The sequence below is a fragment of the Marmota marmota genome, unplaced genomic scaffold (assembly GCF_001458135.2).
Source record: "Marmota marmota marmota unplaced genomic scaffold, marMar, whole genome shotgun sequence".
Classification (NCBI taxonomy): Eukaryota; Metazoa; Chordata; class Mammalia; order Rodentia; family Sciuridae; genus Marmota; species Marmota marmota.
This window is the reverse complement of record NW_026000221.1, coordinates 22,145,210-22,217,298: the sequence shown is the minus strand read 5'-3', so window position 1 is coordinate 22,217,298 and position 72,089 is coordinate 22,145,210. Positions and strand designations below refer to the sequence as shown.

At 42.3% G+C, this 72,089-nt stretch overlaps 1 protein-coding gene and 1 long non-coding RNA gene across 3 annotated transcripts; both read right to left on the bottom strand.

Annotated features, from left to right (window-relative positions):
• Nucleotides 1-14,926: 14,926 nt before the first annotated feature.
• On the bottom strand, nt 14,927-43,587 carry LOC107144853. The gene is made up of 5 exons (XM_015488714.2): nt 43,463-43,587; nt 40,494-40,576; nt 32,182-32,384; nt 31,264-31,447; nt 14,927-15,524 (listed from the first exon to the last, which is right to left on the bottom strand). The coding sequence occupies exons 3-5, from the start codon at nt 32,333-32,335 to the stop codon at nt 15,221-15,223; spliced, it is 642 nt and encodes a 213-aa protein (XP_015344200.1). The 5' UTR covers nt 32,336-32,384; nt 40,494-40,576; nt 43,463-43,587; the 3' UTR covers nt 14,927-15,220.
• An 11,099-nt stretch (nt 43,588-54,686) lies between these two features.
• On the bottom strand, nt 54,687-60,529 carry LOC125612951. Of its 2 annotated transcripts, XR_007343433.1 has the most exons (4): nt 60,285-60,529; nt 60,076-60,177; nt 58,803-58,964; nt 54,687-55,447 (listed from the first exon to the last, which is right to left on the bottom strand). It is a non-coding gene; the product is annotated as an uncharacterized LOC125612951 (long non-coding RNA). The 2 variants fall into 2 exon arrangements; XR_007343432.1 differs by having other exon boundaries at nt 60,076-60,529.
• Nucleotides 60,530-72,089: the final 11,560 nt, after the last annotated feature.

Below are 72,089 nucleotides of genomic sequence, written 5' to 3'. Positions count from 1 at the left end.
AGGACTGTCTCTCCAGAAATCTGTGGGTTAGAAGACAATACTCCAGCTCCCTAGGAGCACAGTTTTACAGCACAAAAAGTTGCAAAAGGGGGGTGTCTTACAACTTACAGATAACAGGATTTTGACAAGCATAATACAAAGGCAGGTAGGTAGTAGGTTAATGGTCTAAATGGTTCTGCACTTAGGGAGTAAATTTAGACCCCAACATCAGAATCTGTGAAGCGCCATTAGGGTTTCAGAGACTGTTGTTATCTGGTCAGGGAAAACCAGGCACGGGTGAGTTCAAGGTATGGGCAGGCATTCCAAGCAAGTTTAGAAATCACAGTAATTTATAATAAAACAGAAATTAACTTTTCATGACTTTGTGACGAGATGGCTCTCAATCTTAAAATGGAATTAGGCTGGGTTCATCAATCAATTTTTCCATTAAAAGTGAAAGGATTAAACTCTCAAATTAAAAACAGACACTGGAAGAATGGAAACAAACATATGACCCAATTATGTGCCACCCAAAAGATGCTCACTTTACAACCAAAGACTCAAATAGATTAAAAATAAAATTATCAGAAAAGGTATTCTACACAATCAGTCATCAAAGAAGATTGCAGTAGCTACTTAAATGTAAGACAAAATAGACTTTAAGACAAAATTTTTATAAGAGGCAGAGAAGAACAATCAATCACCAAGAAGATACAAAAATTATAAACATGTATACACCTAACAGGTCTCAAAATCCATGAAGCAGAAATTTGCAGAACTGAAGAGAGAAACAGTCTTTTAATAATAATTGGGAATTTCAATACCTCACTTGCAATAGTGGATAGAAAGTCCAGACACAAAACTGTCAAGGAAAAAAACAGATTTAAAAAATAGTGTAAACCAACAAGCCGCAAGAAACTTTGAAAGTTTGAAGTCATTGGAAATAACTTTTTGAAGTCATTGGAAATAACTTCTCCTCCTAGAACAGAGTGAAACTAGAAATCAATAACAAAAAATTAATAAATTAATAAAGTTCATAAGCATGTGAAATGTAAGCAAAACACTCTTAAACAGCTGATCGAGAAAGAAATCACATGGCAATTAGAAAATGTTTTGAGAGGAATGGAAACAAAAACACAATATATCACAAGTTACAGAGTACAATGGAAACTGCCTCAAAGGGATGTTTACACATTAAATGTCCACATTCAAAAGAATATCTCAAATCAATAATCTAATCTTCTACTTTAAGGAGCCAAAATCAGCAGAGCCACTAAATCCAAAGCAAACAAAAGGAAAGAAATAATAAAGATTAGAACAGAGGTTAAAAAAAAAAAAAATCGAGGATTGAAATCAATAAAGAGAATCAAATGAAACCAAAACTTGGTTCTTTGAAAAATTGACAAAACATTTTCTAGATTCATCAAGACAAAAAGAAGATTCAAATTACTTAAATTGGGAATGAAAGTGGAAACATAACTGCCAACTTTACAAAATGTTCTTCAGGCTAAAAGAAAATGACAAAATAATGCAAATGTATCATGAGGCTCCTAAAGACACAGAAGTAAAATAGAGGGCAAAAGGAATTACGTTTTCTTTAAGTTTCTTATAATTATGTAGCTGAAAAACCCAGTAGCAGAACCCTCAATAGCAAAGAACTCCCCCAAAATCCTTAGGAAATATTTGATTAATTTAAAAGAAAATAGGAAAAGGGGACAACCACAGAAAGAACAGGTAATAAAAACATAAAATTGACAGGAGCAAAAGTTACTGTAATCCCAGTGACTCAGGAGGCCAAGGCAGGAGGATCATAAGTTCAAAGCCAGCCTCAACAATTTAGCAAGGCCCTAAACAACTTAGCAAGAGCCTGTCTCTAAACAAAAAATAAAAAGGGGGCTGGGGATGTGGCTCAAGCGGTGGCGCGCTCGCCTGGCGTGCGTGCGACCCGGGTTCCATCCTCAGCACCACATACAAACAAAGATGTTGTGTCCCCCGAAAAACTAAAAAATAAATATTAAAAAATTCTCTCTATATCTCTCTCTCTCTCTCACTCTCTCTTTAAAAAAATAAAATAAAAAATAAAAAGGACTGGGAATGCGGCTCAGTGGTAAAGCCCCCCCAGGTTATATCCCCAGTGCTAAAGAAAAGAAAAAAAAAGTCAAAATCAATATCAAAAAGGTAGAATTAAGTGTACCTATACTAGCAAACACATTTAATGAAAAATAGACTGAGCAGTACAATTTAAGAGGGAGATTTTCAGTACATTCAGAGCAGCAGATTTCAAGACAAGAAAAATTACTAGATAAAGATGGCCATTATTTTATTGATGACTCATGTTAAGTAAAATAAGCCAGACTCAGAAAGGGAATGATATTGATCAAATTATGTGATATATGTATATAAACATAGCATAGTGAACCCCACTTTTATGTATAATTTTAATGCAACAATAAAAATGATAATAAATAAAATATATTTTCTATTCACATTTGGCTGAATCCATGGATGCAAAACCCACGGATATGATTATTTAATAGTCTTTGTATGCACATAGCAATAGCACTTCCAGATACATGAAGTAAAAAATGAACTGAAAGGAAAAACAGAAAACATAATCACAGATAGAAGTTTCAACACAACCTTCTCTCTACAATTAATTGAATAAGGTCAAATCAGTAATGGTGTAAATTTGAACAGCATTAATCAATTTGCTAGGACTGACGTATACAGAACACTGCATTAACAACTCTAGTCTATGTATTCTTTTCAGGTATACACAAAACATTTACCACACCATATGATGTGCTCTAAAGCAAGTTTTAACAAATTACAAAATATTCAAATCATGTCGATTATATTCTTTGACCTCAGTGTTAGAAATCAACAACAGAAAGATAATTAGAAGATTTCCAAACTCTTGAAAATTAACTAACACACTTCCAAATTACCCAGGAGTCAAGAAAGAAAATCACAAGAGGAACTAGACAGTGGAGTTCAGGGTTTGTGGACTCTTAGATAAAAGATGGGTTGATCTGTACAAGCAGTCTAGCCCATTGCTGACCAGTTGGCACTCCAAGGTGTGTGTGTATTCAAGGGAGTTTGGCCTTTACTGGCCGATTTTCAAAAGCAAGAGGCTAACAAAGACTTGTTGATTTGCAGAAATGTATTCATTAAACCAAGTTGTCATTGGTTTGTTGAACAAGTTTATAAACCATTTCTGGTGACTCCCTGTGATCATGGTTACAAAATAGTCTTACTAACTTTATTAAAACATTTTAATTCTCAACATACAAAGAATCAGTTTCTTTCTATTAACCAAAAAATCAGAAACTGGACATTGTTAAATGCCAAGAATAATAGCACTAGAATATTAAACACTCAGGAATAGATGAAATGGAAGATTTGAAAGACTTCTGTCTTTAAACTATAAAACATTGATATGAGAAATTAAAGAAAAACTTAAATAAATGCAAGATAAATCAAGTTCATGTATTTAAGGACTCAATATTATTAAAACTGTCAATTCGCTTGATTCTATTTTGAACTAGAGTAAATTCAATGCAAATAAAAACTTGAGCAGGCCTCTATTGTTGTGCTTTGGTTTGGTTTGATACAGTAAAAAACTAATTCTAGGGCTGGGGATGTGGCTCAAGCGGTAGCGCGCTCGCCTGGCATGCGTGCGACCCGGGTTCGATCCTCAGCACCACATACAAACAAAGATGTTGTGTACGCCAAAAACTGAAAAATAAATATTGAAATTCTCTCTCTCTCTCTCTCTCTCTCTCTCTCTCTCTCTCTCTCTCTCTCCCCCCCCCCTCTCTGAAAAAAAAAAAAAAAAAAAAACTAATTCTAAAACTTATGTGGAAAACCAAAGGACATTCAAATATGTTGAAGAGCTTACTCTATCAGATATCAAGATTTACTTTAAGGTACCTTGACCCTTACCTCATCACACAACAATAATTAGATTAGTATACATCATAGACCTAAATGTGAAAATTAAATTATGAAGATTCTAGAAGAAACACAGGAGAATGTATTCATGATACTAAGATAGGCAAGCAACTCTGATAATATAAAAGGTACTAACGAGGCATAAAAGGAAAAAATAATAAATTATACTTCATAAAAATTAAAATATTTTTCTCACCAATAGACAACATTAGAAATTGAAAAGCCAGTAACTGGGAGAAAACCTTCATAATGCATCTATTTGACAAAGCAATCACATCTCAAATATATAAGAACTACCATACCTCAATAATGAAAAGGCAAGTACTTTCACAAAAGAAGTTATCCAAATAGCTAATAATCACAAGAAAATATGTTCAATATTATTCACCATCAGGTTGGTGTAATTCAAACCACACCCACCAAAAGGGCTAAAAATAAAAATATTTTAAAGTGAATTGTATCAAATATTGTAATGATGCAAATTATACATAGCTGGTGGGAGGTAAGATGGTAAAAACTATTTTGTAGAACTGCTTGGCATGATTCTAATAAAATTAAACATCCACCTACTCTGTAACTGAAGAATTATACTCTTAGGTAAATAACCAAGAGAAATAAATGTGTATCTTCACAAAAATACTTACAAAGGAATGTTCATAGCAGCTTTATGGCTAATAGTCCCAAACTAGAGACACATCCATCTTCATCAACAGGAAAATGGATAAATGAATTGTGGTACATTCAAACAACTGCATACTAGTCAGCCACAAAATAAAGGATATGATTAACATACTCAGCAATATGGTTGGATCTCAGAACCATTTTTTTGACTAAAAGAAGCTGGATACCACAGACAAAGCTGATCTATGGTGGCAGAGATCAGAGTGGTGGTAATGTCAATGGGGAGGATTAGGGGAAAGGGGGCAATAGAAATTTTTGAGGTTATACAAACGTTTTGTGTTGTGATCTTAATGAGCACCTGAGTATAAACACATGTAAAGATGTATGAAGCTGATTTGAGATTTCATTGACTCTAGGTAAATTATATTTCAACAACTTGCTGGAGGATAAATCAATAGGGTCCCATTTTGAAAAGTTCTGCTGGGTTGTAAACCCAGGGTGTTGGAAGTCAAGGCCATTGCTGTATTCACTCGCTGTCAAGCCTGAGTCACTTTTGTTCCAGACTGTACTCAGGTAACGAAGCTGAACGGAATGCCTTGCTGACTTCCACATATGCCCATCTGGACTTGTTCCTGGAGCCAACTGTTGGATTTGGTCAGCTCTTCATAAGTGATTCTCAGTGGCCAAAAGCCCAGCTCAGACCACAGCCCTGAAAACACTCTGGTCCATTCCAGGAACTGGACTGTTCTCTGCCTCAGGGTAGGCTCATCCATCAGACCAGGTTAAATGGCTCTGATTTTCATGAAGAAAGAACCAACCAAGATGAGGCCTGCATAAGTGAAGAGTTGAACTACACAGAACTGCACATAGGAAGTATGTGAGAAGTCCAAACCACAAACTCAGGAGCACTTTAACCACAGCTTTATTCAAACCCAACTCAACTTCTATATGGAATGTCCATCAACACCCTTTAGAGTTGAAATCCCCGTCCACCACTGTTTTCAGACCCAAGTGTGGCTCTGACCCTGATCATTGTTTTGTGCTTCTGCTCTTTATGCTTTGGATTGGGAAGATCCTCCAAAGGCTCGTGTGTTGAAAGCTTGGCCCCCAGTGCAGTCATGCTCAGAGGTGGGGCTTTGGGAAGTGATTGGATCATGAGGGCTCTGACCCTATCAATGGATTCATCATTGCGGGATTCATAGCCGATGGCATTACTGGGAGGTGGTGGAAACTGTAGGAGGCAGGGACTAATTGGAGAAAGTCGGTGACTGGGAGCATGCCATGAACAGGTATTTTCTCTGCCTAGCCTCTTCCTCTCTCCCTCTTTCTGTTTCCTCAGTCACCATGAAGTAAGCAGTTCTGCTGACCCTTCTGCCATAATGTGCTGACTCACCACAAGCCCACACTTCTGGGGCCAAGTGACCTTTGGATTGAAACTCCTGAAACTGTAAGCCAAAATAAACATTTCTTCTTTTTTAACTTGACTATCTCTGGTATTTTGCCACAGCAATGAAAAGCTTACCAACATATGCTCCATTTCTGGACTTGAGTTTGAGCAGAGATTTTTCTTAATGTTTGCTCTATATGGTGTCTGTCATTGTGGTGAATTTGGTGTAGGGAAGGGTGTCAAGGCACAAATGAACTCACAGCACAGTCTGACACAGAAATCGCAAACTTACTGGTATTCATCAGCATGAGTCTTATCTAGTCTATTGAAGGCTCAATTAAACCTCAGAAATCCAGAATTGATTCTCATTTTTGCTGCTTTATTCTGATTCTTTCTTTCCTGAAGCAATGACTGTAGAATGGCCTACCTAACTGACTAGGAAAAGGCCCAGTGGTCACAAGGAATGAAGGAGAATGTAATATATTAAAATGTTATTTTTCCAATGCGTTCTTAGGGAGTGTTGACATTAACTTCACTGAATAGCTAATATGCGTAACATTTTGGGCAGGAGGTTAGGAGGGTGTGTAGAAACATAAGGCATAAAGATTACCTTAGGGAGCTTTGATTGAGATCAGGGCATTACCACATAAATATAGGCAACTCTAATAGAAGGTTAAGTGCAACTGATATTTGGACAAGTTTAGGATGTAAGAGAGAAGATAGTTATGCTAAGGCAACAGCATTAGTTAGCTTTCTGTTACTACAACAAAATGCCCAAGAAAATAAACTTAAAAGGAGGAAAGTTTATTTTGGCTTATAGTATTGGAGATTTTTCATCCATGATCAGCCCATTTGTTTTTGGGTCTATGGCAAGGCAGGACATGATCATAGAAATGATAGGAAAGCTCTAAAACTTCAGCTCCTTTCCAATGGAGGAAATTAATTATTTAAATTATATACGAGTACTCACATTGATATTATACAATAATTATTGAATAGTTACTGGCTTTGTTATCCATGTCTTCCACGGTGCTAAACACTTTGCCATTATTTAATCGTGCTGCAACTCTGAAGTTGGCACATTATTATTCCCATTTTATAGATGAGACAATGAAAGCCGAGGAGAACCGAGTACTAGTTCCCATCTTACTTCCTTTTACCCAGCTTGTACCCACTGCTCTACGCTGCAAATGTGTCTTTGGAGACAACAAGCAAAACTGCACAGATTCCAGGAGAAGTATAACTAGGAAGGGCTAGACCAAAGCCAGCCTCCTCGTCACAGGAATAGGGTCCCTGAGTATCAGAGGGGACAGGGCTGGGACCAGAACCCAGGTTCCAGACTCCTGACCAGTATCTTCCCTGTACAGGTGATAGTAGCTTCTCCCTTTCCTCTGCCAAGGTGCCAATCACACACTCTGCTGGGCCCTGTAAACGATACAGGGTGACATGCATTGTCTCATTTAATCCCTGTGACAACCCAGGAAGGTGACAACACCATGGTTTGGAAAAGTTATCTTACCAAGGTCCTGGCAGCATTGGAAAGTGAAACTCCCTGAGGATGTTTGCTTCTATGTCTATTTTCTCCTCCTGGGGAGAGAAGAGCTCATCTCAGGGAATAAGTTCACAAAAGTAGATTTTCTGTTACTTGGGGGCCATGGGAGCTTTCTGACACCCCTAGTCAAGCCCCCTCATCCCCGTGCCCCAGCTCTGGGCCTTCTTGGGGCTCTGGAAAGAGGTCCCATTCTCCTCTTCTCCACCTTGGGTCTGCAGGGGACTGCTAAGTGCTCTGCCCACCTAAAGCCGAAGCCCAGGGCACCAAACACCAGGGGATCTCTGCCTGCTGTCCTCAGCGGGAAACAAAGCATTTTTCCTGGAGTGGGGGAGAGCCAGCAGGAATCTGGGGGCAGGGGAGTAACAGTCATTAGCTTCACTAAAAGGTCAAGACACCTCCAGGGTTGACAGGGTGGCACTCCTTAGAGCAGGGAAAGAAATGGTCCCCGGATCTTCTAGGTGGCCCAGAATTCTGAAAAGGGGCCAAGGTGAAGGTTTGCTTTGCCTTTCTTAGGAGATTCTTGGAAGGGAGCAAACCCACAGAAATCTGTCTTGGATAGGATAAAAACAAGTAAAGACCAGGATGCATAGACACACTCCCAGAATCCCCTGGTGTCCTGATGGGAGGACCCTGACAGAGCATCTTCTCCAAGCCTCTCAATGTACAATGGGGAAACCAAGATCTAGCATGGGACTTCCATGTTTCTTTTTACTTAACTGACATTTACAGCAGACATATATCACCAGGCGTTAAAAAGCTAATCTGCCATTCACAGTAACTACTTGTAATAGTAAAAAACTTAAGCCACCTCAGATGCCCAGCCTTAGTAGCATAAATAAACATTAGTTGAATAAATTAATTGTGGTATTAGTTGAATAAATCTATGCAAGGAATACAATGCAGCATTGAAAAAGACTGAATGGCTACTATACATCAGGAAAGAAAACTCCCAGAGTTTTATCTATTTATTTATGTCAAACTAAAAAAGCCAAACCCCAAAACATTTATCCTGCTTAAGTTCCACAAAGCAAAATTCAAAAGGAGTCAAACTAAGCAAAAGCAACAGAAGTCAGAACAATGGTTGCCCCAGGATGGATAATAACTGAGGGGTCTCTAGGTGCTGAGAATGCTCTGTATTTGGATGTGCAATGTGGTGACATTAGCCAAAAAATTGTACAAACCGCTGAGGATTTCTACACATACACTGTATGCCTCACACTTCATTAAGAAATGAAAAACAAAGAGATTATCCCTTAAGGTCATGTTTATAAAGTCATGCAGGGGCATTAAAAGAATACTTTGAAAGGCAACCAGGGACGTGTGAGGGAGTAGATTTGTAATACAGGAGTTGTAGTGCTTTTCTTTTTTCATATTTTTTCCTGTATTGTTTGAAACTTTGCTTAAAATGATCATAGGCTATTTTTTTTGTTTTGGTCTGATTTGGTTTGGAGGGGGCGGTAACAGGGATTGAACTCAGGGGCACTTAATCACTGAGCCCCATCCCCAGCCCTATTGTGTATTTTATTTAGAAACAGGGTCTCCCTGAGTTGCTTAGCGCCTCGCTTTTGCTGAGGCTGGCTTTGAACTCGCGATCTTCCTGCCTCAGCCTCCGGAGCCGGTGGGATTACAGGAGTGGCCCACCGCGCCCAGCTGTTTTTATAATTAGAAAAAAATGGTTATTTTTATTTGCAGGAAAGACGTAATTGAAGTAAAATAAAAACAAATAAGCTTTGAAGAGGTCTTAAAGGAAAAAGATGCCAAATCAAATGCGATGGCACATCAGATACACCCAGTACTTGGGGGGCGATGAATAAGTAACCCCATAACCCCAGGAGGTCATTTCAATAAGCCAGGAAATAGAGACTCAGAAAAGAGACACCCTTTGAAGTCTCAGAAGAAAGGTTTTGTCCTTAGGAAAGCATGTGTCCATGGGAGGGACATGGGGCCCAGGAGTTCCCTGCCCTGGTCTGACCAGGTCTTGGTCAGTCTGGGAGAGACTGGACTTCATGGCAACATTGTCTGACCAGGAAGATGAGGGCATGGTAGTGCCAACCCTGAGATGGTCACAGGCCTGGTCACCCTCATGTCCGCTTTCCAAGAGACCACTGTGTGGGAGGCTCATAGATCGCTGAGTCACTCCTCCCAGCACCCTGTAGAGGAGTCCTGGTGTGTGCATTTTGTAGAGGAGGAAGCGGAGGATTGTGCTAGTCCCATAGCTGATATGGCAGCACCAGGCGGAGGCTGAGACAGAGGTTCTGAGGTGAGTCTTGGAGGCCCCACATTATTGATTCAGTGTGGATCCAAGCGTACCTTAGATGTTTACTGACATATCCCTGGCTGATCATGTTCTTGGTGACCTTTCCAGAGACTCTGCTGCCCTAGGTCCCAATGGCAGCACCCCTAAAGAGCAGAGTGGCCAAGCCCATCAAAGAAGGAAGAAGACGTCTTGGTTGAATGGCACAGAACAGATAAGTCACTTTCAGAATAGATACAGGAGTCAAGAGCTTGTTCTCTCATTGCTGTTAGGACCCAAGTCCTCGTGGAGGAGGTTCCAAATCAGATTGACTAAGAAAGGCAGCTGCACTGCATGTGCTTCCAAGCCGGGAGCCACCAGGACACCAAGGACGCTGCTGAGGTCCCTCCAGAGCCCCAGCTAAACACTCTACCAGGAAAGGGTAACCTGGGTCCACATGGATCATTTGAGCTGAGATGTCAGGATTCTGAGTCTATCCGTTTTTCAAACTATCTCCTGAAACATTGGTTTGTCAAAAGAGTCTGCAGGATGGCAGAGAATGGATCTTAGAAATACTTCTCCTATTTCCTCTCAATCTGTGAATCTGACATTATACATGATTCTTCCTCCCAGAGTTAGAGCAAGCCCCAATTTCTCCAGGAAAGCTTTCCTTTACTGGTTACTGTGTTCTGCAAGAAAGCCTGTAATGTAGACAAGACTGGGAATTAGCATCTAGCTAATTCCTAACAAAACCCTCATGATGACAAGAACCTCACCTTTAACAATTTGATTAGGTAAAAGTTGTGGTTCTCCCTGAGGAGCTGATTTTACCACCCTTCCATCCCAACCTCTGGGAACATTTGGCAACATCCGAAGATATTTCTGGTCTTCAAAACTACAGATATCTCAGGGCACAGTGTTGCATGCCTGTAATCCCAGCAGCTCTGGAGGCTGAGGCAGGAGGATCACGAATTCAAAGCCAGCCTCAGCAAAAGCGAGACACTAAGCAACTCAGTGAGACCCTGTCTCTAAATAAAATACAAAATAGGGCGGGGATGTGGCTCGGGGTTGAGTGCCCATAAGTTCAATCCCTCATACCTGCCCCCACCAAAAAAAAAAAAAAAAGAACTACAGTTATCTCTTGGGTAGAGGCCAGAGATACTGTTAATCATCCTACAGGACCAACCCCCACAATTATCTGGCTCAAAATGTCTATAGCAGTAAAGGCTGAGAGTGAGAGACCCTATGCTAAATATATTTTATTGCCTATTTTTTACACACTAAAAAAATTTTCACAATTTTTTTTTTATTTCAATAGATTTCAATTGAACGGAGGATTCCACAGTGTTTTTCTAATTGAAAGCATTAATCAAACCCAAATCCCTCTTTGACCCCATGGCAACAATGGGGCCCAGAGAGGATAAGGGGACTTCCCAAGGTCACACAGCAGTGAGTGTAGATCCAGACTTGAGGGCAGGTCCCCTTCACCCCTATTTGTTCTCCTTTTTAACATAGATGCTTGATGTCCATCTCAGGCTTTTTCTGCAGCATAGGAAATGGCCTTGGCCCTGCTGGCTGCTCTAATGCCCTGCCCCACGAGAAGTTTCAGCAAGAGAGTTGTTTCTTAGCAAAACTTGGGATGACATTCATCCAGAACTCAAAAAAATCTGTTTGCTTCAAAAGAAAAAAGTCGGGGGGGGGAGGGGTGGAGGGAGGAGGAACAAAAGAACCTTATTCCCAAACAGCCATTGCACAGAGAGCCAGCTGCAAGAAATTAAGCAAGATTAATACCCACTCACGTTGATCAAGGGGGAAGAAGGCAGAGGAACTGCTCCTTAGGAATGATAAGGTTTCCTCTGAGGCACAATAACTTTGCCTCGGAGAGACAAGGAGCCTTTCTCTTTCACTCTGGAAGGATGAGCCCAGTGCCATCCCATAATAAAGTCTGTGCAGAGGCCTGTCAGAGACCAGGAGAACTTGTCTTCCAGATTTAAAAAAAAAAAAAAATGGGGGATGACACAGCCTCTTCCAGGGTCTAGGGACCCAAAGCCCCTCGCAGAGTCAGAGCTGGGGAGACCCTCGGTGATTGTCCAGGAGAAACGGAGCAAGAGAGCGCACAGATTTGGGATTAGGAGCAAGAGGCCAGTTTACTCGCTCTCTGCAGACACAAGCCAGGGACTGTGTGGCAGTTTACCTGCCCACCTGTATTTAACTTGCAGGCAGGCACCTGTTTTAGCACTAGAACACTGACACTCCTGTACCGGTGTCTCCCCCAGGCGTTCAGATTTTTTCTGGAAGATACACCCGGGGAGTGCTCATCTGACCTGTGATGGGGAGGTTGAGGCCTGCAAAAGGGGCTTGCTGAGTCAAGGGACCAGTTGCCCACCTCTCCATAGCCAGGTTAGCTTCCTGTCCCAGACAGGAAGGAAAATTTAAAATCCAGCAAGCAGAAAGTTTATGAGCACGCTCTTAAAGTTTTTTTTGTTTTTTTTTTTTAAAGCTTTGCTATAAAGTGAAAATAAACTCCACAGACACAAAACACACACAACTACCCAGCCATGCCGTTTGGGAAGCAGATTCCCAGCCTCAGTGAGGACGACTTTCCCTTACAAAATGCATGTGAGGGGCTGGGGTTATAGTTCAGCGGAAGAGCGCATGCCTAGCGTGTGTGAGGCACTGGGTTTGATTCTCGGCACCACATATAAATAAAAAGTTTTTAAAAATGAGCCTCCACTCCACTCTGGCCTCTCAGATCTCCTATGTACCAAGATGTCATTTATTTTCCCCAGGGCAGTGGACGCCAGCAGTACTGGAGGGCTGGAATCACCTGCAGAGACCTGAGTCGGTCCCCATTGTCCCTCCATCCATGCCACCACCACCCCCCCAGCTTCCCTCCAGCCATTTCGACCTCCTATATTAGAGGGAGAATTTAGGCCAATACAAGAGCTTTCACAAATGGTTTCTCTGACCCGACAAGGGTTGTCGCTCTGTTCCTCTTATATCGCAATAGAGTTTATTCCATTTTCATTTCATTTTGAGACTGATGAGATTCCAGCAGTTCTGAGGTTGTCTGTCCATCCGCACACGGCAGCCAGCCACAGCCCAAATTCCTCGTCCTTGTTCCTTTCAACAGGGAATGACAGAGGGCTGTAATGAGGAGCAGGAGAGTGTAGCCTCAAATAAATCCTCCCCCTTTGATCTGTGCCTCTCTGACTGTGTTTGGATGCTAAGCACAGCTTTGATCCCTGGCCTGCCAAAAGCCACTGAAGATTTTCCCTGCTCTCTGTTCCATTTAGAATGAAGCACAAATTTCATCACCTGGCTCATCAAGGGAGGGAACAAAAAAAAAAAAAAATGTGAACACCTACTCTCTGAGGATGGCGGTACCTTTTAGGAAGCCAGGGTCAGTGGGGCATGGAATGAACAGTAGAAATTTCCTTACCTGATACTTTCTGTGCAATTTGGCCAAGTCCCAAAGATGGCTGTGGCCCACCCTCCAGCAGGAAGAGAGCGCATGATGTCCTCACTGTGTACCACTTCCTGGCCATCAGGACTGACACCCTGAAGACCAGCACATGCGAGACAGGGAGGAGTTTGGGAGAGGAGACCACTTTGGCTTCGTCTCCCAGTTCTGATGCTGTAGTTTGGATCTTAAAGGTGCACTCACCCTCCCCAATGGTCCATGTGTCAAAGATTTGGTGAAACATGGCCAAATTATAGAATCAACCCAGATGCCCATCAATGGATGAATGAATCAAGAAAGCACGGTCTATATACACCGTGGAGCTTATTCAGCCATAAAGAAGAATGAAATAATCACATTTACTGGTAAATGGAGAAAATCATGCTAAGTGAGATAAGCCAGACTCAGAAAACCAAGAGCCGAATGTTTTCTCTCATATATGGAAACTGGTACAGAGTAAGAGAAAGAAGGTGGTGGGGAGGGGAGGGGATCTCGTAACAATATAGGGTAGATCAGTAGAGTAGAAAAAGGAGAGGGAGGGAGGAAACAAGGAAAGGGAAAGAAATATGAAATGAATTTAACAATGTCATGTTATATACATATATAAATGTACCAAAAAAGAACAGCAACTTTATGTATAAAAGGGCCAATCAAAAATAAATCAAGGAGTGAAGAAAGATCAATAGAGGAGAGGAAGGAGAATGGGGGAGGGAGGAGGGAAAGGAAAGGGTCAGGATGGGGATTGAAATCAAATTCCTTGCATGTATTATTTTGTCAATAGGAACCCAATACTATTTGTAATTAGAATGCTCTAATAAAAAAAAAAAAAAGACTGGGTGACAGGCCATCCCAGGGTGGCACTATTATATTATTATTATACCCTTTGAGGGGTATGGCCTGTAGAAGGTCCTTAGGTCACTAAGGCATCCTCTGGAAGCGACTGTGAGACCCTAACCCCTTCCTCTTTCCTTTTTGGCCCACCATACAGTCCTGCCATAGACCCAAAAGTCATGAGCCAATTGGTCATGAACTAGAACCTCCAAAACTGTAAACCAAAATAAAACTTGTCTCTTTATGAGTTAATTATCTCAGGTTTTGTTGTTGTTGTTGTTACAGTAATGGAAAGCAGTCTAACACACCTGAAAACATCTGGTGAAATCATTGTTTATTCAAACTCTTCCCAAGAAGAGATTCACAAAGGATAGTGTCATCAGAGTCATCAACCACAATTGCCAGAGTTCTGGTCCTGGGGCAGTTTCAAGGGGACTCAGGAGATGCAGAATTGTAGTCCCTGTCAAATGTTCTTACCCCCCAAACTTCCAACAGCAGTAGAATCCTGCCCTCAGCCATCCATGGTGAGTCCCAAGCCCTCCATCACGTAGGCCACTTCCTGGCAGGCTCATCGTGGATGGGCCCCAAGGTGGTGTTATCAAGCGAGGGGAGTTTCATGATTGGAGGTTTGCTGACATCCACTGCTCTTCCCCTTTCCCCACGATAGCCTAGCACCCCACAGACGATCTGTGAATCTGACATTAACCATGATTCTTCCTCCCAGAGTTAGAGCAAGCCCCAGTTTCTCCAGAAAAGCTTTTCTTTACTGGTAACTGTGTTCTGCAAGAAAGCCTGGAATGTAGACAAGACTGGGAATTAGCATCTAGCTGCTGATGCAAAACCTTCATGATGACAGAACCGTGCCCCCAACAGAGAACAAAGAACCCAATGATTAATTGATGAACAGAATGGAAAAGGAAGTTTTTATTTATTAATCAGCTTGGGGACTCTCTTGACACTCTAAAACAGGCTATCTCATTTAATCATTGCAACAACACTCCAGGAAATAGTACTGTCCCCACATCACCTATAAGAACATCCAGACTCAGGGAAGGTAAGCCCTATGTCCAAGTTCATGGAGAGACAGTGATGGACAGGATTTGAATTCAGGCTCTCCTGCAATCTCAGAGTGTACAGGCAGTACATTCCAGACTCAGTTCCCGATGGTCAATGTCCCTCCAGGTAGCACACACTCCCTGGTCAACAGAAAGACTCTTGGGCTTTACCAAGACAGCCTCTTCTGAGATGGCCCTTGTTTCCTGGTGAGGGCATTTGAGGAGAGAGACATTGATTGATGTGGGTTGTAATAATACTCATTTGTCTGTAATTACTCCTTGAATTCCAGCCAAAATGGGCCACCGTGAGCAGCAGCTGGACAAGATGTCTGGATTCTCCCACGTAGCAAAGCGTTAGGAACAGGATGGTCAGCAAGGGAGAGCCAGGCAGGGGGAGAAAGCTGTTTCCATTCGATGAATATTTATTGCATCCCTGCTCCAAACCAGATCTTGAAGCGAGAGAGAAGATAGATTTGAAGTTGAAAATGTAGTCCCTTTATGTCAACTAAATGTTTATTTTAAAAGTGCAAAAATAGAAAAAGTGTTTTTTTTCTTTTGAGGGAGTCACAGGCACATGAAGAAAAATCAGCAGTGAGATGTGATGGGCGCCATATCAGGGTGTGCTGGGGGAGCCCAGAGAAAGCTGGGGATCTGGGAAGACACCAAAGGGGTGACTTTCAAGCCAGGCCCTACGAGTCAGATCTCACATGGCTGTTCATGGTGTGAGCGAGAGGCTGAGAGGTGGGGCAGCATGCAGGCAGGAGAGTGAAGGCCATGGGCCGACATGAGGCACGGCACGCTAGAGGAAGAGCAAGAGTCAGACACATTCACTCTCCTGCCACGTGCTGCCTGGGAGACCTTGGGCAAGTTGGTTTCTCTGAGCCTCGGTTTCCTCCTCCATGAAATGGAGAGAATGATCTCCCTTACCCAGAGGGTTGTTGTGAATATTAAGTGTTACTACATATTTAATGATTAGAAGAGTTTCTGGAATATATAGGTGCTCGATAAAAGCTCATCAGTGTTTTAATAACTTTGTGCTGGTGGTGATGAACAGTAATGAGACACAAGAATAGGACTTTAGGCCATGGCCAAGTTACTGAGAGTTACAAATGCTACGGAAGGGATGAGGAATATGACCCCAGGGGCGATACAGGGTTCTCCTGTTCCTGAACAGAACTCCAGCAGGCAGAGAGCTCTGGACCCAACACACACAGCATATGGCAAGGCCACCTCACTCTTCCCAGGGCCTCCTGGGGAAAGCAGAGAGATGAGCTTGGCCTGACATGACAAGCTCCTCACCATCAAGCCCGTCACTGTCCCATGATACGCCTGTGGGGCAGGTCTGTGGGTTCATGAGGAAGTCTCAGAAATGACTCATGTGACAAGAAACAGTCTGCCTGCCCTCTTTCTGCCCCACTCACTGCATCCCTCTGAACAACCCTTGGAATATGGTGACAGAGAGTCCACTGTCCATGTAGCCCTCCCAGGCAACCAGAGTGGCCAGGGCTTACTGGCCTCCTCTCTGGCCTCCTCACTGGGAAACTGACTGCCCCTCCCCCAGCTCCTCCCTGCACCCCTGAAGTGAGCCTAACTCTCCAGCTTTGCCCCTGCTCCTTCTCAGCAAGGTCCCCTGGCTTTCTTCGCAGCCCCCTTAAACACTGACACCTCCTGTTCCTGTTCCTCTTCTCCGCCTATCCGCCCAATGCTGTCTGTCCACCCCATGCCGTCTGTCCGCATCCCCCTGGAGATTTCCTTTCCATGGTATCTTCTCTAAAATACTCTGGTCCTCACTGATCTCTGCCTTCTTGGGACCTGTGTGTTCATGGAGAGTACCTGATCCCCAATGTTAGTCCCTTCTACATCTTATATTACCCATAAGCACCTTGACCTGCAGGACTGATCCCCCAAATAGATAAGGAGCCCCCTGGGGCCTCTCTACTTCCCTCCCCCTCAAATGGCCTTGGTCACTCTGTACTGCTCCAGAGGGGCTCCTCTAGGCTGCACCCCTCCTCCTCCCTTTGCCCACTCTAGACACAAATGTCTCAAAGAAAACCAAGGAAACGGCTCGAAATTTCCCAAAGAGAATGAGACACAAAGAGAATCGAGAATAAGGAACAAATGTCCCACGTTTGTCAATGTGAGGAGCAGAGTGAATGGTGAGACCGGCAGCACCAGCAAAGGGGGGGTTTCTTTTGCCTGGTCTGAGTCGGGGTGCACAGCTCTCCCATCTCTGGCACCCGCTGTCCTTCAGCTCCCCCCAAGTTGAGGTGACTGGGACCCAGGGAAGTCTGGGCCAATGGCCTCATTCTTTTCTGCCTGTCCTTAATGTGGTGAGATTGGGGAGGGGGAGTGTTGAAGGGCCAGGGTCTTCACTCTTTCCCATCAAAATAGGTCAGAAAATGAGGATGAAAGTGGATTTACTAATTTCCACCCACTCTTCACGTTCAGCAGCACCAGCACCTCTGCCTGGAACTCAAGCCAAAAGCACAGGAGGAATGGCTGCAGCTAGATACCAAGAAGAACCAGCAGACAAATGGGGTGGAACACAGGCAGGAGGTAGAGAGGAGCTCTGGGTGCCTCTGGGCAAAGAAAGGACCTAACAATGTGATTGAGGACATGCGTCACCCGAGGGAGAGGGGCCTGGCCATTTGGTCTCTTGAGTTCTGTTCTGGAGGAGCTGCTATGAAGAATGAAAAGGGGCTCCCAGGTGGAGCAGTGGTCCCCGGGAGTGTGACAGCAGATTTGCAGCCCCACCTCTCTGTGTGGCTTCTGGGGAAGTCAGGAAATCTGGTTCCCGTTCCTCCTCCAGCCTTGAGCAGACTGGTTGCCTTGTCTGGGTTCCATGCCACCATCCTGAAAACGAGGGGACTGGACCTGATGATCTCTAAAAGACGCCCAGCCCCACCCTTCAAGGTGATTTGAGTGTCTGCCATATGCTCAGACTGTTGGACACACTGCCCAGATGAGAGTCCACCTGGGCTAGTCATCAGGTCTGCAAGTCCACTACCGGACACTCACCTCTGGTCCCTGACTGCTGGGCAGGCCCCAGTCTTAATGAGTCCTGACGTGGCACTTGGTCATGAATGGCACTGGGCACGTGACAAGGGGCACCTGCCAGCAGCTTCTCCCCCCACCCCCGAACACAGGGAGCAATGACAATGTGCCATGTGGCTGGACCACCTCATCTAGGCTATTCTCAGCCAAGCGTTGTCCTCCAGCCCCTTCCTGTAAAGAATGCAGCCAAATTCAGCATCCACTGGTCTGAGACCATCCTGAAGTCAAATGAGCCAAGGTACCAACCCCCACACATTACAAAGGGGTCTATCCCATGGCTCTGCAGGGACATTCTGCACCCCAGCTCTCTAAGTCCCCTCCAGCCCCAGGAAGCCTTCCCTGAAGATGCTGGCTCACTCATCTGCCCCTTCTCAGAGGGCCTACACCATGTCCTACCTGAGCCCCAGAAACAGCATGTCCCCATCCATTGCCATCTCCACTGAGACCTTCCTAGGACTCCCCAACCCCACATAACCTCTGTGTCACTTGGAGTTGTGGAGCTGGAAGGGTTAAAATAAAACTGCAAGTCCTCTCTGCATGGCACTTGGAAATTACATTAGTTTGGGGAAGGTCAGCTGTAGAGGACCCCCAATACACAGTGGATTGAAGAACACACAAGTTTATCTCCATCTCTGCAGAATCATGATGGATGCTATTGAAACTGTGTTGATATGCCCCTGAAGCCCCTTACCATTTATGCTCACCAGCCTGACATCTTGTTTTTATTATTATTGTCATTTTTAGTTGTAGGTGAACACACAGTATCTTTATTTACTTGTAGGTGTGCCTCACACATGCAAGACAGGCACTTTACCCTGAGTTATGGCCCCAGCCCCCCAGCCTGACTTCTGAGAGGGCAGTACTTGCATCTTTCTCAGAGGGCTGTCCTTGGCTACTGACGTTCACTCTGCCCACCAGCGCACAGAGGACCAGAGGTTCCTAGGAACTGATGTCTTCCAGGAATAGATGGGCATCAGGGTAAAACTACCCCAGGTCCCTCTGTGCAGGCCAGCGCTGATGGCTGGACTTTCCACCCTTTCCCAGAGCTTCCCTGTGGAAGGGAGCTCTAGTCATCTGCCAGGGTGGCCGGCTGGACAACATGGGCTGCCTCCCGTCCTCTGTGTCACCTCCCCACGTACCTCTGTGCTCATGCCCTCCCAAGCAAACTGCAGTCACTAGGTCCTCTTCTGAGAGGGGCAACTGTGCTCAGCCTGGAACAGGTCAAGTTCCTTGCATCTTCTTGCTCAGCCACTTCCATGACACCCCCATCATGTTTTCCTGCTCTGCTTGGTCAAAGCAGACAGAGCCACACCCTGGCTCCCAGGAAGGAAAAGACAGGCCATATGCAGGGAGGTGGCACAACCACACCAGAGTGAGCTTAGTCCCTTCCTTTCACGTCTTTGGTGAGAATTTAGCTGCGGGGGAGGCTGGAGATGTGCCCAGCTTCGAGTCAGTTAGTAACGATGAGGTGAGATGATCATGGTGGACAGCACACAGCCTGCTACAGAACTTGAATAACACCCGTCCATCTTCTGAGCTCCAAACTATGCCAATGTAAAGCTGCATCTCTTCTAAGGGCTGCTCTGTTGAGTTCCCACAGCACAAGGAGAGCATTACTACCTCCCTTTAGAGATAAGGCAACTGAGGCACTGAGAAGTCAACCATCTTCTCTGAGCCATCCACATGAGCAGGAGACAGTTAGGATCTAAACCTGAGTCTGGCTCATGAATTTTTCTATTCTGTGGTTCTTCTGCCTTTTATCCCTACAAAAGCGTTTTTATCTTGCTCAGTATTATCACTTTGAAGGTGACAGAATTGGGGGGCAGAGAAGGGCAGGGATAATTCACATAGAGAGCAAAAGGCTGAATCAGGCCAGAGCCCAGGGGTCATGGCCGCCGCCTGCTGCTTTGTCCGAGAGGCCTCCTCCAGGCTGACTACCTCTCACAGCTCCGGCCCTGACACAGACTAGAATCACTGGGCTGCAGGAGAAGGACATGCATTCCTTGGGCTCACTGAGTCTAGAGCCCAGCCTCACCCCACAGCAGTCCCCTGAAGTTTCTAAGCAGAAAAATCTACGAATCAAGGGGACAGTGGTGGCCCAGCGTCCCTTGTTTCCCGGGCAGCCCCCTCTGTGCTTAGCTCACAGACCTTGAATCAACTCCCTGGCCTCCCCCAGGAGGAGAGGAACATTTATTCTCTTGGGCCTGGCTGTTGTGATGAAGGAACTAGACAGTGAAGAGGGATTGGGCCACCAGGGTCCCCAGATCCTGCGTGAAGCCGTCCCTTTGCTGTCGTCAGTGTCAGTTGCCTAGCAACTGCCTTTGGCAGATGGTGGCATTGAGAGCATGCCAATCTCTTCCACAGCTAAAAATACATTCCGACGACAACAGGTCTATTTTAAAAGACACAATGCGCTCCTAACGTCTTCCCTTGTCTGCGAGGAACTGTGCTGGGCCAGGGCTCGCTGGGCTTCTGATCCATCTGACAGGGAGGAGGGAGCAATCGAGGGAAAAAAGAAGGCACAAGGCCAGGCACAGAGGGCTGCTTAGAACACTATCATGGGGGAGGAGAGAGAGAAAGCAGGAGGGAGAGAGAAGAAGAGAAAGAAGAAACAGCAAAGTAGGAAGAAATATCTAGTAGCTGGTAGCAAATCTCATTTTGTCCCTACCTGGTACCTATTCCAGAGTGTGGGGCTACGGAAGAAAAATCATAGAATCATAGAAGCCTGGAGCTGGAAGAGATGCGATCCCATTTCACAGTTGAGAAAGCAGAGGCTCTAGGAGGTTAACGTGAGAAGAACTGGGTCTTTGCCCTTGGTCAGTGTGCAAGAGCTGGGGTCCCAGGGGTGGGCATGCAGCCTCAGATCTATAACTTCTCTTTTCTCCCGATGGGCAAGCCAATCACCCAATACCTCACCAGCACAGCCTCTCTGTTTAATTATCATCATCTGTAACCTTCCCTGCTACCGAGAGTGGCAAGTTGATTTAGGCATGCATTAGCCATTCATTTATTCCACAAATATTGACTAAGCCCCCACTGCCCTATTGTACCAAGTCCTGAGATAACAGGAGACAAATATACACGGTCCCCACCTCCCGTTGCTACTGGCCTCCCAGGTGAGGAGGATGTCGGGCAGGCCAGAACAAGGATGCCCCATGCTGCAGATATCAGAGTCAGATCCGTGTTCAGGTCAACTCTGCAGCCACAGGCCAGCACTTAATTAGGACTGCAAGGTAAAAACACGGGAGGCCCAGTGAAGTTGGTTTTCCAATGAATAACAATATTTTAAACATATAAGCATGTCCCCAATATTGTGTTTGTTATCTGAAATTCGAATTTCACCAGGCCACCTGTATTTTTATATGCTCAATCTGCCAGCCTTACTCTTCATATCACTTTTATTCAGTTTCTTCCTCTATAAAATGAGAAAAATAGTGTCTCCTTGTCGAGATTATTCTGTTAATTAAATGAAAAGATGTGCATTGTGACTGGCAGGTAAATGTCCTCTCTGAACAAGTCTTACCTGGAGTTCTGCCAGCCCAGTGGTGAAAAGAGAGATGGGTACAGTAGCTATCAGTACAGCCCCTCCCCACCAGGATCTGGCAGGAGGCAATGGGTGTGTGGGGGGGTACCTATCTTGGCCTAAGGCTGAGCCACCGGTTGTGGGGAATCTACAAGTCAACAAATGACTTGGAAAAGGAACAAAGAACCAACCAGACCTCACTTGGAGTGCTGGTCGGGCCCAGCAACTCTATGTTAGCCAAGGTGCTTATTAAAAATATAAATGCCAGAGCTCTACCAAGACTTACTGAATCCAAATGTCCAGGAAGGACCTGTCCCTGAGACCCTACCCCTAGTAAGTCTCTGGACTCTAAAGTTTGAGAACCACTAGCCTGGGGTGCAGGGAGGAATTGCTGTCCCTAGGCTGCTTTGGAATGTGAGGTCCTGGCCCAGATCCTGGAACAGAAAAAGGACATTAAGTGGGAAGCTGGGTGAAATCCAAAAAACCAGTAGTTTAGTTAATGGGATTGTACCAGTGTTAATTTCTTAGTTTTGATCATTGTTCCGTGGTTATGTAAGATATTAACATTAGGGAAAGCTCACTGAAGGGTATATGGGACTCTCTGTACAATCTTTGCTAGTCTTGGGTAAATCTCAAATTATTTCCAAATAAAATGTAAGAAAAAAAAAAGAAAAAGAAAATTAAGCGTGCTCTGGCTCAAAGCCTGCCTTGAGCCTTTCCCTAGTCCCACGGTACAATCGAAGGCCCAGTCTGGCCACTCTGAGCTGCTATCAGTACAGGTAGCTGAGTCCCCCACCCCCAAAACACACACAGAGCACCTGGAGAGCATGGCTTCTCTTCGGTGCCATTCACACTGGGGCTTAAATGTCAACTCGATGAATTACATTTTAATCTGTCTATGTTATCAACCTGGCCAAGGCCCTAATTGGATGCCAGGCACACCCGCTGAAGAGCATGCATAATTAATCAGCCAGGAGGCCAGGGAAGGTCTTTCATCATGGGCCAGGGAAGAAGGAGGGGAGGGAGGGAAGAGGAGAAAAGAGCAGGGGAGGGGGAGGAGACAGAGCAGAAAGGGGGGGGGGCCAGGACAGGAAAGGGAGGCTTAGGAGAAAGGAGAGAGAGTGAGAGTGGCAGGTGAGTGCAAGGTGAAAGATAGGTGGNAGAGAGAGAGAGATATAGTGATATACACACACACACACACACACACACACACACATACATACATACACACATTGTGAAATGTCGCCAGGACAGGAAAGGGGAGGCTTAGGAGAAAGGAGAGAAGAAGTTGGAGAAGGTGGGCAGGGGTGAGTGGCAAGAGGTGGAAAAGATAGGTGGGGTTGGGAGGGGGGTCGAAGGGGACATGGAAGGACCCTCCCAGCACAGCACTGGCCATACAGTCTTTAAGTTCTGCTCCAAGGCTACCTCCTCACCCTGCCCCGGTCCCCCAACAAACGTGGGCCCTCCTTCCCTGGCTCTCCCAAGGCACACCAGGACGGACCTCTGTTACACCTTGACAACTTACAAGGCCCCAGAATGTTCATCAAAACATCTGCCTTCCCTGGGCCATGAATCCTCTCCCCTGGGATGACATCTAGCTCCATGACAGATCACCACTGCCTGGCAGAGTCCCTGGGCATGTATTTGCTGGATGGCTAAAGGGTAGATTTCTAGCTTCAGCCACACAAAGACACTTTCATCACCAATTAGACCAAATGGGATGTTAAGCCCATCCACTGGAGCTGCCTGGCTCTGCCACCAAGCTTGCTCCATCTGTACCCTGCTGTCCAGTGCCACTCTGCACTCTCCCCAAGCCTGCTGTCTCCTTCTCTGGACTCCCATCTGCCAAAACCAAGAGCCACACAGAAAAACACAGTTATCCTGGAATTGAAAGGGAGAGTTCATATTTCTCTGTGCACATGTCCTGCCCGAGAGCCCTACTGGAGACAAGGGTGAGACTCCTGGGTCCTTGCATTCGTAGCAAAAGGAAACTTCAAGTAAGATGCAAAAAGCCAGTTAAGAAAAATTTGATTTAAGCACAGCAATAGTTTACTCCCATATAGGCAAAGTGAAAGAGCAGACCATCTTCAGAGGAGATTGGGGACATTCATTCTTGCCTACTGGGGTTTTATTAAAGGAATATAGGAAGTTAACCATTTGTTTGTCCCTTAGTCTATCCATTTATGTCCCTGTCCCTGATTGATGAGATGATTACATCAGAATCCTAGAGACCAGTGTGCATATGGTTTCCAAAGGGAAACCCCCAGGGGTGAGGTGGGTCAAAATCACAATTACTATGAGATTTAATTAAGAGAGTGATGAAGCTAAGGTCACCATCCATCAGAATGTGACTCTGAGACAAGCTGCAGCCAAAGTTTCTTTGTGCCTTTTTGAGTTCATGAGACCCCATAGCTCAGTCTCCTGACTGACATGTCCAGACATTCTGTTTCATCATTCTGTTGGTCTCCTGCAGGGGGAGTCAATTCTGAGTCTCTGCACAAAGCCGGCCACTGTCCTAAGACATGGCTGCTCTGTGAGCATCAGGTGCCTCCCTTTCTCCTCCCCTGCTCATGACTACCTTCTCCTAATAATAGCTGGGCCCACAGTCCCCTCCCTGCTCCCTGCTTTCATTGGTCCTGTCCAGTTCGGCCTCCCCTCCACTTGGTCTGCTCTCTCCAGGCCGCTATCAACTCCACATGGTCAAAGCCAAGGGGCACTTCTCTGTCTCCACCTTCACTAACCTTGACATTCAGTCTGCTCTCAGCTTCTGACACCACAGCCTTCTGCCTTTCCACCTTCTACCTTGGCCACTCCGTGTCCATCTGCTCTGCAGAATCTCTTGCCCTTGGCCATCCCTAGACTGCTGGGGAGCCTCGAGGCTAACTTCTCAGACCTCTGCTCTTCTCCGGCTACTGCTTCTAATTTAATAATTTTATCTGGTTCCATGACTTTAAGTACCATCCAATATTAGTGGTTCTTAAACATATATCTTTACCCTTGACCTCTCCTTTAAGCTCCAAGAACAAGTACCCACACGAATGTCTACATTCATTATCTATTGCAGCATATAACAAGTTGCTTCCAAAATTTAGCATTGTAAAACAATAGTCATTTATTATCTCCCATCTTCTGTGAGTTGGGAAACTGGATGCTACTTACCTGTATGAGTCTCATTCTCTTCTGAGGTTACAGCCAAACTATTAGCTGGGGCTGTGGTCTCATCTGAATGCAGGACTGAGGGAAGATTTGCTTCCAAATTTATTCATGTGGTTGTTGGCAAGGTTCAGTTCCCAGCAAGTCCGAAGACTGAAGGTCTCAGTTCCTTGCTGGCTATTAGTGGTTTCCCCCAGCCCTGTCCATGTGGGCCACTCAATAGTTAGCTAACAAAGGGGAAGCTGGCTTGTCTCAGAGCAAACAATAATAGAACAAGAAAGCATACCCAATATAGAAACTACAGCTTCCTTGTAACCTAATCTCAGAAATGACATTCTATCATCTCCACTGAGTTCTATTAACCAGAAGCCAGTCACTAAATGCAGCCCACATTTAAGGGAAGGAGACCATACAGGGCATGAACAGCAGATTGCAATAATCATTGGGGTCCATCTTAACAGGCATCTCAAAAGATGCATCTCTCTAACAGAACTCCTCCTTTTCCTACTCCAAATTTGCTTCTCCCCAAGTTTTCCATGCCCTGAGAAATAGTATAGCAGTGTTATGAAAATTGTGCCACCAACCTGGATACCCTGGAAATATAGCTCCCAGAATCCTCCCATTCTATGGTTCTGGGATTGAGTTGGACAAAATAGGAACTTTTACTAAAAGGTAAGAAGCAAAGGAGCAATCATCGCTTGAAATATCACCGTGGTCAGATGCACAGATAGGCAGACAGAGTGTTTTAGTCAGCTTTTTTGCTCCTGTGACTGAAGGACCTGATCAGGACAGTTAGAGAGGAGGAAGAGTTTATTTGAGGGCTCACAGTTTCAGGGATCTTAGTCAATAGAAGGTTGGCTCCATTCCTCAGGGCTCAAGGTGAGGCAGAACATCATGGCAGGAGAGTGTGGCAGAAGGAAGCAGCTCACATAATGATCAGAAAGCACAGAGAGACTCCACTCTCCAGATACGAAATATATGCCCCAAAGCCATGCCCCAATTCCTACCTCCTCCAGCCACACCCTACCACTTTAGTTACCACTCAGTTAATCCTTATCAGGGGATTAATTCATTGATTGGGTTAAGACTCTTACAACCCAATCATTTCTCCTCTGACCCTTCTTACATTGTCTCACATGTGAGTTTTTCAGGGACACTTCACATCCAAACCATAACACAAAGGCACCTGGAGCACCCCAATTGGCCCTCACTTTCCTCTGCTCTGGGTCCACCTCATCTTTCCAAGTGCTGACCAACGTTCACCCAAAGCCCATCTCCAGAGGTGTGGCTGTGGGTCCAGGGAAGGAGCGGCTGCACAAAGGCAAAGCGTCCCCACCATAACCCTCGTAGTGTCACCTTGGTGGTTGGATCTGTCTGCTGCTCCAACTAGAGTGAGCCCTTATTCCCTAAGAACGGTGATGTTGGCTCTCTTTTAAACTGAATGTCTCCTTCTTAGAAAGAGTTGTCCTGAATTGACCACCTAACTCTGTTCTAATCCCCTGCCACATTCCATCAGTTTCTGAATTCAGCAATCCTTACAGACCTCTTTTTCTGTCCCACACACTGACCCTGAACTTCAGCTGTGCTCTCAGGGTTAATGGTAACATGACTCCCGTAAGAAAGGGGGTGTTCCTTACTTTTAATGGAGAAATGAGGCACAAAGTGAAGAGATGGTAAGATTAAACAGGAGGAGCGGGACCTGACCCTGGTTCTGCCTGACTTCTGGTCTGTTCTTTCCCACACACTGTAATGCCTCCTCATGCCCGAAGCTGGAGTTGGCAGTTTCTCAACCTCTCGGTCTCCGCCTCTTCATTTGGAGACCACAAGTATCTGAGACTGATTGGACCATTATCGAAATCCAATAAGCTTTTCTCCCGGTTCACTTCCCTACCCCTACCGAGTCTCAAAAGCCAGGCTCAGTATCTCCATTGAGGTGGATCCCTAGTGTGAATCGAGGACTGAGCAGAGGGTTCCACATCTCTTCTCCAATAACACATGGCTGACCACCATTCACCCAAACAGTTAGTTACTGTTACTACTCCCAGAGCCTTGGCAGCACCCTGCAGGACCCTTTCCACCCGACTCTCATCAGCTGGGCTGAGACCCAACCCTCAACCACATACAGAACCTATCACAGAAGGTCCAGCTGTGCACCAAAGCTTCCCTTGGGTGATGCCTCCAGGGTGACTGAGTGGTTCCCAGGATGGCAGGCCTCTTCTCCCACATGGCTTTCCATGACTTCTAGGGGGCTGCTGAATCGTCCCCAAGGCCCAGCTGGAGCTCTTCTGAGGTTTGGACAAGACCTGAAGCCACTTTCTCTTAAGAGAGAAACAGACTGGCAATCCAGCAGGTCAAAGGGCTACAGAGAAGCCACTGTCATTTGGGTGTCCCCTGCAATTAGTTTCGTCTCCATTACCTCCTGGTTGAAGCCCAAGGTCCTCATCCATAACACCCAGGGCTCTCTGGAGCCTTTCAGTCAAGGTTCACTTCCCAAATGCTCGGATCCAATGTCTCCCTGGAAGATAGAAGCCCTTTGGCCCTTCTGACCCTCAGCTCAGAGCCCTGCACCCTCCTGGTGACCTGTCCTCATCTCTTTACCTGGTTCCTACCCTTGTTCAAAGGCACATATTGAAGCCAACCAGCTACTAACCACATATAGATGGAAAAAAAAAAAAACCTTTGTGAATGATTTTCTTTTAAGATTTAGAAAAATCTCTCCTTTTTCATCAATTTGCACATTCCAAAAATGTTTTCCCATCTGTTGTCTCATTTGATCTATCAAAAGTTATTAGGTGGGCTGAGCATGAAGCAACCCCACTGCAGAGTTGTGGAAATAATCCTAGCTGGCACATTTTGAGCTCTTCCTCTATCCTGACAGTGTGCCAAGCACTTTCCATGAGTAAAATACACAAAATCCTTTTAAAAGTCATGGCAGTTAGTTACTGGCATTACCCCTGATTCTCCAGAAGAAAAAATAGAAGCTCAGAGATATTTAAATAATGCTTCTTGTTCTTGAACAAATAAGTTTTCAAAGCTATGACTTGAACCTTGATCCCAAACTCCAGTTAACTTCTAAACTCTACCCAATCACAAAAGAAGACCTGGGAAACAAAAAAGATTCGCCCTCAACACAAATGCTTCTTGTATTCGTCCATTTTCTATTGCTATAATAAAACCCCCTGAGGCTGGGTACTTTATAATTTTTTTAAGTTGATTTATCTCAAAGACTTGGAGGTTAAAAGTCCAAGATAGGGCAGCCTCATTGTTTGGCCTCTGCTGAGGGCTCATGGTACTTGGCATCTCAAGGCTAGAACTCATGCAAGAGCAATCACAGGGGAGACAGGAAGCCAGAGAGATTCAGGGACCAGGCTTGTTCTTTTTATAACAGCCTGTTCCTACAGGAACTTGACTGGATACTCTGAGAGCTACATTAATCCCCTCCAAAGACAGCACCCCAGTGACCTCATCACCTTCCAACAGGCCCCACTTCTTGAGGCTTCCACCAACTTAACATTGCCACAGTGGGGTCCAGGCTTCCGGTCTATGAACATTCAGGGGACACACTCAAAGCCTATCTGAACCTTAGCACTTCTCACCTATTTATCACCTGGGGCACCTGTAAAAATATATTCAGGATATTGATTCTGTAAATCTGGGGAAAGAGCTGAGATTCTGCCTTTCTAGCAAGTTCCTAAGTGATAATAATGCTGCTGATCAAAGATCACACCTGGAGTAGGTAGGCTATGTTCCGCACTGCCCCGGGGAGTACCGCCACCCTTGTCTTCCAGGTGGGATCCTCATAGGTGGCTAAGTTCTTGTATTAAGCAAGTAAGTAGGGCCCATTCTTGCCATTTCAAGTGACCAAAAGTCCAGCTGAAATTTTGGTTTAAGACAAAACAGTAGTTTAATGACTCATGTTTGAGGAGCCCTGGCTCAGATATGGCTGCATCCAGGGGATCCAATGAAGAATCTAGATTTGCTTTCTCATAACTACTCAGCTTTGGATTTCATGTTGGCTTCATTCCCAGGTTCTGCCTGGTGATAACAAAGGCTTCTAGAAAAATGAAGACTCAGTGGAATGATCCAGGCTGGTGAACTGTCCTCCAGGCTTGAAAAGACAGAAGCCAGTTAGGGGTAGCTATTGAGTCCCTCCTAGTGTAACCTCCAACACGGGAAGATTCTAGGTGTTCCATCATCCCCTCTCCTGGCCATGATGTCCTGGAAATCTGAATTGACTTACAATATTGATGCTACGAGGCAGGTTGAAGCCACTCAGTGACAGAGCAGGTGGCCAGGAGCCCATGGCTGGTGGGGTCTGTGAAGATCTCACACACTGGGACCAGGGCTCACCTGGGTGACAGTTGAGGAGGTAAGTGGATCAGGGTGTGCACCAGATGGGAAAAGATAGGGGTCCATACTCCTAGGAAATGTCTTGGGTTGGCCCCAAGGCACCACCAAGTTAGACCAGGAGATGCTTCCCATCTTCCTGGGAAAACGGTTCCCAAGCAGCCTCACCAAAGAAAGTAGGCGCTTGGCTCCCAAGCCTGGTTGGCAGGCGCACTGTGCAGATGGGCTGCTGACAGCACACCCCTTTGCCCCCTCCCCAGAATCCTCAGGAGGAGGAGCGAGCAGCAGGCCTGCCGCACACACCCCTCCGCCCGCACCACACAATCTGGCTGCATCTCTCATGTGCACCCCTCCCCCACTCTATGCTCTCGGGGCCTCCATGCTCCCCACAATCCCAGGTCATCGTTTCCAAACCAGGGCAAGGCTCCAACAGGATGGGAATGCCAGAAATACTCAGCAACTGAGAAAAATAAAATATTTCCACACAGTATTTTTAAAACTCAAAATTGATGCCCCAAATGCCCCTGATGAACCAATTTGTATCAATTTTAATTTATTATTAAAGATAACATGGAACAGGGTAAGAATTGTCAAGAAGAGCAAGGTTGGGACAAGCAAAAGCAGTTCTAGATGCTGCCCGTGTCAAAAATGTCAGTATTATTGTTCACGATGAATTTCTAAATTATTTTTAAATTTTTTAAATAGCACATGAAAATATTACTGATCTTATGTCCTGATACTTGGTGCCTGCTTGAATTCTGCGGCTGAATTTAGAGCCTCGCCCTTCTCAGTTTGGACTCCGTTCTGTAAAAGCCAGCTGGGTCCTGACACCCACCCTCCTCAGCCCTGCAGTGGCTGCTGCAGTTTTGCCAGGGTACAAGCAAAACTCTCCGTGGGCACTCGAGTCCTCACGGTTGGTTGCTCCATCCTGATCCCTAGAGGGCACATCATAGGATGTAAGAGCTGTTAAAATATTGAAATACTTTCTGATCCTGAACACTCGCATCATAAGCCTTCTCCAGGACCCTATCAGAAGTCCCCACAACCCAGCAACCGAAGGACCAGTGCCTGACCAACTACAGTCCCCAAATGCTTGTCCACACAACATTCTCGTCCTATGCCAGGGTCCCTTGCCCACTCTACTCCAGTCATTCTGAGTATGTTGCTCCATTTGGCGCTATCCAGGTCCAAACCACCACTATCTCTGGCCTGACCCACTGAAACACAGCAGCCACAGTGACTCAACTAAATTGTAAAACAGATTCAATCACCCCCCTGAAAAGACTCCTGTCTAGGAATTAAGGCCACATTCTTTACAATGGTCTGATCTTTTTCTGTCTCTCTCTTTTTTTAATCCTTGACTTTGCTTCCTTCTCCTCTCCTTTTATTCACCCCCATCTAGCCACTCTCACCTTCCCACCTCCTCAAATGCTCCAGAAAATTTCTCACCTCAGGGCCTTTGCACTCGCTGTCCCCACTGCCGGGTCTGCTTGCTCCTTCACCTGCTTTTCATTTCTTTGCTCAGATTTTCTTCATAGTGAGGCCTCCCTGACTAACGGACTTAAGATTGCAACCCAACACCAACCATTAAAAGGCATTAAACCCAGTATATTTAATGCCCTTTACTCAACATTTTATAGTATTAATCACGTTTTAACATACTGTATAATTAACATATTTGTCATATCTATTGTTATGGTTCTGTATTTCCCCAACTCAATATAAACTTTGAGAGCACATAGATTATTATTTTGTTCACTGATGCATTGCAAGTATTCATTAGATACTCAGTAAATATCTGTTGATTGGATAAATGCATTAAATAAATGAGTATATAAAATATGTCATCACTCTGGGCTTATAGTAGGTGCTCAATAAATATTGGTACAGTATCGATCCACAGGCTAGACTCAGAAATGAATCCCACAGACTAAGCCAAGGGATTAAATGTGCAGAAAGTGCTAGCTCAGTGCTTATTGCAACTCTGCTTTGAAAGCTATGTTCTCTATCATATTTGTCAGGGTTCTGTGCAGAGAAATCAAACCAATAGAAACCAATAGATTTAGCGGTGTGTGTCGGGGGTGGGGGGAGGGGGTAAGGAGTTGACTCACAGCATTATGGAAGCTGAGAAATGCCAAGATCTGCAGTTGGCAAGCTGAAGACCCAGGAGAGCTGATAGTTCTGGTCCAAATTTGAAATTCTCAGAAACAGAAGAGGTGCTGGAGAAAATTCCAATCTGTAAACTGGCAGGCTGGAGACCCAAGGAGAACTGATAGTCCAGTTTGAATCCAAAAACTGAAAAAAGAAAACTATGTCCAAGCTCAAAACAGTCAGGCAGGAAGGGGCCCTCACTTATTCATAGGAGAATGGGGGTGGGGGCAGGTTGTTCTATTTAGCTTTCAACTGATTCAATAAGAGCCACCCACATTGGGAGGGCAATATGCCTTACTCAAGGTACTGATTCAAATGTTAACCTTATCCAAAAACACCTTCACAAACACACCCACAAGAATACTTGACCAAACATCTTGGTACCCTATAGCCCAGTCAAGTTGAGACCTAAACGTAGCTATCACAGCCATCTTGGAAGACCATCTCTTCTCCTTTTGTATATCCAAAGTCCAGGCATCTTCCAAGATCCAACCAAGAGCCACTTATCCCTAGAAGTCTTCCAATTCACCCCCACAATTCTGAATTCGACACCTCTTTTTTTTTTTTTTTTTTTGAAGTAAGCAATGCAACCTCAGATTCTCTCTGGACAGATGTCTGTATGTAAATTCTTTGTCAGTGTGTCTCTTCCCCATGAACTCTCCTAGGGATCTGTCTCAATGACGAATGCCCTCCCCCCTTTTTGGCACATCCTCCCTTCCATATACCTCCACCTACTCCTCCTGGGACTGTATAAAATACGAGACAGGCGAGCCTGCCAACCATTTCATCACAAATTTATCAGGAATAGATTTTAATAAGCAGGAAGCAACATAGTAAAACATTGAGTCATAGAGATGACACACAAAAGCTGAAATTACCATTGTTGCCAAAATTCCAGTCTGTAGATGGGCCCAAGCAGCATGCCCATGTTCTTAGTTCACCATTCTCCAATGTGTGCTCCATGTGGGCCCCTCCGTTCTTCTCAGGACCCCAGTCACTGTGGTATGATTTCAGGGCTATTCTCAGCAGCATGCCTGACTTCCTGTGATACTTGGAAATCTACTTCCCATGCCTGAAAGAACTAATGGAAGAGAAGGGAAAGGAGATGTCTGGCATCTGTGTGGCACAATGCCACCTTTACAACCCTCCAGGACAGCATCCTCCCTTTCTTAGTGTGTTTGTTTGGAGTACTTGCTGGAGGATCTGTTTGGAGATCCTCTGGGGTCTCTCTACCCAACCCTACATCCCCATTCTGGTGATGATGATTTCTATGTCAAAGCACCCACTAGCTGGAAAGACGGGTGGCCTATGGGGGTCTCTTTATGACTGGTTCCAAGCATACATTGTGCTTTCCCAGCAGGGTCCTAGTCTTAGAGCCATCTTCTGGTGGTGCCAATATAGATCAGATCATGAGCTGATTCACAGATGCTGCTGTGGTCTGAATGTCTGCCCCTCCAAAACTCATGTGGCAACTTAATCCCCAAAGTCAGGTTAATATATTTGATGATGGAGCCTTCAGGAGGTAATTAAAGTTAGAGAAGGTGAGGAGGCTGGGACCTTCATAGTTATATTGGTGGTTTTATAAGTAGAGGAAGAAAGACTCAAATTAGCAAGCTTGATGCCCTGGGATTCTACAGAGAGTCCTCTCCTCCTGCAGGAAGGTCCTCACCAGATGTGGTCCCTCTTCCTTGAACCCCAACCTCCAGAATCATGAGCTGAATAAATCTCTATTCTTTATCAATTACCCAGTCTGTGGTATAAACCTTTATATATAAACCTTTGTTCTTTATCAATTGCCCAGTTTTGTGGTTATAGCAACAAAAGAAAGAACAAGACAGATTTATTTTTAGTATGGACATAAAGCTACTAGAGGTTTCCAACAGCCAGAATAGAGTTTTGTTTTTGATAACAGAGGCCACTTTGGGTTGAAGAACACTTCGATGAAGAGAATGGCTTTGAGGCATAGAAAAAGTATTGGATTTTTTAACATTTACTGAACGCTCACTGCAAAGGGCATTGTCTTGTGCGTTCCACACATCGTCACAGCTATCCATGCAATGAAACAATTTAATTCTGAGGACAACTCTAGTAAGGGGACATGGTAATACACTGTCTTAACAGATGAGGAAACTGAGGCACAGTGGTGTTTGGTCCAACAGTAAATGGGCTACAGGAGACCAGGCAGACTGATGGTGGTTTCACAAAAGGCAAGTGAGACAAATGTCACAAGAGAGAAAAGCAGAGAGGGAGGCTCCTCTCCTGGGAGTCTTCATGCTCCTTACCTACCAGGAGAACCCGACATGTCCTTCAAGATCTGACTCCAGGCTGGTGTTCTAAGGAATCCTAGCCACCAGCAGAGCTGATCACTCCCTTCTTTGGTTTCCCCTGCCAAGACAGAACTGGTCTGTTCCCAATTACACTGGGTCATTAATGCTTCCATATCCGCCTGTCCCACTGGGCAGTGAGCTCATGGAGGGTAGGACAGATTGCGCTTTCAGAGGCTTCCCAGCACAGAACAGTGTATGGAAGAAGTGCTTGCTCCATAAACCCTCATGGCAATGAGTCAGGTTTTCCTGGAGGCCCCCCTCCTGACATGGGTCACTTCTACTCGTGTTCTATTGTCCAGAGCAAGTGGCCTGCTTCTGGATGCACCCTCCATATCTCAGGCCTTGCCTCATGCCCCCTCACCTGGAGATGGCCAGATGGATGAGTGACAGGAGGTGGGCATGGGCACACCCAGGGGTCCTCCAAAGGCATACTCTGGGAATGTGTGGGGTTGAAATTAGTCATGGATGGTGTGGGCCAGAAGGGGATGCTGTAGGACACACAGAGGAGCCTATTCCAGGGCATGATCCTTATTCTGCTCTAACTCTCCATGTCACAGTGGGTAGAGCCCTTCCCTCAAGGGTCCTCCTCTCTCTCTCAGAAAAACATTGGGCTCAGAGCCCCCTGTCTCTTACCCTCATGCTGGGCACATCCTCATCTCCCTGCCAGAACATTACCTACCCCATAATTTAGAATCCTGATGAATTTTAACAGAGGTAGCAAAACACTACAGAGAAACAGATAATCTTCCTTTCCTGTTTCTAGAAATTCTGCCTTTTCCCTCACCCCCACTCATTTTACTTTTCTTCTGAATATTGAGTCCCAGAGGTGAATAAGCCACGTCATCACTGAGCTCCCAGAAATGTAGATTCCATGGGGTGAGACAAAGATGGAATGAACTGTCTTTTTCCTTTCGTCACAGGAAGCTACAGCACATTTCAAAAGTAAGATGGGCTTCTGATTATTAAAAATAAACCCTGGCACACAGTCTGCCTTTCACATGAATCTTGCCAGCAGATGCAGACTTGCAAACACACTCTCTGGCTCCGTGCTGAGACCCAGCTTCTCTGCCCAGTTTTCATGCTGAGATTCTCTAAGGACAACCATTTCTGTTTGGAGAACCATAAAATCAGCTATTTGCTGTCTCACAAGGAAGGGGCTGCCACCCCAGGGCTTATGGGACCAATGGATCTCTTGACAGAGATATATAAGAAAATTGAAAAAAAACTTAAGATATGTAGATATGTATTAATATTTCTTTAATATTAAGTGACAACTGATACCGGATAATGCAGAGGAGGTAGTTTTGTGGTTTTGTTTTGTTTTACTTTGCTCAGGTCCCTGAAATGGAATGTGAGAGATTCCTAGTAGCTTTAGGAACGTGGACAGAGGTGCCTCAGCGAGCCCCTTAAGGGTGGCTTCCTCTCCTTGTCTAGCTCATTTTCCTCAATGTGTCCTTTCACTCTCAGGCAAACACTTCCCAAGCTGTGATTCCATCACATAGGCTAAATAACCCCAGTGAAAAGAGATTCTGGTTCCCACTGATACCACACAAGCCTCAGAAATGACTTGAGTCACGTGCCTGTTCCTCACCCAATTATTATAGCGTTGGGTAGAATACAGTAAATAGGTAGGGCAGGGCTCACAGGACTGCAGTTGAGGTCCACCCCATACACACCCGCAAGAACTGAGAGTTGCCCAAAGGAAAAAAATCCATTTTAAAACCTGTTCAGAATATGTGAATCACCCTGAGGAATCTATAAAGTAAATAATAACAGGTGGATATGAGTTGAGATCAGAATTCAAGTGCTATTGAACCAGTTATGAATTACCTTTTACTCTCTGTTTCTACTAACCCTGAATCCAGCAGATCCAGAAATCCTGAAGTGGGTAGTATCATGAACAGTGAGCTCTAGAAGAAGCTTTATAATTCTGTCTCAAGAAACAGAAAGTGAAACTTCTACTCTTACAAATCAAACATCATCAACAAATTAGATTTTATTAACATTTATAAAACACTCTCTCCCAACAAAAAGCAATATACACATTTTTTTCAAGTGCATATTAAATATTCACCAATATGGGCCATGGTCCTGGGTTACAAATGTTAACTAATTTAAAAATAACTGAAACTATACAAAGTATGTTCTCATGACCCAGTTTTCCCACTCCTCAGTATATATTCAAAGGAGTTAAAAATCAGCATTCTACGGTGACATGGCCATATCAATGTTTATAGCATCACACTTCACCATAAGCTAAGCTATTGAATCAACCTAGATGTCCATCAACAGATGAATGGATAAAGAAAATGTGATTTATATACACAATGGAATATTACTCTACCATAAAGAAGAATGACTTTATAACATTTGCTGGTAAATGAATGGATCTAGAGACTATCATGCTAAGTCAAATAAGCCAATCCTAAAAACCCAAAGCTTGGATGTTCTCTCTGATTGTGATTGTGGGGGAAAATAGAACTTCAGTGCATTTGACAAAGGGAAATGAAGGGAAAGGAGGGGGAAGGAATAGAAAAGACAATGGAATGAATCTGAGATAACTTGTCTATGTTCATATATGAATATGCCACAGTGAATCTCAACATTATGTACATCCACAAGGCTAGGATCCTAATTAGACTAAGATATATTCCATATTTGTATAAATATGTCAAAATAGATTCCACTGTCATGTACAACTAAAAAGAACAAATACAAAAAATTTTTTAAAGTATGTTCTCAAACTATAATAGAATTAAACTGAAAATCAACAGTAAAAAGAGAAGAGGAGAATCTTCCAACACTGGCATATTAAACAACACACTTATAAATAATGCAGACTTGCAAACACACTCTTTGGCTCCGTGCTGAGACCCAGCTACCTTGAGTCTACCTTTGCTAACAATCACACTCTCTAGAATACTGAAACTTTAAAGCAACTTTTAAAATCAGGTGGTGTTAATAAAATCTAATTTTTTGATGATGCTTGATTTGTAAGAGTAGAAGTTTCACTTTTTGTTTCTTGAGACAGAATTATAAAGCTTCTCCTAGAGCTCACTGTTCATGATAATACCCACTTCAGGATTTCTGGATCTGCTGTATTCAGGGTTAGTAGAAACAGAGGGTAAAAGAGAAATAAGTCTCAAGAGAAATCAGAAAGTGTTTGAACTGAATTAAAATGCAAAATACAAAAAAATATGTGGGATGCATCTAAAACAGTGTTTAGGGGGAAATTTATAGTATTCAATGCTTACATTAGTAAAGAATAAAAGTCCCAAATTTGTAGTCTGAGAGCCCACCACAAGGAACTAGAAAAGGATGATCAAAATTAAATCAAAGCATCCAGAAGGAAAAAAAAAAATATATATATATATACATATATATATATATCACAGAATTGAGGAAATTGAAAACAAAAAGGTAATTAAAAATTAAACAAGCCAATTATTTTTAAATTACTCAAAAAATTTAGATATGCCTAGAAATACTGACAAATTAAAAAAAAAACAAAACAGAAAAGACCCAAATTATTAATATCAGGAGTTAAAAGGAGGATATCACTACAGATTCTATGGCCATTAAAAGTAGTAAGGAAATACTTCTAATTCAAATACTACAGAACCAGTTCAGAATGACCTTCCCCCCCTGCTAGATTGAATATAAGTCCAATCTAACATAACAATACATGTAAACTCAAAAAACTTACATGATGTCAAACAATTCCCGTACATCTGTAATCAATCAAAATTTACTAAAGATGAAATAGATAACCTAAACAGTACTGTAAATATTAAAGAACTTGAATCTGTGCCAAAATTTTGGGGTCAAATGATTTCACTAGAAAATTCTATAAAATATTTAAAGAAGAAGTGATATAAATTCTAAATCATTCCTTCCAGAATGGCAAAGTGAAAATAACATTCCACTTGTTTTATGAATCCAGTGTTACTTTGATACCAGAAACATACAAAAAAAATCCACAAATAGAAGACTACAGACTAAGTGCCTTCTTAACTATAGAAACAAAATTTCTCAACAAAATTATAGCAACCAAATCCAGCAATATCTATATAAATTACAACCAAATGAGGTTTATAGCAGAAATACAAGAATTATTTGAGTTTTTAGAATCAAAACGTGGTCATATCAATTAAAAAGTATTTAACAAAATTCAACACCAATTCTTGATAAAAAAAAAAAAAAAGAAAAAAAAAATTGGTAAACCCAAAATAGAGGGGAACTCCTTCAACTTGACAAAGGGAATCTATAAAAAATCTACAGCTAACAATCTCCTTGATGGGGAAAATTGGCTACTTTATCTGTCAAATCAGAAACAGAGCTTGGAAGCTCACTCTTGTTACTTCTTTTCAATATTGTACAGGAAGTCCTAGTCCTTGCAACAAGACAGAAAAATGAAAAAACACAGATTAGAAAAGAATAAAACCGTTCCTATTTTCAGAGGACATGATTGTCTATGAAGAAAACACCAAATATTATATTAAAAGCTTCTAAAATTTAGCAAATTAAGAAAGATTGCGGGAAACAAGGTCAAGACAAAACATATTTCTATAAATTATCAATATACATGTGGAAAACAACATTTTAAAACAATCCCAGTAACAATACCTTCCAGAAAATGAATACACATAAAGGATTTATATGCTGAAGACTACAAAATTATAATGAACAAAATCAAAGGTTAAATAAATGAAGAAATATACCATGTTCATGGATTACAAAATTCAACAGAGTTAAGATGTCAGTGCTTCCCAAAATGATCTGTATATCGGACATAAATCCAATCAAAATACAGGACAAATTTTTTGAAGATATTGACAAGCTGACTCTTAAATTTATGTAGAAATGGAAATTAATTAAAATAGCCAAAATGATTTATAAAATGATGTACAAATTTAGAGTATGTTTTTAAAAGTTGATTTTAAAAGTTGCTGTAAAGTTTCAGTAATCTAGAGAGTGTGTTTGTTAGCAAAGGTAGATAGTATGGGGAGTTTCTTGTGGAAATCAAACTGTTCTATATCTGATTGTGGCAGTGGCTACATAAATCTATACATGAGTTAAAACTCATGAAACTTTATATTCCCCAAATAGTCACCATCTCTCTCTATGATCATTTTTAAATTCAATTACTTTTTAAGCATTTTAATGTAAAAATTAATCTTCCAAGGTATTAAATCAGTTCAAAAGGAAAAGGAAAGTTTTGTTTTGTTAACAAACAGTGGCCATTTCCCATATGGAAATGTTTAAATGTCAACCCCATCATCTTTTCCTACACAAAAATAAATGAAGACAGATCATAGACCTAAGCATAAAAGTGAAAACCATAACACTTCTAGAATAAAACACAGGAGAAAATATTTGCAATCTTAGAGAAGACAAAGATGTCTTCATGTAAAGAACTCCTCCAAATCAACACAATAAGCCAGGTTTCTTAAATTGGGCAAATAACTTAAAGGACACATTGAAAAGGAGGATATGCATGTGGTTAATAGACCATGACAGGATCTCAACATCAATGCAAATTTAAACTGCACTGAGATACCATTTCATGCCCACCAGAATGGCTATCATGAGAAAGGCTGACAACACAAAATATGAATTCTACAGACAAAATAGAATGCTTGACATTGCCTCTGAGAATGTAAAATGGTACAAGCATTTTGGATCCCTGTCTGGCAGTTTCTGATAAGGTTAAACATGTATCTATTATATATGCTCCAGGATCCCATTCCTATTTCAACAGACATGTGCTCATAAATGCACTTAAAATATATACTGGAATACTCTTTGCAGCCTTAATCCAAATATCCAAATATCCAAAATCACTCAAATATTTTTTTAACAGGAAAATATACAAACAATGGTATGTCCATACAATAAAATACTATTCAGCAATAAAGGAAAAATCGACCTGGATGAATCTCAAAAGCATTATGGTAGGCAAAAGAAGCCAAGCACAAAAGAGCACATCCTGTTGATGGAACGTTCTAGAACAGGCAAAGCTCACCAAGCTAAGGTGATAGAAATCAGAACAGAGGGGTGGGAAGGTTAACTAGAAAGGATCCCAGGAGAACATGATGTGAATGTTTTTTATCTTGTTTGGGGTAATGATTTCATGATTGATTATGAGTCCAAACTCATGGAATTGAACGTTTCAGTCTTCCATTTCTACTGTATAATAATTTAATGCTGACTTAGTGAAAGAAGAATCACTAATGAATATAACACTTTACTTTCCACAAAACATTTTCTCACCCATTCTCCTACTCCCTCCATTTGATCTTCCCCACAACCCTGGGCAGGAGGAAGGTTGAGATTTTTTTTAGGAATGACAAGAAAGTAGCAGAGGATCCAAATGAGAAAGTGACTTCCAAGGACACACTGTAAACTCTTGCCAGACAAGACCCAACGCCCAAGTATTAGGACTCCACATCCAGTGCTCCCGCACAATGGCTTGGTTTCCAATCCGTGTTTCCCTGTCTTTCAATCATTGCAGGCATGCCTGGGGGACACAACAAATGTCAGCAACAAATGTCAACCTCCTCAATTTGTATTGCTTTTATCTCTTCCATGAAAACAAGTTCTGCCTCAAATTTCCTTAAAAGGTTTAAGAACCACCGTTGTTACGGATGCTAAAACACACATGAATATTCAGGGGCTCTGGTCTTTATTTGCATACTTTGTGGTGTGACTTGCAATATATTAGAATCCAATTTTCCCTCTTGGCCAAAAACAGTTATATTTACCTGAAATAGTATGGCCACCAGCCACCAGTTCTTATAACTGAGTGTATACAACAGAAAGACACAGTAATAAAAGAAAGAAAGAGAGAAAGAAAGACTAACCATGGTCTGTCCCAGTATGGTATCAGCCGAGTCATTCCTCTTTTCTGGGAATGGCTGGTCATTCCTGTTCCTCCATCTTTAATCTAAGGGAAAGAGAAGCTTTCACTAAGTGTCCGGTGGTAGGGTCTGATTTCATGATTGATTATGAGAGTCTGGGGCTTAGATTGATTGGTAGGGTCTGGGGCTGAGAGTCAGTGTTCATATTCTGCAACCCACCCCCCACCTCACATGACCATTTATGGCCCAGGTATCCCACCTAAGGAGTCTCATTCCAGAGAAAATTCTCAAACCTTGTGAGCTGAAAGGGACCCACCTCCATATAGACAGGCACCCAAGACCTCCAGGATAAATCCCTTGTCCAAGGAGACTTAGGGAGCTGAAAGCTTCTCTGTGCTACTTCTAGGTCAAGAAATCAGTTTCGTGGGCTGAGGATATAGCTCAGTTGGTGTAGTGCTTGCTTTGCATGCACATGGGCCTGGAATCAATCCACAGCACCAAAATATAAAAGAAAAAAAGAAATAAATCAGTTTTGTAAACACGAGGGTCTTAGTCTTAGCTCTACCAAGAGTCCATAATGCAACTTTGGAGCAAGACTCTTCCTCTTTAGGGACTTGTCCTACCCATAAAAAGGAGCTAATAAATCCTGACTTATAATGCTGAGATATAATGAAGTGAAAACTGTGGGAATGTTTTGAACAGAATTATTCCCTTTCGGGGAACTCACCTTTTTGGGAAAGGGAAGCCAAAGCCATCTTCCAATCCCCATGATCCAGAACCTTTTTTCCCCCACGCCTGTGCAGTGTGGCTGTGACCACTAGATGGCGGTAAGTGTCACTTGACAATTTAGAAAAGGGTGTGGGAAGAGCCAGGGGACCCGCCTGCTTTAAGAAAACTAGGCCAAAACCTACTCGTTACATCACTTCTAATCGAAGCAGCCAGTTCAGTCTGGATTTTTCTTTATTGCAGGCGACAATGCAAGGAAGTTTCCTGGCTCCTGCACATTTCAGTGCTAATTGTTCGGCCTGAATTCTGTCTTTAACTCCCAGGGACTGGTTCTGGAGGCCCTGCCCTCCTTCCCTTGGTATAGGCCTCTTTTTCCAGGGCTTCTTACTGGCTCTCTCCAGCTGTCCCAGGCCAATGCCTCATTCTCAGCCACACTAGAAGTACATTTTTTTTGTTGTTGTTTGCCTTAAATCTCTACTTCGTTTATCAAGCATTTATTGAAGTCTCTGTGTATGCAAGGGCCTGTAGCACCAAGAGTACGTGGGATAAGAATGACCCAAGCTCTGACCTCAAATGGAAAAAAGGGAGCCACAGGCAGCCCAAGTTCAAATCTATCTCCACCCCTCACTTGTTATATTCATGATTTTCAATCAATCATTGAAATTGTTTTTCTTCTTCACTTTCCTTAATTTTAAAAGGGATTAGAAAGTGGATTATTTTATTTATTAAATGAGTTCATCATACTGTTCTGTCCCATGCTTAGAATGGGGTCTGGCACTTCATAATCAATACTTATTTATTGACCACACCTTAGGTGAAGATACATTATTTGATTTAGTGCTGATATCAGTGGCTCCAAAGAGATAAACATTTTTCCCAAAATTATACAGTGAATTCAAAGCAAAGGCAGGATTTGAACCTGGTTCTACCTGACTTCAGGAGCAATGCCTTTGCCTATTCTTCCAAAGAGAAAATGAGCCCCCCAAAGCAGGACTAGAGACCAACAAATCTGCAGACCAGGCTGTCCAATCCCACAGTGATTGAAATCAGCCATTCCAAACCATGCCACTTGAGTCTCCGTGATAGTGTCCTGGATTTAGCTCCAGCACTAACTGGGGCTTTGTGAGAGCAAGACCCCTGCTTGGGCCTCAGTTTTCTCAGTACTATCCACATGTGTCTATCAGAATCACCTGGGATCCTTCTTTAAAGCATGGATATTTGGACCCTACTCCAGATCTACTAAAATAGCATCTGCAGGGGAGGGCCTGGAGATCTATTTTTAACCAGTGTGTCAGATGATTCTCAGGACCTGGAAAGTTAGGAAAACATCCTAGATAATCTTAAACATTCCCCCAGCCCTATCCCTATTGACCCAGGTCCACTCAATGGGCTCTTGGCCCACTATCCTACAGATTCTTTATAAACACCACAGACCCTGTCCCTCTGCCTAGGGGAGCAGGAGCCCCTCCCCAGCCTGCATGGACTGGTAGCTCCTTCCTTCCTGTAAGGCACTTAGGCTCTCAAAGGAGCTGAAGCTGTTTAAATAATGAATGGAATTTACAGTAGCATTTGGAATTCACTTAAGCAATAGAAACATGATTGCAGTAAAGCCTCCTTTAAAATCACTTTTTTTCAACTGGGTAAGAAGGAAGACAAAGGAACTTCCCCCTTGACTTCCTCAATATGCAAATCAGGATATTTTGATAAGATTTGATTCTCAATGTCTACATTGTCCTTTCGGAAGGTATAATTTCTGCTATCAGAACAGCAGTTCTCTGCTGTCCTAGTCTGATATACTCAGAAGCCATGGGTCAGACTATATTTCAGGCTCAGGGAGGCATTACTGGCCCCTGTGTCCTGATGGGAAGACTCATGGGAAAAGTAGAGAAGAAGGCTCAAGGCAGAAAGCCAGCCCCAGGCCTGTGCCACTGGCTCCTACTAGAAATCTTTCCAGTCCTTGCTCTTCCTGTCTGCAGAGTCATCAGACTGCACAATTCAGCAAGATTGGCTGCCTGCTTTATCCTGCCTTCTGCTACAGTCCTGTCCCAGGCCCTGCAAAACACTAACCTCACTAACTGGAAACAACTCACATTCTTACTGTTATGACTAAGACCATGACCTTAGTCAGTGGAGTGTTGGGTGAAGAGGGAGTGTGCCCTGGCCTGGGCTCAATAAGACAAATGTATCAATCAGCTATTGCCATAATAATGTCACATAACAAATGACCCCAATACCTGGTGACTTACAGCATTCACTTATCCTCACTCAGGCACATGTGAGTTGGCTGGAGCAGACCTGCTGATCTCAACTGGGCCCAGCTGAGTTTGCCTCTGGCCTTGGGTCTGCTCTGGGTTTCCCCCAGCCCTTCTTGGGCCAGAGGTGTATCCAGGACACACTTCTCTTATATAGTGATGGCAGGAACCCAAGAGAGCAAATTTATTTCAAGCTACTCTTGACCTCATATCTGCTTACATCCAGAGCAAAGTTCAAGGACAAACATCTACCCAACAAATCATGTCACAAACATAGGAGGAGGGTGGAAAGGTTAAACTAGAGACAAAAGAAAAAAAAATAGAGACAAATTCAAACCTGGAGGCCACTCTCTGCAGGTGGAAGATACAAGGGAGGGATCCTAGAGAAGCCAGAGCCAGAGTGCATTTGGAGTTCACTCAAGCAATAGAAAGAAAGGAGGAAACTTGCTGGGTGCAGTGGCACATGCCTGTAATCCATGGGCTCGGGAGGTTGAGGCAGGAAGATCGCCAGTTCAAAGCCAGCCTCAGCAAAAGCAAGGTGCTAAGCAACTCAGTGAGGCCCTGTCTCTAAATAAAATACAAAATAGGGCTGCAGATGTGGCTCAGTGGTCGAGTGCCCCTGAGTTCAATCTGCAGAACCCCCCCACCACCACCACCCCCTGCAAAATAAAAAAAGAAGGAGAAAACTTAAATCAGGGGTAACTACCTCCAGCGCAGCCCTGCTTGAATCCCAACTTTCTCAGTGTCCCCTCCCAATCTCTAAGTGAAAAAACCCACAGGAGGGGTGCCTGCCTCTTCTTCATCACAGTTGGTTGTTTTTCTTAAATAAATCAGTTTTGTAAAAGATAAGACTGGGAAGGGACACTGAATGCATCATCTTGTCTCAGCTTCCAGAGAGGAAAAGAGGCTTTCTTATTGGGGAAACTTTGCAGTTGGGTACTAAAGAGAAATAGTCCACTTAACAATCCAAGGAGCAAAATTTATCACAAAGAACTAAATTTAACAAACTGAAGAACTCAAAACTCATAGGAAAAAAATCATAGAACAAATAGAAAAGACTTTTCTAGAAAGGTCCAATTAGTATTCTCATGTGAGGGGATATGGCCTATATACCAAATGATCCACTAAAAGTCTTAGAAATCAAAAATTTGAGTGCTGAAATTTTAAAAAACTTCAAAATATGGGCTGAATATCAGAATAGGTAAAAACTAAAGAGAAAATTACTAAATCAGAAGGACTTTGCCCAGAAACAGCACAAAAAGAAGCATACCTGGAAGATAAGAAAAATATAAAGAGATGGAGAATGAATCCAACAGCACCAAAATCCCAAAAGAGGGAACAGTGAGATAGAGAAGAAATCCTTAAATAAGAGGAGGAGGGAACTCCCCAGAGGGGAAGAAGATGAAAGTCCACAGACTGAAGGGTCCATCAACTGCCGAGCAAGATAAATTTAGAAGAGACCCACTATGTGGAAAAATTTATAAGGAAGAAGAAAACATTCCCCCAACAGATAACTAATGCCTTGCTCACTAGTCATCTTAGGCCACCATAACAAAATACTATAGACTGGGCAGTGTAAGCAACAGACGTTTATATTCTGGAGATTGGAAGCCTTAGATCAAAGTACCAGCATGGTTCTTGTGAGGGCTTCTTCCTGACTTGCAGGCTGCCACCTTCTTGTTGTGTTCCCACATGATACAAGAGAGAGGAGAGAGAGAGAGAGAGAGACCTCGAGTGTCTCTTCTTACAAGAGTTCTAATTCCATTCCTAACTATCTCCAAAGGTCCCATTATCAGATACTATCACACTGGGAGTTAGGGCTTCATGTGTCGATTTTCAGGGGACACAAGTCAGTCTGTAGCCCCTTGTAGAGAATGAGAATCCAGGGACATCCAAATCCTTCCTGGTACCATTGAATGCAACAGGCAACAGAACAATAATCATCTCAAAGTTATGAAAAAATTTATTTTAACCTAGAATTCGATGCCCATGATAATTATCTTTACATCATAAGTAGGGAAAATTAAAACATTTTCAATCATGGAAGAAAGAATTCTTAGACAGAATGGAACAATATGAAATGAAAAAGGAAACCAGACAGGAAAACCTGGGGCCCAAGAAGCCACATTAAACGAGGGAGTCAGAGAGATTAAGAAAGTTTACTAGCTGAAATTCAATTTACTATTAAAGCAAAATCATGAATATTTTGTAACTGAGGTCTTAGGTCATAAGAGCATGGTAAGTGTTCAGGTGGAGAGAAGAACGAGTAGCAAGAGAAAGCAAGAAATAAAAGTGTTAGCATTTCTCACTGGAAGGATCTGGAAAGGGATTGACTCTAGATAACCATATTTCTCTTAAAATGCATCAGTCTATTGCAGTGGATTTATTGGAAGCAGAAAATAAGTTGAATGACTTCAAGTTATTAGAGAAGAAAATATGAAATGAAAAATCATTCAACAAAAATAGGAGAGATAAGGGGGAAAATAAGAATTTATGATAAACAAATGCACAGCAAATGACAGGATTAAGTCCAATGATATCAGTCATCTCAATAAAAGTGAGTGATTTTAAATCCCCATTGATTGACAGAAACTCTTAGATTTATAAACTCAAATCCAGTTAAACGCTGCTGGTAAGATATACCTAAAGCAAAATGACATAAGGAGGTTAAAAATAAAATAATGGCAATAGCTATGCCAGGAAAATCCTAATAAACACAGAGTAGGCAGAGATATGATCATATCAAGCAAAACAGTTCGTAAGACAAAGAGCAATGAATGGGCTGAAGGGGAAAGGTTATTCATCTTGATAAGATGTAATACTGTAAAGAAGGATATCTCAATCATGAAGTTTTATGCATGTAATAACATAGCTTCAATATATATACAGCAAAAGCTTAAAGATATACCAGGAGAAAGTGCTACAATCATGGTGACATACTTTGTCACCGAGAAATCTCTAGATCAAGTAGCTATAGATTGGGTAAAGATAGAGAGCATCTGAATAACATTGTTTTCAGTTATACATGAAACAGTCAAAGAAACTATGCACATATTAGGCTCCAAAGGTAATTTCAGCAAATCCCCTAAGAAAAATGTCAGTCAGGTTACCATTTGGATTGGAATACAGACATTAATAACAAAAGAAGAGTTTAAAAAAGATTGATCAACTGAAAATGTTAAATACCTTTTAGATAGCTCTTAGATTAACAAAGAGAAAATAATATTTCCATTTAGAAATGAATGACAAGAAGAAACCATATATCAAAGCCTGAGATATATACCAGACTTAGGAAAATTTACAGTTTTAAATTTACTACACAGGAAAAAGGGGAAAAATAAAAATAAAAAAAGTAAGATTTTTTAAATGTAAGAAATTAGAAATAGGGGCTGGGGAATGTGGCTCAAGTGGTAGCGCGCTCGCCTGGCATGCGTGCGGCCCGGGTTCGATCCTCAGCACCACATACAAACAGGGATGTTGTGTCCGCCGAAAACTAAAAAATAAATGTTAAAAATTCTCTCTCTCTCTCTCTCTCTCTTTAAAAAAAAAAAGAAGTTAGAAATAGAAAAACTAAATAAGCCTAATGTAAGTAAAGAAAAATATTAATATGAATAAATCGCAAAAATTAAAAACTAGAAAAAAAAACCTTAGATCCTAACAAACTAAAATCTGGTTCTTTGAAAATATCAATAAACTAAAATAGTCTGTGGCAAGACTGAGAACTGACACAACAAATAGTGTTAATACTGAGAAAAGACACAGAGTAGACAAAACATATTTTAAATTAAAGAGAAAGTATTGTTAATTTAAACCAAAACATTTGAAAATCTAGGTAAATTGGATAATCTTCTGGGAAACAATAAATCAAAAAAAGCTTCTTCAAAAAGAAGGAAAGTATGGGATACTAAATAATCACAGATGAGATTGCAATACTAATTTAAAAAAAATCAACCTATCCAAACCCCTCTAAAAGAGGAGTAAGGTGGGAAAGTTAATGGTCAAGTTCTACCAAATACTCAAGAAATCCATAATTCCATGCAGTATACTGTCCCAGGGCCTAGAAGAATCTGAAAACTACCTTGTCATCTTGTGTGGCCAGCATGACCTTATACCAAAACTAGACAAGAGAAGCACAGATGAAAGAGAAAAAAATAACATAAGTCACACCAGGCATGATCTTTTGTGCCTTTAATCCCAGCAACTCAGGAGGCTGAGGCAGGAGGATCTCAAGTTCAAGTCCAGCCTTGGCAACTTAGGAGACTCTGTCTTAAAATAAAAATATAAAGGGCTAGGGATACACCCCTGGATTTAATTCCCAGTACTGCAAACAAACAATAAAACAATAACCCAATATTATTTGTGAGTATGTGTACAAAAATTCTACACAAAGTATAGAAAATCAAAAATAGCAGTGTATTGGGAGCAGAATGTAAGATTTGTTTCAAAATTAGGAAACAAGCCATGTCTCTCACTAAGATAAAATCATCTCAACAAATGACCTGAACTGGATGCTGAAATTTGACAAAAATCTAATTCCCATCTCTGATCAAAACAAACAGACAAACTTGATTTGATAATGTTTTTCTATCATAGACCCACAGCATATTTCATAGTTAATGCTCATTAAAATAGAAATCAAAGCAAAAGTATTCATAATCACTATTCCTTTTTAATATTGTACTGAAGGCTTGCCCAGGGAGACAGACAAGGAAATCAGAACTTCAACACTGAATAGAAAAAGACAAAGCTGTAAATATTTGCAGTCGATATAACCATCTACCTAAAAAAATCCACAGGAACCAAAAGGTTATTATAATCAAATAGGAGTTCATCAAGGGGACCACATATAAAAATCAACACACAAAATTAATAGCTTTCATGGACCACAGCCATAACTAATTATGATATGGATCTTTATAACCTTTTAACAAAAGAGAAACAGAACCTTGGAAAATAATTCAGACAAGCTTAATAAGAAATGTCAGCGGGAGAAATGTGTAACGCTTTAGGACAGGAAAGATTACAACATAGCTAAGCAGAATAGAGCTTAAATACCTGTCTCTTAACATCCCATTTCTCTAAGCTGGACTCAGAAAATCAAGGGCCAAATGCTTTCTCTCATAAGTGGAAATTAGAGAAAAATAAGCAGGGAAAGAAGAGGGTGAGATGAGGTATCATATAGATACAGGGAAATCCGTGGAGTAGAAGAAGGAGATGGAGGAGAGAGGAGGGGAGACCGGACAGGGGAGGAAACGCAGAATGAATTCAACAAAATCACACCATGTGCATACATAGATATACCACAGGGAGTTCCACCTCTATTTATAAGTAGAAAACACTGATCAAAAATAAATATATAAATGAGCAGAAGGATCAGGAGAATAGGAAGAGGAAAGAGGGTAGGGAAGGGGGAGAAAGGGATTGGAATGGAGTCAATCAAATTCCATGCATGTCTGATTTTGTCAAAATGAACCCAACTACTATGTATAATTATAATGCTCTAATAAAAATAAATAAATAAATAGTGAAGTCCCATTTCTCTTACAATAGGATCAGACTTCAGCAATCAAATGCCAAAATCAAAAACGCACACTCCCCTCCCTTTTTTTTTAAGAATTTAACCTTTATTTTATTTATTTGTTTTCATGTGGCACTGAGAATCAAATCCAGTGCCTCACTCACGCTAGGCAAGCACTTTACCACTGAGCTATAACCCTAGCCCAAAAAACCGTGCCTTTTGAGCTGAGTATACTGGGTTTTGCAGATTTAGAATTTCATTACCAAATTTCATTACTAATTTCAATCGGGGAAATTAAAAAAAAAAAAAAATCCTTTCCGGAGACAAAGTAAGGACCTGCATATCAGGAACAGAAAGAAAGGTTGGGAGAAATGGAAAACAAAATCACAGACTTTGTAACGTTCCTCATTATTGGCCCTGACTGAGGTGAGACCCAGGAGTGGGAGACGAGGTCTCTCCTCCCACGCGTGCCCCAAAAAACCGTGCCTTTTGAGCTGAGTATACTGGGTTTTGCAGATTTAGAATTTCATTACCAAATTTCATTACTAATTTCAATCGGGGAAATTAAAAAAAAAAAAAAATNTTTTTTTTTTTTTTTTTTTTTTTTTTTTTTTTTTTTTTTTTTTGCCACTTGCTCTTTATTCCTTTAGTCAAAAGTTTCACCAGCTGTCACCGTCTCAAGGAAAATGTCAGGGGCTCTCGTGCCTGTGTTTGTCCTCAGCTCAGTGAGGGGACAGGGCATCCTCAACCAGCCCTGATTCTGGTAGCACAACTGGTGAGGTGGCCAAGGTGGGTAGGCCCCTCACAAAGTGAACCTACCATGGAAGCTCACCACCAATCCCTCCCACACCCATCACTTCCAGGGACTAACCATGCATACCTTCCTCCTGGATATTGCTGAAACCAATGTTATTACTCCCATTTCACAGAAAGAGCAATGGAGGAATGTATCACCCATTCGACCTTGGAGAAGTCCCTTTCCTCCTCTGGGCCTCAGCTTCTCCATATACACAACAAAATTGGCCAAGGTTTCTGGAAGGTTCTGGACCATTGCTACCATCAGGAACCCATCCCTGATTTTCCTCTCTGAACACTAGTTCCTGCTGCTTCTCAGACTCTGCCTTCCACTACAGGGAGAGGTCCACTGAGTGCTTAGGAAACCAGAACCTAGGAACTGCAAGAGGCTGCCGAACTTATTTCCTGGGCTTTTTTGTTTTCTTCTCCAAACACCAATCAGTAATGTCTTTAAATGTCAACCAGAGTTGTTGGTTTCTTGTTGAATCAAAAAAAAAAAATTTTAAATCTTGATGACTAATTTGTTGAAATTATTCTCCCAAACTTTTTTATTAAATCAGACATTTAAACTGATAGAAAACTTTGAATATGCATTTAAATTCTTTCCTCCTTGTTTAACTATGTAATTGTTTTCACTCACAGTCATCTTCTCGCAGAGGCGTATGCTTGACTTATTTAATAAATCTTTCTCCACATTTGAAATCATCCATTAGCCATAGGAGCTTGAAACTCCATTATCCACAATAAATTCCACTGCATTAAACCACCACATGTGTGTGGAAGAAAGGCAACAACAGGATGGCTTCTCTGAGTCAGGGTAGGGTCACAGCTCTGCCCGGAAGCCTGCTTCAATACTTCCTCTCAGTTCCTTTTTCTAGCCCTGGATTCTTCTGGAATCAAGGCATTCACCCATCCCACCATAAGGGGCTACCCGAGAGAGTCTAAGTCTCCAAAGCTGATCTCTTTCCTGTTCCAGTGGGGTTGGGGTTGGGGCTGGGGTCCAGGCAGTAGCAGCCTATGGCTAGTACCCACCTTTGAGCCAAAGCATAGAGCAGAGAAAATTGAGCAGCAGTGGCAAACTGCTAACACAAAGCCTCAGTGGCCCTGCTGGCCTTGACCCTGAGAGCCAGTCCGCTGTCACATCATGTACGTGGCACAGCTGATAAAGAAAGCTCAATGTGTTTACCACTTTTCTGCACTGCTGCCAGCTGGCTGCATTCTCAGGGGACACTGAAGCTTAGCTTGCAAGCTGGTGACGTCTCTGCTTACCACCAACGGGCGGCTCTGGCATGGGGAAAAAAAAAAAGAATAAAATCATTGCCTGGAAGGACCTCAGAGTCAGAGCTGAAAGAGACCTCAGACGCCATAGATTCCAGGAGTTCTCAAGCTTAGATGTGTCCGCAGCATTCCCAGAGCTTTTTAAATGCACTCATGCTCCACCACACACTGGGAAATTCTAACTCAGAAGGTCTGAGTGGGTCTGAGCATCTGAATCCTTCAGGAGCCCCCAGGTCAAGGTCATGCTGTTGCCTCCAGAAGCCTGAAAACCAATGATCTGGTTCCAGCTTCTCAACACCAGCTGTGCAAGATCCCGATGCTCCTCTACTTATGATCAGGCTATGTCCAGATGAATCCATTGCAGTTTGAAAATACTGTAAATCAAAAAGACATTTAGTACAAGTAGGATGCCAAACATCCTAGCTAAGCAACACAGTGCACTATAGGATATTGGTGGCTTCCCCTTGTGATCATGGGGTTGACTGGGAGTTCATTGAAGGTGCCAGCATCTTAAGAGAGCATTATACCATATATCATTAGCCTGGAAAAAGGTCAAAATTCAAAATTCTGAATGCATATTGCTTTGGGGCCATCATAAAGTCAAAACTATCATAAGTTGAACCATCATAAACTGGGGATCTTCTATAATGATGTGGGGCATTTTAAAAGTATCAATACCTGGGCCTCATCACTTATTAATTAAATCTGAATTTTTGGCTGTAGGTCCTAGGCATCATAATTATTTAAAAGTTCCCTAGACTAATGGTCAGTCAGGATTGAAAATGACTGATCTGGGCATTTTACAGATGGAAAATGGCCCAGAGAGGGGTTAGAACTTTCCCCAAGTCATGCAGCAAATGAGAGAAAGTACTGATTAGAACCCAGGTCTCTCTCAGTCTGTCAGCTGTATGCTCAGAGATATATATGGCTAAGAAAGACATTCAGCTCTGGGTGGTCAGTGTCACCCAAGGAAGAGCACCATGTCCTGGAAATACCCATCACCCTATAGTAGCTCAAGCACCTAAGTGACCCCAGTACTATTGATCTGGAAGCCACATTTTAATTAGCAAGAGGACAGCCTCCTTTTATTTCACCTCCTTCTTTTTGAACCCCAGTGTCCATCCATCAGGGGACAACTTACATTTTCCAGTCTCTGCACAGAGTGAGGTCATGGAAATTAGCATCATTAGCAAGGGATCCTAAGGGTTGTAAATGAATGACAGGTAGGTTAAGCCTGTCTTCTGCCCAGACTGGAAGTGTTCTGAGGGTAGTCCAGAGTCTCCTTCTCTTGTATCTCCGGTTTGGGGCTACAGACAGACAAGATGTGAAGTGTGCTCAAGACTATGCTTGGTCCTGGACAAGTCATTTCCTTGCAGGAATCTCATCTGAAAATGGAAATGATGAGATGCTCACCTCCCGGGATGCCACTCGGGTTAAGTGTGACTTTGGAAGGAAAAGCCCCAATCCAGAAGAGAAGTGTAACACATAGTTTACTATCTCAATTTCCATAGAGATGATTCAACAGGATGCATTGAACTCTCACTATCTGGGTTCCAATTCAAGCTGCATCATTTTGTAGATCTTTGGCAAGATACTTAACTTTTTGGCATTTTTTACCCTCTTCTGCACAGTAACTATATGTACCACAAATGGTTGCTGTGAAGGTTCAAATGGAAAACACATTCAAAGTACTTAGCACTGTGCTGGGCACACGGTAAGCCACCCATAAGCATTAGCTCTTATTATTGTTGCTGTTATTATTATTGGTTCTGCTGATGTCTGGCCTCCTTTGCAGTTAGCACTGTAAATATTAGGAGTTCTGTTCCCAGTGCTGGGAGGGCCTTGCACTGAACTCTCCACATTAGGAACCAGGTGTGTGCTTGTTTGGGAGACAGTTGCAAAGTGTGGCTATGAGCTAGAGAGAGTGAGCTCCATTCTTATCACCCCTAACAGGTCCAAGTGCCCAGGGTACCTACAATGGTGTCCCTCAGAGAGCAGGAAAGCATCGCCTCTGTTGCCCCATGGAAATGATCCATGCCTCTAAAAGGACACTCGGAACATTCCAGTGCAATTATCATCTTACAGTGCAGGCAAGGCTCCAGAGGCCAGGGCCAGGCCTTTTTACCTGCATGTCCCTTTTGAATCCTGGGAAACAGTTGGCACTCAATAATCTTCAATGGATGAAAGGATGAGTGAGCAAATGATTCATTCCAGAAATTTTTTGTTGAATTTAATAATCCTCTGAATTTTATGATTTTTACTGGAATTGAGCCATGTGGGTCCTGGAGTGACAGTATACCAGCTCTTCACTAACAAAGAGCAGGGACCCACTCAATTTGGGACAGGCAGCCCTTTCCAGGATGAGGGCTCTTTGGGAAAGGAAGGGAGCCTGCAGGAAAAAGCTTTCTGTCTGCAAAACTCTCCAACTCCATGTAGGAACCCAGGAACTTTCTCTAGAAACCTTGAAAACAGGGTTTAGAAACCGGATGGGGACTCATAGGGGAAAGAAGTCAGTAGGAAGCCTTGGATTGACTCTTTCCAGAGAGAGTCCAGAATCAGGAGTCTCTGGACTCCAGAACATCTGGTTAGAGCTTAAAAGACAGAGTGAATGTTGCCATGTGGCTTTGTCAGTCCTTTATTGTCACATGCAATCTTAGATTTCCACTAAACTGCAGTTTAAGACTTCATCATAGTGGTATCCCTACTCCCGCAGTGGTGTTGAGTTTCAGTTCATTTATTTCCCCAAAGTGGGCAATGGAAGTTCCCTCAGGACTGCTTTAGATGGTCTCCATGTCACGCAAATGGGGAAAGCAAACCATACACACCGCACATTGCCAGCAGTGTCGATGGGTAGGTATGCAATCGCTTTTGGAGTGCTTTGGGAGCACACCATGTTGTAAATGAAGAGAAACTTGTGAGTTTTGAATGAACAGTTAGCTTATCTTGGTAAAAGAATTTTGTCTACCTCCATGTCTCCTTCAAAAGAACAGAAGGTCAGACAACTTAAAATAGACCCGTGAGTGCCAAAGGTCGGCAAGTAATCAAAATGTGCTAAACTTGGTCTTCTATTTCACTGTGCACTGAGCATGAGTAAAATAAATGGACTCAAGAAATGTTTAGATGGAAGTAGACATCTCTCTGACCCTAAGGGCCACTGGGGATTTGTGATAGAGAGAGGGACCCTTGAAATAGCTCCACCTCTGTGAAATTAGCTCCAGGCTCCTTAGTCATTTTTAGATCCCTATCTCCATCCCATGATACAAACGCTCTCCCTGGTCCATAATAATTCTCAGTATTTATTTGGTGACTGTCCATTGTGACAGAGAAGTGACTCATAATGGACAGATTGTCTGGAAGGATAAGGAGAAGCTTTCCTCAGGGCTGGAGAACTAGATTCTGTGAGCCTGTCAGCCCCACCTGTTCTTATATAGCCCACAAGCTAAGAATGGCTTTTACATCTTGAAATAGTTGGAAAAATCAGGATGATAATAATTATGTTTCATGACAGGTGAAAATCATATTAGATTGAGATCTCAGTGTCCATAAATAAAGCTTTATTGGAGCACAGTTACACTGTTCCTTTACATCTTCTCGATGACTCCTTTCACAAGAGACCAGATGGCTCAGTATAAAATCTTTATTATTAGACCTTTTAGAGTAAAAATTTGCCAACACCTGTCCTAAACCTTTAAAATATGTGAAAAGCTAGAAGAGTGTGAGGAAACTGCTTAATAATAAGAGTGACTTCAGCCTCGCTACCATAACAAATTACCTTAGACTGGGTGAGATAAACAATAGAATGTATATTCTCACAGTTCTGAAGTCCAAGATCAAGGTCCCAGCAGATCCAGAATCTGGTGAGGACTCACAGCCTGGTTTGCAGATGGCTGTCTTCTTGATATATCTTCACATAGCAGAGAGCAGAACAAAAGCAAGCTCTCGTGTCTCCTCTTATAAGAGCACTAACTCATGACCAGAGTTAAACCTCATTATCTCCCAAAAGCACTATCTCCAGACACTATCACACTGGAGATGAGTATGTTTACATATGAATTTTAGGGCCACATATTCTGACCACAGCACAGAGTTATCCATAGATGATATATGTAGCCTCAAGAAGAGCATTTCCTCTCACCTGTTTCTAACAGATGTGTTCCAAAGTTCCAGTCATTAGGACAGGGAGTGGCAAATGATTTGAAAACCCTGCCCAGCCCTGAGATGAGTCCAGAGTTTATGACTCAGACACGCTGCATGTCAGAAGGCGCCAAGGTGACTCTGGTCCCGGGGTCTGTCACATTACACTCTCCTACTCCTCCAGTCCTGTAGGAAGCTTTCCTGGTTCCAAAAAGCTGGAAGAGCTCCTGAAGGTCATTCATCTCTCCACCTAGCTAGAGACACAGGGGTTGGAGATTAAAATCTTATTTAATAAACCCAAGTGATGGCAATTGCTGCCAAGAGAAAAGTTATTTCCTGATTCACCAAGTCTCAGAGCTTTGATCTGAGTCACTCTTCAAACATGAAGATGACATTGCAGTTGCAGATGATTTTCTGAGGACTTATCTCTATTATAACACCTTGACCTATTTCCTATTTGAAGCCTTGTGGCCTGATGTACCCCAAGTTCTGGCCTTCCATTTCAAATGTTTCTATTAGTTATCTTAATGGCAATACTTTCACTTTGGGATCAACATAGGTCTAATACTGAGTGAGGACAATCCATGTCCTGGGTATAGACATGGAGTTTGCTCTTTAAAACTATTCTATTAGTAAAGATCAATTGACATAAACAAAGAAGGTTTAGCCATAGAAGGAATCAAATACAAAACTGAACACTTCCCTGGGGAGCACAGAGTAACCCCAGGGATTCAAAATAACTGGAGGACAGGCTGAAATAGTTAGCAGTCTTTCTGTCATCCCACAAGGTGTATGAGTCAGGTTTTACTATAACAATGCCATGTAACAAACAATCCCAACATCTTGGTGGATTAACAAAAAGCATACATTTCATACTCAAAGGTTAACTGCAGTTTAACTGGTTCTCTGCAAGACTTGATCTGAACTCCATAAACTAAACTGTACTCATGCTTTGGAATATTTCTGATCTGTGTCTTCACTCTGTGCTAGGCCATGTTATTCTCATAATGTAGACCAGAAACTCCAAGAAGACTGACAGAAATTCACCATGCCTCTTAAATTCTCAGATTGGAATTTGCACTATGTCACTTCTGCCCACATCTGATTGATCAAAACAATCCATATGATTGAGCTCAAAGTCAAAGAGATGGGGAACTATACCAGAGCCGTGGAGAAGCCACAGAAGGCAAAGAAGGAGGGAAGAATTATAGACAGATGCTGGACTCCAACACAGGAGGTAACCTAACATCCTTTTATTCCACAAGCTTTGCTGAAACTCTTTAAGCAAGTCAAGGCCCCTTTCCTGCCTCACATAGTAGAGCTCAGAGATTGCAAAGCAATCTTAGTCTGATGATGGAAGACAGAGGTTGATACAGACCATTGTTCTGTACACCACTTTTCCCATCTATCCCTGGAGATTGGGAGGTTTGGGGAGTTGGGTCCTCTATTCTCCAGAACTTAAGAGAGCAAAACAAAGAAGCTCACACGGACACATTTTCTCTCACCACCATGTTCTTGAAAGACTGTGCAGCTGGTTAGCTCTGGTTAATTTTCTTCCAGTTCACTGAGATGGTATTTTTCACCCCACCCCTTTAGCATATGATAGGTTACTTCTGAATAGGTAGGATAATGATTAACAACAACAACAAAAAAAAAAAGAGAGTGAGATCCTTTTTGTGTGTGCTTAACTCTTGGCTATTTGCAAAATCATTTGCTCACATTATCTGACAACTAGCCTGTGGGGCAAGAAACCAAAGAGAAGATAGGCACTATGTTAAGAGTGCCGAAATGAAACCTCAGAAACGACAAGCAATGTGCTCAAGTACACCAGGTAGTTATGGAAGGCCTAGACCTGGAGTTAAGATTTCCTAACCCCTTCCTCAGTACTTCTTTCTTCTCCTGCCCTAGGAGGAAGAACAGTGGGAACACAGGGAGCAGGAAGCCATTGATTCTCTCCTGCCCAGTCCAGGAGGCTTCAGGGGAGAAGAGGGTGTCAAAAAATATCAGCATGGGAAGAACAGATGAATTCTAGATAGGGCAGAGGGGTGGGAAGGAAAGGGAGGAGGCAGGGGATTAGCAAGGATGGTGGAATATGATAGACATCATTAAACAAAGTACGTGTATGAAGACACGAATGTGGTGTCAAAATACTTTATATACAGAGGTATGAAAAATTGTGGTATATGTGTAATAAGAATTTTAATGCATTCTGCTGTCATTTATTTTATTTTAAATCAATAAAAAAAACTATCGGAAGGAAGCTGGAAGGATGAGGGGAAAGTGCTTTCATGCCTTCACACAAAATGAGATCCTCTACATCCCTCACCTCTACCCCTGCTCACCCAGCCAATAGAGCCACGAGCTGCCTGCAGGACCCTCCCTGACCAACTCTCCATTTCCCATCTGACCCCCAAAGGTCTCTTTTCCATGCAACCCCAAGACCATCTGCTCAAAACCCTCCAATGGCTCCCCATGATGCTCAAAATAAATTTTAAAACCTTTGCCATGATCTACAAGTCCTTCTGGCTTAGTCCCGTGCTTCCTCTCCCGCCCTCATCTCTCACCTCCTCTCTCCAGTCTCACTCTTCTCCAGACACTCCCACCTCCCCTCCACCCCTCCCTGTGGGTGTAGCAAGCATCCTTCCCTCTCAGGGTCTTTGCACCTTCATTTCATTCTGTCTGGAATGCCATTTCTCCACATAGACCTCTGGTTTGCTTTCTCACTATACTCAGTTCTCCGCCCAATTGTGCCCTCTTCAGAGGGGTCTGAATACCCTATCTAAAATTGCACATCCCATTGCTCTTGATGCTTCCACTTGGCTAGTCTTCACAGTATTGGTTTTTGATGATATATTCTACATGAAAATATTTTCTTGCTTATTTTCTGTCTCCCCATTGGAATGGGAGCTCCAGGAGGACAAGGACCTAGTTTACTGCATTATCTAACAGCTCCCTAAAGCACGAAGGGCATATGGCAAATATTCAGCAAATATTTGTTGAATGAATGGAATAGGTGAATGAATGAGCTCCAACTCTTTCTCCCTTCACCCACAACCTGTCTTGCCACCTTATCCAGGGTAGAGGCCAGACTTCCTCAGGACTGTCTATGGGCTCCATACAGCCTTCAGGAACAGCTGAGCTCCCCAAACATCAGTGATGACAACTCAACCCCATTTCAGCCTTCCCAGGGGCTGTGCTGGCACTGCTGTGTGATCAGCAGTCTGGGTCAGAGCTCAAGGAAGTCAAATAAGGGATCAGGGTGAGGCAGCACCTTGTATCTCAAAGCAGAGATTTGGGGACTGGTGATCTGAGTTTTCTTGAATCAGTTTCCTATTTGGCTTTAGTCCCTCTTACTAAGAGACCACATTAACTCTGAGGGTTCTTCTGAGCACAGGAAGGACATAGCCTCACTTTGTCCCAGACCCATCCCATAAAAAGCAAATGAATGGCCCATCTTGGTCACCACTGGCAGTAGGAAAAAGATCTCCACCCCCAAAGCCAGTCTTGGTTCCCTCTCCATTATGGTCTATTATGCAATTACTTAACAGAAGCTGAACCCCAGCATAGAATTTTAAACTCAAAAGGAAACACATGTCAAATGGTCCTTACCTCTATCCAGCTGTCAAGGTGTCTATCTCCAAGAAGAAGTAAAGTGCCCTTCCTATATTGTATAGAAACACCAATCACGTGACCTTGGCTGTCCATCAAAGGTTTCGCTTTTCAAAAGCTTCAGGATCCTCATCCACAAATGGAATACATCCCCGCAGGCCACTGGGAAGAAGCCAGAGATATGAGTGTGATTCTCCTGTCAGTCTCTAGCTCTCTGTGGGACAGGGTAAGTTAGCTCTTTCTACTTTTGTTTCCTCTGTCATAAAAATGAGAAAGCTAGATCATTACAAAGTTTCTGCTAGCTCCAAAATGTCCATAAAATGTCATCAGATTATTCAATGCATTGGGTAACCCTGCCAAAGATTTTATTTCTTATGCAATGAAATATATAATTACATATATTGCATTTTGGCAAATACACGTGTGATAACACTCTTCAACATCATGTGACAATGTGTGTCCCATATAATAAAAGCAATCCCTTCTGAACACACATCGGATACTTAATTTGATTTGGAGATAAATACAGCGTAGAGGTGGCCAATTCTCTCATGGTTGGAGTGTTTTAGACATCAATTGCCTTGTAAAATGGGTTTGGAGGCCACTTATAGCAACCAGACTGATTAAAGAGGAGTAAGATGCCATCTCAACTGTTTTTCCTTTCCTGATGCCTACACTGGTCTAGATGTGAGAGCAGGACATGATTGACCTTGAAGGGGAGTAGTGACAAGTTCACCACCACAATTCCCCTTCCTGCCTAGACCAAGAACAGGCTTGGCTTGCCTTGGCAGCAGATCAGGAGCTGACAAAGGAAGAGCTTTACAGCATCAAATCTACAGCATCAAATATATGGGCAGGGGCTCAGTCTTTTGCTCCCTGCACAGAGCTAGTAGTCGATGAATATTCATGGAAGGGCGAGAGGGAGAAGGAAGGGGCAATAAGACATTCCTGAGATCCTAGAGGGGTCGAACTGGGGGAGGGGGCAAGATGACCTCTTACTAGAGACATTGCCAAGAGAAGTCGGGCATTCAGTGGGGACTAGGAATTTTTAAAATCCATGTTAACCCCAAGGGTCTAACTAAACCAGGAAAAATGAGCATAAAATGGAGAGCAGAGGGAAGTAAGACAGTTTCTCTTTCTCATTTTGGTCCAGAGACGGGAAGGAACATGGTGCTGGCTGGTCCACCTTCAGCTGGGTGTCTCTCTCCTCCAGAATAGGGACTTTAGGAGGCAGATTTACAACTGAGACTGAGCCATTGGTGAAACAACTCACAGGATGGGAGAAACATGGGGTACACTGTAGGCAGCATCACAGATGACCCAAGGTTTGGCCTCTACTGATTTCCTAGGGTTGCCATCATAGTATCCGTGTGACCTAAAACAACAGAAATTATCTTCACATAGTTCTGGAAGCTAGAAGTCCCAAATCAGGATGACAGCCAGGTCATGCTCCCTTTGAAAGATCCAGGGAAGAATCCTCACTTGCATCTTCCTGGTTTATGAGGATTGGGTTGTTAACAATCCTCAGCAGCTGTTGGTTTACAGCACATCTCTCCAACCTCGGCCTGTGTATCACTCCAGTCCTTGCTTCTTTCTGTCTTCATATGGCCTTCTCTAGGTATCTGTTTCTCTTCCCAAATTTCCATTTTCCTATAAAGATCATTAGGTGAACAGATAAAAAAAATGTGGCATATACACACAATGGAATATTACTCAGCAATAAAAGAGAATAAAATCATGGCATTTGCAGGTAAATGGATGGGGTTAGAGAAGATAATGCTAAGTGAAGTCAGCCAATCCAAAAAAACCAAATGCCAAATGTTTTCTTTGATATAAGGTGACTGATTCATAGTGGGATAGGGAGGGGGAGCATGGGAGGAATAGACGAACACTAGATAAGGCAGAAGGACGAGAAGCGAAGGGAAGGGGCATGGGGTTATTAATGATGGTGGAATGTGATGATCATTACTATCCAAAGTACATGTATGAAGACACGAATTGGTGTGACTATGTATACAGAGATATGAAAAATTGTGCTGTATATATGTTATAAGAATTATAATGCATTCTGCTGTCATATATAAATTTAAAAACTAAATTAAATTAAAAATTTTTAAAAAGGTACCAGTTATAAAATTAGGATTCACTGTGATCCATATGACCTCATCATAAGAAAACTAACTTCTCTGTGGAGACCCTGTTTACAAATAAGGTCATATTTTGAGGCTCTGGATGGACATGAAAAATTGGGGACCCTTGCTAAATCCAGTACACCCTCTAAGGATTCTAATGGAACATTCTCTGTGTGGAATCATGACTGGGTCTTATAGCCTAGGCTCCCCTCTGAAATATCTGCCCTCTGGGGGGCTCTCCCACCCTTTCTGCTGCTAATATGCTGACTCAGGAGGGTACTGCACTCCTTTAAAAATCTCTCTCAGCCGAGCATGGTGACACACACCTGTAGAATCCCAGTGGCTCAAGAGACTGAGGCAGGATGATCACAAGTTCAAAGCCAGCCTCAGCAACTTAGCAAGGCCCTAAGCAATTTAGTGAGACTATCTCACAATATTATTATAAAAAAGGGCTGGGGATGTGGCCCAGGGATTGAGTGCCCCTGGGTTCAATCCCTAGTACCAAAAAATAAAAATAAAAATATCTCCACTGTCCCCTCACATGCATACACACACACACACACACACACCAGAGTTACAGAGAGGCAATCTGATGTCTCTCTCAGATTCAGAGGGAAGGTCCCGACTTGCTCTTGCCCAGCTCCATAGAGCACCCACCCCATAAGACTCCTACCTCCCACAGTGACGGCAAGAATGTAAAGATGCCTAAAGTCATGGGAACCCAAGAGAAGAACCACTAAAGCTATCATCCCTGCTCCCCCCTCACTGGAGGCTCTAACCAGTCCCAAAGAGTGTCCTGGCCCTGGCCATCTCCACACAGGGGTGCAGTTTCATTCCTGTCTCCACAGACAATCTAGTTAACTTCCAGAGGGGTTCACCAGTCTCGTGTGTGTGTGTGTGTGTGTGTGTGTGTGTGTGTGGACTGCTTATGCCTGAGGGGTGGAAAGGGAGAGAGTGGACCTCTCCCTCCCTCCAGTAGCCAGTGGAATGCTGCTCTGCCAGTTCCATGTGATTAATCTGAATTGCCTCTTCACTGAGGGATGAACAGGCCTTAGAAAGCCAGCTAATGTAAGATAATGGTTCCAACAAAATGCAGCTTATGAAAGGGACCATAAAAGAAAGTGGGGTTAATGGTTAATGATTACATTGCTGAAAATCTAGAAAGCAGCTCCCAAGCCCAACACATTTCAACTAAGAAAATCTGCCAGGCCCCTCCTGTGTCCACACATCTCCTAACAACCCTAGGAGACAAACCAGCAGGCATCACTGTCCCCTCTGCACAGATCGGGGCACAGGTCCTTGGAGATCCTGATATGAACTAACAGGAAGCAGCTCCTTCAGTGGCATCCAAAGAGCCCTTTGTTTTACAGACAGGAAAAATGAGATCCAAAAGAAAAGGGGATGTATTGGAACAAGGTCACACAGCTGGGGAGGTGCCAAGTCAGAACTCAAACTCAGGTTTTTCTGGCTCAAAGTTCACGTCTCTTGACACACGAGGAGGTGGTTTTGTAGCGTCCTGGATTCCCATCATTATAGGATGCTGACTCTTACAAAGGGTCATCACAATTCTGGCCTAGCCTCCTTCCCATGACCTCCTCCTGGGCCACACAGAGAACTGTCACAACAAGATCTGTAGCTCCGTGGGTCTTCTCTTGCTTCACCCTTGATGGGCACTTCAGGCACTGAGACTTGGCAGGTCCATGAAGGAAGTATAGGGGACCCCATGACGAAAGCATTCCTCTTTGCTACATGACCAGGCTGTGTTCTCAAACTGGGTCAGAGTATTTGTTATTTTGCATCAACTCTGAATGCTGAATAGCGAGAAAAAGTGGGACACTTTGAAACTGGTCTTCCTCAGTGCCAACAAAGTGCCATTATTGTAACTTCATTTGTGTGGTACAAATGAGAAGGAGATAAATGTCGTGTTCCAGCCAGAGTCTATTAGTGGCTATCAACTGCGACACAGGAAGATGTGCAATCTGGCCGAGTTAGAAAAGGAGAAGAAGAGCTCGACACCCAAGATCTGAGACGTTGCACTCCTTCTGCCTGGGATTTCTGAATTGTAAAGCAAAATAAAAATGAATATAATGAATTATACACCTACAGCCAGTTTCCTATACTTTTTGTTTCCAAATTAAGTACTAATTCTGGCTGAGAAGTTTTGCATGTATCTCTCAACCCCTACAGGCTTTCATTTTTTCATTTATAACCAACCAGCTTGCTACACCATTTGTGTGAAAACTAAATAAGAAAATGAATCAAAAATTATAATAATTCCACAAATGTTATCAATGTGCATTACACATCATATACAGCTATGAACAATTAGGCACCTAAGCGATTTAAATGCATGTTATATGTGTATCATCCAAAGCATGATATACTTAACCCTTTCATTTTTTTTATGTCACATGTCTGTATGATAATCCTGGGAGATATGATAGGAGACAAGGGAATATTTAAAAGTTTCTTGTTTTTTTAATGAATTTTCACAAGTATATGGCCTACTATGTCCTATAGAGACATACTTGAGGAGTTTTTTCAGCAAATTCACTCAACCAACAGCAATCCACATCAGTAATTAGATTATCAACCCCTCAGAAATCTCCTAGTTCTCCCTCCTACTGATTACCACCCTCTCTTCCCCAAAAGCAATCACAATGCTGACTTTTCATGTCAGATTGTGCTTGAACTTTCATAAGTGGAATCATATAGTATATACTCTTTTGGGTTTGGCTTCTTTCAGCATCCTGTTGTCGAAATTCATCCATCCTGTTCACTAGCTCACTTGTTTTTATTGTATAATATCTCTTTATATGAAAATTCCTTTGTTCTATCATTCATTGTCATGTGGGTTGTTTTCAGTTGGGGGCCTGATACAAATAATGCTGCTCAGAACATCCTTGTAAATATCTCTAAGGAAATGTTTATAGATTTTCATTGAATGGAGAAAAGAATACCTGGTTATAGAGTAGCTTTATCAGGTGTTAGAAAACCACTCTCCAAAATGATTTCTACTCAAATGAAAAGTGAGAGTTCCCGTGGTTCTACATCCTCACCAGCACTTGATTTTGTCTTTTGTTTGTTTGTTTAATCTAAGCCATATTGATGAGTGTGGAAATGTAACTAATAGTTTTCATTGCCCTTTCCTGATTAATGAAGCTGGGCACTTTGTTCTTGCCCATTTGTGATGTGCCTGTTCCAGTCTTTTGCACATTTTTAAATTATTGCTTATCTAATTTTTAAAATTTTTAGATCTTTATGTATTCTGAACATACATGTTGTTATAAATATGATGTTATAAACATCTTCTTCCTTTATGTGATTTGCCTTTTCACTCTCATAATTGTTTCCCTTTTTAAAAGATAGGAAAAGGGAAGGCAAACTGAACAGAGTCTCCCAACAAGTTAACAGTACACGTGGGAAACACTGATCTGACTGAGATCCCAGGATACAGCTCTATGTTGTAATAATAATAATAATAATAATAAAAGATTTTCAGGTAAAATGGGAGAATTAGTGATCAAATTATATATGTATATATGATAGGGAGACAAGGGAATATTTAAAAGTATATATATATATATGAAATAAAAACAATAAAACTGTATCATACAAAGTAAAATGCATATATCAAGAAATGAGCCAGATATTGAACAACCATCTAAATTATTCAAGTCATATCTATCATTTCCTCAGTTATCTCTTTTTCTCAAAGTTGTAATGCATTTTAATTCATTTTGTCAATATTCTCTTTGAAATATATCAAGACTATAGAAAATGAAACAATAGCATAGTGAAGACATGGGTACCTTCCACCTACTAGAGATTCACATTTTACCACTTTTACTGTGTGTATGTGTGTCTTAAAATAAGAAGCAGACATCATGACACTTTATTTCATAATGTTTTAAGTGGATTTCTACTTCAAATGAGGGAATTTTCCTACATAGTGATACAACCATTATCTCATGTAAAGGGTTTAATATTGATAATACTATTTAACATTTAATCAATATTCAAATTTTCTCCATTTTCCTAATTATGCTTTTTATGAGCTGCTGGTTTCTCTCTCTTTTTTTTTTTTTTCAAATCTAGGATACACTCAAGAGTCATTGAATTTAGTTGACACATTCATTTTCATCTTTTAAAATCTAGAATAGTAGCTTTGCTCTTAGGGGCAGGGAAATGGTCATAAATGACACTACTGAAGAATCCAAGTGTACTGTCCCATGGATTATGCCACTTTCTGGATTTGCCTAGTTGTTTCCTTATGATTATTAAATTCAGTTCAGATGATTTTGTAGACATACACCATACTTTTACTTGGGTTGTCAGTTTTTTTTCCAAACACTGGTAATATATGGGTTGGTTTTAGGTGTTAGTGTGGATAAGGATTTTCTTTCATAAGAGATTTGCTTTTTATATAGCAGCTTTATTTAGATATAATTCACAACCATAAAATTCACCCATTTTAAATATGTAATTCAATGTTTTTTTAGTCTATTTGAAGTTGTGCAGCCATGATCACAATAATTTTAGAATGTCTTCATCATCCCTCAAAAGAAACCTTTGCTCATCCATCACCCTCTGCTCCCCCACCATTACCCCAACTTCCCTCCTCCCCATTGTATGCAACCACCTCCTCTTGCCCTTCCCACTCCCAGCCCTGGGCTTTATCTGTTATCTGCCTCTGTATTTTTACCAATGTGGGACATTTTATATAAGCAGGCCATCCCATAAGTAGTCAGACTTCTTTCACTTAGCATGTTTTCAAGGTTCATTCATGTTGTAGCATGTATCCATAGCTTTATTTCCTTTTATTGTAGAATAATGCTGCATTGCATGGATAGGATATACTACATTTTATTTGCCCATTCTTCCATTTATGAACATTTGGGTTGTTTTTACATTTTGGTCATTATGAGTAATGTGGCCATGAACATTTCTGTACATTTTTTTTTTTTGGTGTATAAATGTATGATTTCAGTTTTCTTGATTAGAAACCCAGGAGTAGAACTGCTGGGTCATACAGTAACTCTGTATTTAACTTTCTGAGGAAGTACCACAAAATACATTTTCCAAAGTGATTGAAACATTTTACAATTCCATGAGAATTGTATGAAGACTCTGTTTTCTCCATATCCTCACCAACACCAGTTATTTTCTGTCTTTTAGATCATTGTCATCCAAGTTGGTGCAAAATGGTATTTCTTAATGTGGTAAAGTATGTGTCTCTCAGCCTAGAAGCCAAAAAATCATCTTTAGTGGGGAAATTGTGACATTCTAATTAGAGACTAGAGCAAGATGACAATATCCACTCTTATTAAAAATTATACTGGAGGAACTAACAAATGTAAACAGACAAAAGACAGAAATTGACAGCAAAAATTTTTGAACAGTAGGAAGTAAAACTATTAGCATTTGCAGATGGTAAAACTACATATCTGGAAAAGTCAAGGGAATGGAAGAATTGTTGAGAACAGTAAAATAATTTAGTATGAATACAGGTTCAAAACTAATAAATACAGAAATCAATATTTTTACATATGCAAATAACATCCATCTAGAAAATTTAATGGGAGAAGCCACCCAGTACACAGATACACCAATATTCATACCAGGAATAAATAAAAAATACCTCTGTAAAGACTCTATTTCCAAATGAAACCACATTCTGAGGTACTGAGAGTCAAGACATATGAATTTGAGAGTGAGGATATAATTCATCCCATAACAGCCTGTATTATGCAAATTCTTTTTTTTTCTGTTTTGTGACAGAAAATTGCTAAGGCTAGCCTCAAACTAGCAATCCTCCTGCCTCAAGTTCCTGCATCACTGGGATTACAGAAGTGAGCCACCACACCTGACTTGCATCCTACAAATTCTGATTTAAAAAAAAAAAACAAAAAACTTTATTATTGTTGTTTCCTACAACAATCTTACATATGAGGTTTTATTTCTTCTCTGAAAGTTGTTTAGGAGACACTTAAATTTCCATATGAAAGGAGCTTTTGCTTTCTGTTCTGTTATCAATGTCTAGTTTTATTGTATTGCAGTTATATAATATCCACACTACATTTACTTTTTGGAATTTATTGAAGATATCTTTATGTGTTAATATGATCAGCATCTAAGAATGTTTTCACAGCATTTGAAAAAACAAAAGCTTAGTATTTTTTAGTCAGTTATGAGATTTAATCAGGTCTATCTCATTAATTGGTTAGATTATTCTATATTCTCACTTGCTTTTGTCCTCTTGGTCAGTTATATACTGAATGAAGTGAATTAAATTCCGCTTCACTAGTGTATATCTGCATATTTCTTGTAACTCCTGTTTTATAAATGCCTGAGCTAAGACAATAGTCTCTAGTCTTTTAGGTTATAGTTATTCTGATATTTGGGAGGGTTTGCATTTCTATACTAATGATTGTTTGTACAGGTGTAACATTATTTTAATACTCTTAACTCTCTATTTCCTAAGTTAGTTTGTTACTAGAAGAAATAATGGAAAAATGTTTTCTTTTTCTTTCCCCTGTTGTGTTTCTTAGTTCCCCTATTTAGCTCAGAAATAAGCCACCACTGATAATCAATAAACATTGATTGTTACTATTTTCTAAAAACAAAACACAATAAAACATACACACAGTATCAAGAAAAAAAGTCTCTGTCCTCCTTTTTCTCGATATCCCAAGTTGTTTGTCTAGAAGTGACCACCCTCTTCCTGGAAAATGTTCTTCCTGGACCAACTAAAGACAGGACTCCTAACACCCCTGAGAAAAAGAATGGCTGTGTCAATGCAGGAGACCTGGCACACACATGTCTCCCCCCCCTCAGGTCCTGATTTCTCTATTGCCCCCAGCTTTGCATGTGGCATAAGACCAACAATAAGAGGGAGAAACTGAACTGTTATCTCTATTAACAACTGTACCACAGGCTTGTCTCACATGCAAAAGTTACAAGGTGCTGGGCCAACACATGTAAGAAAATAGAAGCGAATTTTAGAGACAACCCGAAAAGCTCTATGTGGCCTGTTGCACCTGCCAAACCTACTCTGTAGGCTTGACCAGAAGTGACCAGAAGTCTCAGTGAATGGTTTTGCTTATGCCTATTGAGCCAAAGTATTTGGGTCTGGATAACAAATGACAGAGTCCCTCCATCTATAGACCACATGTGTGAGATGTGATAATTAAGTCATGTCTAGTTAGCCCAGCAATAAGATGACCTTGGCCATCATTAACACAAACGGAAAGCACACATCTTGATCCTGCCATTGATTGGCTGCCTTTGCGGCCACTCCTCCATTTCCTCTCCCTTGAAACACAGACTTCAAGGGTATAAGTTCATTGATCTCAAAAGCTTCTTTTTTTGGTATGTCAGAATTGGATTTTCATGTAGCTTAATTGTTCTCCATTTCATGATCCAATTATTTAGGTCATGATCATTTTGAGGGTCAGAATCAAAATGGACGAAAAGTGCTTTCTAAGTTATGTGATGATATACACATGACAAATACTACCACTATCAAACTTCTTAGCACTTGCTTTCTTTTGGAAAGAAAAAAGAAACAAAATTAAACAGTTCCTTATATTGTTAAAGAGTTTGGTTCATGTAAAAGGATTTCCACCATCCCAGGTACGCATAACAAGAATGTGGGTTCTTGGCTCATGGGAGGACTTGCTTGATGGGAATCAGGATCTGAGCAGGATGTATATCATGTGTGCACAGAAACCCACAAGCACACAATAGTTTCAGGTGACAGCAGTATGTGGGAGGCTCAAAGGACCTTCATTAAAGGGTTAATCAAATTTTCTAATATAAAATTATTTAACTCAAAATTTCACATGTGCATTAAGAGAATTCATGATCTGGGGCTAGGGGTGTAGTTCAGTGTTAGAGCATATGCTTAATATTTTCAAAGCCCTGAATTCAATCCCCAGGAACACACACACACACACACACACACACACAAATTCATGATCTGTTCTCTGTGTCTGAGTGGAGTTCAAACATCCTGCAGCATACCGTTCTCTGTCTAAGGAACAAGTAAAAACACACATTCATTAGGCAACTAAACCTAACAAATACCCCAAACCACCTCCACTCTTCCCACAGCCCCACCTCTTTTATAAAATCGACCTTTAAAAGGGGAAACTCTAGAAATAAGACTCAGAACTTTGGACTCTCCTCTTATTTGGGGGAAATTTTCAAAATATCTCAGTTATACATCCTCTCTCTTTCCCTTGCCTAGAATGAATTGTTCATTTGCCTAATCCTCCCCACCTCCAAAACCCTCCCCCTAGAACTAGAATCAGCACACCTTTTCTATAAGAGCCAGGTAGTGCATATTTTGGACCTTGCAGACTGTATCATCTCTGTTGCAATTTTTTACACAGAGAAGCACCAACATTGCCAGTAACAACATGTAAAGAAGCGGGCCTGGCTGCATCTAATATAATTGTATTCATAGACCGTTTCAGTCAGCTTTTCTATTGCTGTAACCAAAAGACCCGACAAGAACAACTTAGAGAACAGAAAGTTTACTTGGTGCTCATGGTTTTGGAGGTCCCAGTCCATCGACAGCCAAGACCCTTGCTCTGGGTCTGAGATGAGGCAGGACATCATGGCAGAGTGCAGGGTGGAGGAAAGCTATTCAGCTCATGGCCACGTCAGGAAGCAGAGAGGGGAGGGGGAGAAGGGAGGGCAGGGCACATACACTTTTCCAGGGCACATCCCCAGTGACCCACCTTCTCCAGCCACACGCCACCTGCCTACAGCTACCACCAGACAGTACATTCAAATAGGATGAAATGATTAAGTTATAGCTCTCAGAATCTAATCATTTTGCTTCTGAACATTCATTCCTGTATTAACAGGAGCTTTTGGGGACATCTGATATCCAATCCACAATATGGACACTGAAATTTAAGTTCATGTAATTTTTTACTGGTCACAAAATTCTTTTTTTTATTTTCTTTTAACTATTTGAAAAATGTTAAATCATTCTTAGTTACAGGTCATACAAAAATTGTATCAGACCAACATAGTGTGCCCACCCTCCTCTATGTCATGAACATCCTGAGAGAAGGACTGAATCATAATTATCTTACTATCTCCTAAGATACGCCGCAGTGCCTGACAGTAAGGAGACATCCAAAACCGTGACACAAGCAGTGAGAGATGCAGTTCTTGGAATGAACACAGTATGTGTCCATCAGACACAGCACAATGAGACCTTTGTACTGTTCAGTGTGGGTATCGAAGACAGATGTAGGAATAAAGTTGTTGTGTTTTTTTGGGTTTTGTGTTTTTGTTAATCTCCTGACATTTCCAAACACCAGATGTGTGTGGGTTTTTCCCATGCTAATTCTCCAATTCTCCATCAGTGGGATGTCCAACATTTCAATTCAATTCTGTGATTTTCTACCTGAAGTTATCATCAAATCCTACAAGTTAAAGGGCTCAGTCCCACAAGGATGCCTCTACTTCAGATACTAATCATAGGTCCCAGCCACCTGTACTTCTGATAACCGGTTATCAATCAGAGGTTCCCACAACCTTCTCCTAGGGTTCAATAATTTGCTAGAACATCTCACAGAACCCAGGAAGGCATTCTGCTTACATACCAGTTTATTACAGAGGACACAAATGAATAGCCAGATGAAGAGGGACATAAGGCCAGGTCTGGAAGGATGCCAAGTGTAGGAGCTTCTGTCCCCATGGGATTGGGGTACATCACCCACTCAGCATGTGGATGTGTGTGCCAATTCAGAAGCATTCAGGAGGATGGGCAGTATGGAAATTTCATTACATAGGTACAATTGACCAAATGGTTGGCAACTGGTGATTAATTCACTCCATCCCTTTTCCTCTCCTGGGAGGCTAGGGGTGAGGCTGAAGGCTTGTTCTTTCTGACAACCAGCCTGCATCCTGAAACTAGGGACCCATTAAGAGGTGAATGCTCCTATCACCCTATCACCCAGGAAATTCCAAGAGTTTGGGGAACTCTGTACCAGGAACCAGGAACAAAGACAAGATATCTTATTTTTAGATCATAAGCAGCTAACAGCACCACTTTGGAGCCAGGAAGACCTGAGTTTGAATCCCAGCTCCACCACTTCCTTGTTTGGCCCTGGGCAAGCTACTGAGCATCAGGTTGCGTATCTGCAAATAACTGAAAAAAACAAAACAAAACAAACAACAACAACAAAAAAAACACCAATGAAGAGTGGCTAAAGTGCTTAATAGGAAATCTGGATGTAAGAGTTCCAAGGTTGGTTCAGTGGCCTGACGTTGTCACTGAGGTCATACAGACTGTGTCTCTGCCTCTGATATCCAGGGTCATTGACTTTTCATCTTCATGTTGGTCATCAGTGATTGAAAACTTTGAGCACCACACCCACCATGGCCAAGCCAGGAAGGAGGAGACAGAGGAAGGCTAGCTGTCTCCTCTTACACTGTTCCTTCTACTAGGAAGCCATTGTCTTACCTGAGACTCTCTACACATATACCATTAATGTTCTCATTGTCCAGACTGGGTTCCGTGGCCACCCTTATTGCAAGGGAGGCCAGCCTTTATTGGGCAGCAAGAAAGGAGGGAGTTGAGAACAGCTAGGAAGGAGATGTGTCCATCTCACAGCTTGTTATAGGGACAAGTGATGTGATGTATAAAGGGCATTAGCGCATAAATACTCAGTAAATCACAGCTGTGATTATCAGTAGGACAAGTTCAAATATTTTCAGAGTCCTAACATATAATCCCTACCCTTCCAGTGTGAAAACTTAAATTCTCTGATGAAATTATAAAGATTTATACCCTCATTTCACCATAACTCATTTCACATACACATGTCAGTGGGGACTGAAATGCAATTGTGTGCATGTGTGATATTAGGATATTAATATCTTAGTATTGGGGCTGGGATTGTGGCTCAGCGGTAGAGTGCTCGCCTAGCATGTGCAAGGCCCTGAGTTTGATTCTTAGCACCACATAAAAATAAACAAAATAAAGATATTACATCCAATTACAACTAAAATATAAATACTAAAAAATATATCCTAGTATTGATACTGCTCCATCTGGACATGGAGCTACATATATACACATACATATGCATTAAGAATAAGGAGTAACAACCACAAAGAAGAATGAAAT

What these genes read in the sequence shown, in the direction of transcription:
- LOC107144853 (XM_015488714.2), bottom strand. Translation starts at nt 32,335, where the DNA reads ATGCTGCTGAGAATAGCCCTGAAATCATACCACAGTGACTGGGGTCCT. An exon ending in CTGGAATTTTGGCAACAATG is followed by an intron (nt 31,448 to 32,181) that starts GTAATTTCAGCT and finishes TTCTTTTTTCAG; the next exon opens with TTTTTGGATTCAAACTGGAC. An exon ending in TTCTCAGCTTCCATAATGCT is followed by an intron (nt 15,525 to 31,263) that starts GTGAGTCAACTC and finishes TCTCGCTTCAAG; the next exon opens with ATCTGGTTTGGAGCAGGGAT.